The 72089-nt window shown below is 36.6% G+C and overlaps 3 protein-coding genes across 4 annotated transcripts; all 3 read left to right on the plus strand.

The window, feature by feature from the left end:
- Positions 1–4431: 4431 nt before the first annotated feature.
- Positions 4432–5412, plus strand: LOC308646185 (olfactory receptor 4F3/4F16/4F29-like; the record flags this gene model as incomplete). The annotated part of the gene is made up of 1 exon (XM_081288853.1): positions 4432–5412. One exon carries the CDS (start codon positions 4432–4434, stop codon positions 5410–5412), a length of 981 nt encoding a protein of 326 aa, XP_081144979.1.
- A 25938-nt stretch (positions 5413–31350) lies between these two features.
- Positions 31351–54984, plus strand: LOC308646227 (olfactory receptor 4F6; the record flags this gene model as incomplete). Of its 2 annotated transcripts, XM_081288888.1 has the most annotated exons (2): positions 31354–31449; positions 54142–54984. In XM_081288888.1, 2 exons carry the CDS (start codon positions 31354–31356, stop codon positions 54982–54984), a joined length of 939 nt encoding a protein of 312 aa, XP_081145014.1. The 2 variants fall into 2 exon arrangements, with proteins under 2 accessions (XP_081145015.1, XP_081145014.1); XM_081288889.1 differs by lacking the exon at positions 54142–54984 and having other exon boundaries at positions 31351–32292.
- Positions 54985–65466: 10482 nt separating this feature from the next.
- LOC308646237 (olfactory receptor 4F15) lies at positions 65467–66408 on the plus strand (the record flags this gene model as incomplete). Its single annotated transcript, XM_081288899.1, has 1 exon — positions 65467–66408. Exon 1 carries the CDS (start codon positions 65470–65472, stop codon positions 66406–66408), a length of 939 nt encoding a protein of 312 aa, XP_081145025.1. The 5' UTR covers positions 65467–65469.
- Positions 66409–72089: the final 5681 nt, after the last annotated feature.

Here is a 72089-nt window from a genome sequence, read left to right on the forward strand (position 1 = left end):
TCTTGGATCTTCTTTTATGTATTTAAAATTGTATTATGCAAAATATAATTGTACGGTTCTACAATAACCTTGGTCATTTGGTAATGTGATATGTAAATCTTCTGATGAAAAATGTGCTAGTGTGTAATTCTTGGTGGCTATGTGGTATCTATTTTATGGATGTAGATATATTGCTTTAGTCAGTAGTTCATTGCTGGACATTTAAATTATTTCCAGTTTTGAGTTACAAACAGCCCTTTTATGAACATTTTTTGTTGTTGTTTTTGTTCCTTTCTAGGAATTTAAACCAGGGGCACTTTACTACTGAGCTATATCCATAGCCCTTTTTATTTTGAGACAGTGGCTCACTAGGTTGCTGAGAGTGGCTCACTAGGTTGCTGAGAGTATTGCTAAGTTGTTGAGGCTGGCCTTGAACTTGTACTCCTTCTTCCTCAGCCTACTGAGTAGCTAAGGGGTGTGCTACCATGTCCACCTTCATTCTGCTCTTATCTATCTTCTTTCATTTAATTTAGTCTGGTCTTTTTCTGGTTTCTCATTTTGGAAAGTTAGATGATATTTTGGTTTCTATTTTTCTCATATATGCATTTCCATTCAAGTACCTGTAGGCTTGTATACCCCACAAGTTCCTTTCTCAGCATGTAAAAATTTCATTGTTTAAAACACAAATTATTTGGAAGTTTTAAAATTTCCAAATGTGGGGCAGAGGATGTACCTCAGCAACAGAGTGCTGGCCTAGCTTGCACGAGGCCTTGGGCTCAAACCCCAGCACCACAAACAAACAAACAAAAGTTTCTAAATGTGTTGGGTGGTCTTTGAGTTGATCAGTTGCTGTTCTTTGTAAGACTTAACATGAGACAATAATCCCTGAAGAATGATACCAATAACAGAATTAGAGGGAAAGATTACAGGACTGTGAAAGAAAATTACTTTTTTGGTTTGTTTGTTTTGGTATTGGGGAATGAACCCAGGGGTGCTTAACCACTGAGTCACATTCCCAGCCCTATTTTATATTTTATTTAGAGACAAGGTCTTGAAGAGTTGCTTAATTCCTCACTAAATTGCTGTAGTTGGCTTTAAACTTGCAATCCTCCTGCCTCACCCTCCTGAGCCACTGGGATTACAGGTGGGAGTCACCAGCCTGGTGTAATACTCTTGATTTAATATGTTGAAGGAAGTATTCAATTTCACATCAGCTACTTCTATTGACTCATTTTGAAGCAAAATACTTCTTCCACCCATCTAGGCACAGTTGCATCTGGCACATGGAAGATGCTTTCCCCCACCCCTTCTGTTCTTTTGTCCTTTTTATTCCCTAGGACTCTGAGGTATAATTCCCAGGAAAATTCAGTCAAGGGAGGATGGACTATTCCCCCAGACTCAGTGCTATCATTTGGTCACCCATAGTTAGTGCTAATTAGAATATTTTTTACTTGAGAGAAACAACATAAGGTTCTTTGTTTTTGAAAAGGCCACAATCTCAGTCAGAATGTAAAATTTTCCTCCTCTAAGTTTAGAAAAATGCTCTCACTTCAAGTGCTATCATGTAAAATGTATGAAAAACAAATTCTTTACAGTTGAGCTGACCAGACATGAATCGAACCTGTCTTTGGATAGTGGACCTGCCCTCAACTATTGGTCAGTAATTATCTCCCTTTTTAAGACAAAATTTAATTATTTTTTCACATATTTGTTCCTACATGTTCTAGACAAAGCATGGAGAAGAGTAATAGGATGAGCAGCTATAGTTTTTGTTAGTGATGTTGGTAGATTTGTTTTTCTTTCTTTCTTTCTTTTTTTTTTTTTTTTTTTGGATGGAGAAGACACTAAACTGAGTCCTGAGCGAAGGGTGGAACATTGAACAGAAGCAGCTGTTCCAGGATGATGCAACAGCATGACATTTTCATGTTTTCTGTCCCACATTCCTTTCTAATTCTCTAATTCTGTATTTCCTATTAGTTTTTCATAGTAATTTCTCCAATTATAGTTTCAGTTTCTGTGTGTTACAAACTCTGAATTTCTGTAACTTCGTTTTCAGCATAACTCAAACTAATTCCTGTTTTTCTCTTTAGGAATTATAACTCTCATGTAATTGAAGCTTTTTATCTTTTCCCCCAATTTTGAGGGTATTGATCTACATTTGAGGAGAATAGGTTCTTTGGTCTGACTCAGGAGAGTTCTGGTTCTCACTGGCTGTCTGTGGACTGGAGTGACATTTTCATCTTGAGCAAGAATTAGTACTGGTGCTTAGAAACAATTCAGCCATTTTTCTTATTTTTTTAATCTTTTCTATGTAACTCAGGTGAAATGGACAGTGGAATACAGTAAGCCTCAAATTGGCAAGAAAACTTTCCCACAGGGAGGTAAGATTGGGTACAGGAGGTTTCAGAGGTGTTGTGCTAATTTGTTGATGTCCCTTTCTGTGGTGTGCTGGGAAGTCGGGGGACAGTTGGAGAGCTGTGGCAGAAAGCATAGCACACACAGATAGGAGCACATTTAACCAAAGGGAAGAATATGGTGAGACTCAAGGGTCTGCTGGCTTAGCATGAAATGATTTATTTGAAAGTTTCTGGAAGGGATAAATCTGGAGGATAGGAATTAGAGGAGACCGGATCACTGAGATAATGACAGAAGAAGTTTGGACAGTAGAGTGGGCTATGAAGATAGTGACTACAGAGTAGGAGTAGATGTACTATGATAAGAGAGGAAGGAGTTCTGGCAATGAAATATTAGATACCCCCAAACTCATTTTACCTTCTATGAAATTCTACCAAATTCTCTGATAGTAAAAGCTGCTTTGTTGAATTCTTTAAAATTATCTTTGAATTTAGGTCATCAGTATTTTTAACAGAGTAATGTAGTAAAGAATGCCTGAAATCTGGAGTCAACCTGTTTTGGTATATTTTTCTTTAAGGACAAATACATGTGCTCAAATAGAAAATTTATGAAACAAAAGTGGAAAAGGAGAAAACCCACGGTATCTTCATAGAAAGATAGCAACTGGTAAAATTTTGACTTTTCTTCAGATGCTTTTAAAATTTACTTCCATTTTTTAACAATTGTAAGAATTGGGTTTGAAATTAACACCTAGCTGTGCAACGTTAGGCAATTTATTTAAACTTTTTGAGTCCTTGTTTTCTAGTCTGTAAAACATAGATCCCTGTTTACAGCTATTTTTTTCAACAAAAGAGATGAAAGATTTTTTAGAGGCCATAAGCTTTTAGGAGGAAAGGAAATTAATGTTATAAACTTTGATATGTCTATTTTGAAGGAAATGATCACTAAAAAGGGTAAAAAAATAAAGATCAGCATTTATGATAAGATAGAACTTGAAGAAATTGTCTTAGTTGCAATTACGTGAGAGAATATGAACATTCTCAATTTAGACAAGTTTATAATTCATGGGTCAAATCATGAGCTGAAAAATTAAAGAACCGAATTGTAAAAATGGGGGATTATTTCTGAAATTCAAATATGAGGCTGGAAAATGAGGTTCACTGGGTATCTCAAAATATGTAGGATGAAGGATAATGAAATGGAAAAAATGAAAGAAAATAAAATAAGGGGGATTAGAGTCAGGAGGCACAGTATGTAAAGTCAATAATTTCAGAAGCACAAGAAGGAATGACTTAATTTGAATGGGAAGGCACAGGGAGCAGAGGGTGGAGAAAAGTATTAGAAAGATTTCATCATAAATGTTGGGGATAAGTAAGAAAGAAATGAAATATATTGGTAAGGAAAGTAGTTACCATTATATTAAAAAAGAATAGAGCAATGTGTCATTGGAAAGGGAGAGTAACCATAAAGAGAATAAAAAAGTATAGTAGGAATTTGATATTAGCAAGAGGGTAATATAATTAATATGTTTTTTTTTTTAAATGAATACGATCTTAAACCAGCAAAATTTTAAGAGGAAAAGATTACCTTTTAATTTTTTTTTGGGTTGATAACATGATTGTAAACCTAGAAAGCCCAAGATATATCAGTAAACAACTTCTGAATATTTTAAGGTGGCTGTGTAAGTAAGTAAAAAGTAAGTAGCTTTTCCATTTTAACACATTTCCTATTCTGTGGTATTTTTTTTCCATGTAGAAATAGTGGAGTATAAGTCTCTGTACTTCTGATACACCACTCCTTAAATTCTTAGGTGCTTTTGTTTACATTTCCCCTTTCTGGACTGTACTGTGAAGCTCAAACTAAATCTGAGGTTGTATGATCAAATGATCCCAAAGATTTAGGCACAGAAAAAGTTTCTGGGGCTAGCTCTCTGTGACTCAAGCACAGTATAAACTCTTAATTGTACAATGACAAGGTGACCTTCATTTTTTGATATCTGGGTCATTACTCCATAGCCAGGACGTCCTTTTCAACTTGAACACTTTTCCTGCCTCATGTGCTCCTCAGGTAACAGGAACATCAGGTTCAACCTTACACATGAAGTTGATGGACGGAGGAAATTACTCAGTGGTGTCTGAATTTGTGTTGCTGGGACTCACCAGTTCTTGGGAGCTTCAGATTCTCCTTTTTGTGTTCTTCACAATATTTTATGTAGCAAGTATGCTGGGAAACCTTCTCATTGTGCTCACCATCATCTCAGACCATCACTTACACTCCCCAATGTATTTCTTGCTGGCAAATCTCTCCTTCATCGATACGGGAGTGTCCAGCATCGCCACTCCAAAGATGATTTATGACCTGTTCAGAAAGCATAAAGCCATCTCCTTGAAAGGGTGCATCACACAGATGTTCTTCATTCACACTGTGGGAGGGACAGAGATGGTGCTGCTCATTGTCATGGCCTATGACCGATACGTGGCTATCTGCAAGCCCCTCCATTACCTGACCATCATGAGCCTAAGAATGTGCATTTCTCTTCTGACTGTGGCTTGGACCATTGGACTTATCCACGCTGTAGTCCAACTGGCTTTTGTTGTAAACTTGCCCTTTTGTGGAAGCAACAAAATGGATAGCTTTTACTGTGATTTTCCCCGGTTTATCAAACTTGCATGTACAGATACATACAGACTGGAGTTTCTGGTCACTGCCAACAGTGGTTTCATCTCCATGGGCACCTTCTTCATCTTGATTGTGTCTTATATCTCCATCCTGGTCACGGTTCGTAAACACTCCTCAGGAGGTTCCTCCTCCAAGGCCCTCTCCACTCTCTCAGCTCACATTACCGTGGTGGTTTTTTTCTTTGGTCCTTGCATCATAGTTTATGTGTGGCCATTCCCTACCTTACCCATAGATAAATTTTTAGCTATCTTTGATGCCATTATTACTCCTTTTATGAATCCTGTCATCTATACATTTAGAAATAAGGAGATGAAAGTGGCAATGAGAAAACTCTTTGTTAAGGCTTTAACGAGTTTTAGGAAAAGTTCTTTCATGCACAGTTCAGGAAATTCAGACTAATATTGACTGTTCTGGGAAATTAATCTCTTTAGTTAAATATTTCACAAGTTTTTTCATTTTAGTTCAGTTTTCAATATCCAATATGAAATGCTTCCTCACAGACTCTATTTTGATGTGGTAAGTTTTTCCTAGGGAAATGTTATTCTGAGAATTCTGCAAATATTGAAGAGGGAATTGGGAGGAGCTCAGAGATAAAACATGACCTAGTGTGCATGAGGCCCTGGGTTCCATCCCAGCACCATGAAAGAAGAAAAATATGTCTACAATGGGGAGGAGTGAATTCAGCCTTGGAATATTGAATTTGTTACTGGAGGTTGTGTCTGTTATTGAAGACTTTGGGATGGTCATGGCTGAAATCTCACCTACTAAAGCATTTCCACTGACGTTGGCTTTTCTTCTCTTTGATGCTGACTCTGAAAGACATCTCTCTTTCAATCTACATGTGTAACTATATTTATGCCCTCCGAGCTTCTCAATGTCCACACACAGAGAAGAATAAACAAAATTAAGATAATTGCCTAGATAGCTTTGAGAATTGGAGGCTTTTGTCATCTAAATTTATTTACCCGCACTCAGCTCAAGTTAATACTAAGGTTTTTAGATTTAGTTAAAATTGAAAGATGAAATTTAATGTAAATCATAGACATAACTGAGGAAATTTTAATATTATTAATGAATATTAAATCAATTTTTTAGGCCAGAAGAAATGTAAATTTCCATACCATTCAATGTATATGATAATTATAATTTATCCTGGTTATTTTCTAAACAGCAGTTTATTTTTATAAGGCAAAAAACCATATCTGATTATTAAATGATTGTAAATGTCTTGAATATTTTGGAACTAAAAGAGGAGAAACTGATTTATGAATAAAAAAGCAAAAAAATTAATTTATGTGAATAAGGTTTATAACTAAATAAAAAATAAAGTGTAGAAACTGCAAAAGAAAATTTATTGTAAAACTGTATAAATGAAGAGATATAAAGATATAATGAAGACATAATTAAACTTTCCATATGATAAAGTGTATTTTATATATGTGTGTGTATTTTATATATATATATATGTGTGTGTGTGTGTGTGTGTGTGTGTGTGTGTATGTGTGTGTGTGTGTGTGTATATATATAATTTTTTTTTCAGTACTAGAAATTGAACACAGGGCCTGTGAAGGCTAAGAAAGCACTCTACCACTGACCTACATTCTCTTCCATTATAAAAAAATATATTTTTTTGAAACATGGTCTTGCTAAGTTTCTGAGGCTGGCCATATGTAATTATTAAAAAAAATTAATGTTATTTATAAATAGTAAAAATAGTTATTCAGAAACTATCTTATTGTTCTCCCTGTGTTACCAGATGTGTAGGAGCAGGCATGCATGTGCAGTTACTCAAGTGTGGGTTACACAGCTATTTGGAATCTGGCCTGCCATCTGTAAGCTCCAGGAGGACTAGTAGCAATGCTTATAATGACATCCATAGGCTGTTAGTAAAAGATAAGGAGAAGGCTAAAATAGTTGAAGGCTAAAATTAGTGTTTCTGACAAATCTTTATCCAATTTTCTGCACTGATTTGCAATTGAATCTCAGCAAAAAAGATCAGATTCTCTTGAACTTGCAGATAGATTCATAAGCAATTGTCTTTTGTAGTTCTTGCTGTAACATATTAAAAATTTTTATCCTACCTGTGGCTACCTCTGAAATATTTTCTCAAGTTACCAGTCCTGACTTTTATCTTGAATTCTAGACAATGTAATTTTAAAAATTTCATGTATAACTTTGATTAAACTTGTAACCTTCCAATAGAAACCTGGTTCTTCTGCTTTTCCATCCTAGCTTGGTGATACTCTCAGTCTTTTCAAGCTAGAATCCTGGGAGATGCCTAGATTCTATTCACATCTGGTAGCATCCTGTCTATTTTCTTTTTTTGGTCCTGGAGATAAAACATAGGGCATGGTGTTTGCTAAGCAAGTGCTCCACCATTGAGCTAAGCCTCCGGCTTCTTATCTATCTATGCTTTTAAATATTGCATATTTTTGTTCCTTCCTCTCCCTTTTCAGCATCTTTCCTTAAGCCATGTCTCTCATTCCATACCTCTTAATTGGTTTCTGGGCATTGAGACTCCCACAAAGCCATCAGAGATATTTTCTGTAGTGAAAATCTACAGAAAGTGACTGCTCTCTATAACCATCTACCTTACAAGACATTATTGGATATCGATATCATACTTTGGTGGAATATATATACTCTTGAGTACCAAAATCTAGAATCTTTGACATGATTAGAGACCTTTAAGAACTGATTTTTCTGGTACACCTCATATAGCATGATGTAGCCCCAGATAAATTTAGATCAGTGGATATGACTTTGGAAATCGAACACAAAAAACTAGCTTTACTGCTTGTGGTGGGAGGTTGCACGGTTGTGGCGATTGAAATGAGGGGCTTGGTGGTCTAGGAGGGACCTGGGAATGCAAAATACTAGAGAAGAGTTTATGAAAACCATTCCTGTGGCCTGAGCTTGAGTTGACATATAATGTAGTTTGACACCATTGACAGACATCTTGGAGTCAATAATATTGTCTAAGAGTTTGTAATTTTTTTCCTACAGTTTCCTGGGACTGGAAGGAAGACTTGCTCCCTGGTGGGAAGGGTGGCGGGGAGGGAGGATGCCAAGACCAATAATATTTATCAACACCAAGTCTGAGTTTAAAATTCAAATTTGGTTTAGACATTATTTTTTCATGATTGTTTTTCTAGGGGATGTTATAAAAATATTGATTTATTCGTAATAAATCAGAGGGTTTTCCATTATTTCTAAAGTTGTGGTCTAAATGTTTATGTCCAGAGAGATTTTGTATTTTGACTGTTTTTGAGGATTTTTTAAATTGTAGTTTTCTATTATAAAAATATAAGTATTTTAAAAAATTAGAAAAATTTTGATCATATATGAATAATATTTTTTTACCAAGGACTAGAGGTAATGGTGCAAAGTATGTCTCAACTTAATAAATAATAATTTCAGGAGTATGATTCTCTTCTCAAATAGAATTCATTATGATACAGTAAATAGTGGTATTAACAGCTAAAATAGTTTCTTGAAGAAAGTGAAGTACTTTTGATTGTAGTGGATTTAGATTTTGCTTTTCTGTTATGAACACTAACTATCAGATTTTTCTAATGACTTAAAAAATTGTTGATTATATTAAATCATAAAATAATAGTTATGTGAAGATTTTTGATGTTTTAAAAAGAAATGCAGTTTATGAAAATTACAATGTAAATTAATAGTATTAAAATATTAAAAATTATTTTCTACTGCAAAAGAAATAAAAGGAGTCTGAGAGTTTATTTTCTAAAAAATTCAATGTTATTAAAAATAACTATCGGGCTGGGGATGTGGCTCAAGCGGTAGCGCGCTCGCCTGGCATGCGTGCGGCCTGGGTTCGATCCTCAGCACCACATACCAACAAAGATGTTGTGTCCGCCGAAAACTAAAAAATAAATATTAAAATCTCTCTCTCTCTCTCTCCTCTCTCACTCTCTCTTTAAAAAAAATAAATAACTATCACATTAGAGTGAAAAATTGGAAAGCATGCTTAGAAAATTTATGAATGATGTGAAAGTGAAAAATATAGGATGACAGAACAATGCTATAAAAGCATTGTGACAGATGCATCAAATTTAAGAATTATGTTTTTGAGCAGGAAAAGGAAATACATGAAATTCTATATTTATATGTAAAAAACAAAATTGCAGAAGTACAGGATAGTATAAATAAAATTTTCCAGAAGTTTATTTGAAAAAATATACATGGCTTTTGTATTAGTGACAATCCATTATATAGCTATGTTATCATACCTCCTAGGATATTGAGTAGCATTTTATTCATTGTCTTCATTAATACAAATATATAGTTCAGACAATGGAAGATAAAATCCCATTACTTTGAGAACTGGACAGACTACAGACATAGAATTGTGTTAAAGGATGGGCATCATTTGTTATTAGACATACATTTAAAAAACTTTAAAAATGTAAGGGCTCAGCCTGGTATGGTGGTGCATGCCTGTAATCCCAGCAGCTCAGGAGGCTGAGACAGGAGGATTTGTGCGTTCCAAGTCAGCCTCAGCAAAAAGCGAGCTGCTAAACAACTCAGTGAGACCCTGTCTCTAAATAAAATACAAAAAATAGGGCTGATGATGTGGCTCAGTGGTTGAGTACTCCTGATTTCAATCCCTGGTACCCCCCACCCCCAAATGTAAGTGCTTATCATATATAATTGTTATATAAATATATTATAAGCAATACATATTATGAAGTTATATATATGTATGTGTGTATATATATATATAAAACATCATTGCTAAAAATTCCAAACTACACAGTCTTCTAAAGCTCATTGTTTATCTTATAAAGCTCATTGTTTATCATGCATAAATATATGTTATAAAGTGGAATCATAACAATACAGGTTGGCATTCTGATCTTCAAATGTATCATGTTATTAAGTATTTAGCTACATATTATTTTTAATGATTATATAGTACCTCATTTGTAAGGGTTTCTTACTTTGAAACCAGATTTCCTTTGGTGGATATATATTTAGTCACCAACTTATAGGAAGCATGGTATAATACATTATCAGGCACTTTTTAGATTCCTCCTCCTCCTCCTCCTCCCTCCTCCCTCTTTCCTCCACCTTCATCCCTCCTCCTCCTCCTCCTCCTCCTCCTCCTCCTCCTCCTCCTCCTCCTCCTTCTTTTCTTCGCACTAGGAGTTGAACCCAGTGGCGCTTAACCACTAAGCCACATTCCCAGCCCTTTTTAATACTTTATTTAGAAACAGGGCTTCACCTTAGCACCTCGTTTATGCTGAGACTGGCTTTGAACTCACCATCCTCCTGCCTCAGCCTCCTGAGTTGCTGGGATTACAGGTGTGAGCCACCACATCTGGCCTAGATTATTTCTTAGTAAAATTTCTGATAATGCAATTTCTGGGCAAAAAGTACCTATATTTTGAAGGCTATTTTTTTCTTTTTTTTATTGGTTGTTCACAACATTACAAAGCTCTTGACATATCATATTTCATACATTAGATTGAAGTGGGTTATGAACCCCCAATTTTACCCCAAATGCAGATTGCAGAATCACGTCGGTTACACATCCACAATTTTACATAATGCCCTATTAGTAATTGTTGTATTCTGCTACCTTTCCTATCCCCTACTATCCCCCCTCCCCTCCCCTCCCATCTTCTCTCTCTACCCCATCTACTGTAATTCATTTCTCTCCTTCTTTATTTTCCCATTCCCCTCAAAACCTCTTATATGTAATTTTGTATAGCAATGAGGGTCTCCCTTCATTTCCATGCAATTTCCCTTTTCTCTCCCTTTCCCTCCCATCTCATGTCTCTGTTTAATGTTAATCTTTTCTTCCTGCTCTTCCTCCCTGCTCTGTTCATAGTTGCTCTCATTATATCAAAGAAGACATTTGGTATTTGTTTTTTAGGGATTGGCTAGCTTCACTAAGCATAATCTGCTCTAGTGCCATCCATTTCCCTGCAAATTCTATGATTTTGTCATTTTTTATTGCTGCATAGTACTCCATTGTGTATAGATGCCACATTTTTTTATCCATTCATCTATTGAAGGGCATCTGGGTTGGTTCCACAGTCTAGCTATTGTGAATTGTGCTGCTATGAACATCGATGTGGCAGTATCCCTGTAGCATGCTCTTTTAAGGTCTTCAGGGAATAGTCCGAGAAGGTCAATAGCAGGGTCAAATGGTGGTTCCATTCCCAGCTTTCCCAGGAATCTCCAAACTGCTTTCCAAATTGGCCGCACCAATTTGCAGTCCCACCAGCAATGTACAAGTGTACCCTTTTCTCCACATCCTCGCCAGCACTTGTTGTTGTTTGACTCCATAGTGGCTGCCAATCTTACTGGAGTGAGATGGTATCTTAGGGTGGTTTTGATTTGCATTTCTCTGACTGCTAGAGATGGTGAGCATTTTTTCATGTACTTGTTGATTGATTGTATATCCTCCTCTGAGAAGTGTCTGTTCAGGTCCTTGGCCCATTTGTTGATTGGGTTATTTGTTATCTTATTGTCTAATTTTTTGAGTTCTTTGTATACTCTGGATATTAGGGCTCTATCTGAAGTGTGAGGAGTAAAAATTTGTTCCCAGGATGTAGGCTCCCTATTTACCTCTCTTATTGTTTCTCTTGCTGAGAAAAAACTTTTTAGTTTAAGTAAGTCCCATTTGTTGATTCTTGTTATTAACTCTTGTGCTATGGGTGTCCTATTAAGGAATTTGGAGCCCGACCCCACAATATGTAGATCGGAGCCAACTTTTTCTTCTATCAGACGCAGAGTCTCTGATTTGATATCAAGCTCCTTGATCCATTTTGAGTTAACTTTTGTGCATGGCGAGAGAAAGGATTCAGTTTCATTTTGTTGCATATGGATTTCCAGTTTTCCCAACACCATTTGTTGAAGATGCTATCCTTCTTCCATTGCATGCTTTTAGCCCCTTTATCAAATATAAGATAGTTGTAACTTTGTGGATTAGTCTCTGTGTCCTCTATTGTATACCATTTGTCCACCCGCCTGTTTTGGTACCAGTACCATGCTGTTTTTGTCACTATTGCTCTGTAATATAGTTTGAAATCTGGTATCGCTATACCGCCTGATTCACACTTCCTGTTTAGAATTGCTTTTGCTATTCTGGGTCTTTTATTTTTCCATATGAATTTCATGATTGCTTTGTCTATTTCTACAAGAAATGCCATTGGGATTTTGATTGGCATTGCATTAAACCTATAGAGAACTTTTGGTAATATCGCCATTTTGATGATGTTAGTTCTGCCTATCCATGAACAGGGTATATTTTTCCATCTTCTAAGATCATCTTCTACTTCTCTCTTTAGGGTTCTGTAGTTTTCATTGTATAAATCTTTCACCTCTTTTGTTAGGTTGATTCCCAAGTATTTTATTTTTTTTGAGGATATTGTGAATGGAGTGTTTTTCCTCATTTCCGTTTCAGAAGTTTTGTCGCTGATATACAGAAATGCCTTTGATTTATGCGTGTTGATTTTATATCCTGCCACTTTGCTGAATTCATTTATTAGTTCTAGTAGTTTCTTTGTAGACCCTTTTGGGTCTTCTAGGTATAGAATCATGTCATCTGCAAATAGTGATAATTTAAGTTCTTCTTTTCCTATTTTTATGCCTTTAATTTCTTTCGTCTGTCTAATTGCTCTGGCCAGTGTTTCGAGAACTATATTGAATAGAAGTGGTGATAGAGGGCATCCCTGTCTTGTTCCAGATTTTAGAGGGAATGCCTTCAACTTTTGTCCATTCAGAATGATGCTAGCCTGAGGCTTAGCATAGATAGCTTTTACAATGTCAAGGTAAGTTCCTGTTATCCCTAGTTTTTCTAATGTTTTGAACATAAAGGGATGCTGTACTTTGTTGAATGCTTTCTCTGCGTCTATCGAGATGATCATATGGTTCTTATCTTTAAGTCTATTGATGTGGTGAATAACATTTATTGATTTCCATATATTGAACCATCCTTGCATCCCAGGGATGAATCCTACTTGATCATGGTGCACAATTTTTTTGATGTGTTTTTGTATTCGATTCGCAAGGATTTTATTGAGGATTTTTGCATCTAGGTTCATTAGAGATATTGGTCTGTAGTTTTCTTTCTTTGAGGTGTCTTTGTCTGGTTTCGGAATCAGGGTGATGTTGGCCTCATAGAATGAATTTGGAAGAGCTCCCTCTTTTTCTATTTCCTGCAATAACTTGAAAAGTATTGGTATTAATTCTTCTTTAAAGGTTTTGTAAAACTCTGCTGTATACCCATCTGGTCCTGGGCTTTTCTTGGTTGGTAGTCTTTTGATTGCTTCTTCAATTTCATCCATTAATATTGGTCTGTTCAAATTGTGTGTATCCTCCTGACTCAGTCTGGGCAAATCATATGACTTAAGAAATTTATCAATGTCTTCACTATCTTCTATTTTATTGGAATATAGGTTTTCAAAATAATTTCTAATTGTCTTCTGTATTTCTGTAGCATCTGTTGTGATATTGCCTTTTTCATCCCGTATGTTAGTAATTTGAGTTCTCTCTCTTCTTCTCTTCGTTAGCATGGCTAAAGGTCTGTCGATCTTATTTATTTTTTTGAAGAACCAACTTTTAGTTTTGTTAATTTTTTCAATAGTTTCTTTTGTTTCCATTTCATTGATTTCCGCTCTGATTTTAATTATTTCTTGCCTTCTGCTACATTTGCTGTTGTTTTGCTCTTCCTTTTCTAGGGCTTTGAGATGAAGTGTGAGCTCATTTATTTGTTGGTTTTTTCTTTTTTTGAGGAATGACCACCAGGCGATGAATTTTCCTCTTAAAACTGCTTTCATTGTGTCCCATAGATTCCGATATGTTGTGTCTGTATTTTCATTTATCTCTAAGAATTTTTTGATTTCCTCCTTTATGTCTTCTGTAACCCATTGATCATTCAGTAACATATTGTTCATTTTTCATGTGATGTAGGATTTTTCCTTCCTTCTTTTATCATTGATTTCCAGTTTCATTCCATTATGATCAGATAAAATGCAAGGTATTATCTCCACCCCTTTATATTTACTGAGGGTTGCCCTATGGCATAATATATGGTCTATTTTTGAGAAGGATCCATGTGCTGCTGAGAAAAAAGTATATCCATTTGATGATGGTTGATATATTCTATATATGTCAGTTAAGTCTAGGTTATTGATTGTGATATTGAGTTCTATAGTTTTTTATTCAACTTTTCTTTGGAGGATCTGTCCAATGGTGAGAGAGGTGTTTTGAAGTCACCCATAATTATTGTGTTGTGGTCTATTTGATTCTTGAAGTTGAGGAGAATTTGTTTTATGAATGTCGCAGCACCATTATTTGGTGCATAAATATTGATAATTGTTATGTCTTGTTGGTGAATGGTTCCTTTTAACAGTATATAATGACCTTCTTTATCCCTTTTGATTAACTTAGTCTTGAAGTCGATTTTATTCGATATGAGGATGGCCACCCCTGCTTGCTTACGAGGACCATGTGCGTGGTATATTTTTTCCCATCCTTTCACCTTCAGCCTGTGTATGTCTTTTCCAATCAGATGTGTCTCCTGGAGGCAGCATATTGTTGGATTTGTTTTTTTAATCCATGATACCAGCCTATGTCGCTTTATTGGAGAGTTTAAGCCATTAACATTCAGAGTTACTATTGATATATGGTTTGTACTTCCATCCATGTTTGATTGTTTATCCTTTTTTAAAAAAATTTAGTTTGTTTCTCCATGATTATCTTTCCCCTCGCCCTCTGTCTTTACCGAGGCACTTCCCACTGATGGTTTTGGTTATTGTTTTTCATTTCTTCCTCGTGTAGTGTTTTGCTCAAAATGCTTTGCAATGCTGGTTTTCTGGCTGCAAATTCTTTTAACTTTTGTTTATCATGAAAGATTTTTATTTCGTTGTCATACCTGAAGCTTAATTTTGCTGGATACAGAATTCTTGGTTGGCATCCATTGTCTTTCAGTGTTTGAAATACATTGTTCCATGACCTTCTTGCTTTCAGTGTCTGTGATGAAAAATCCGTTGTTAACCTTATTGGTTTACCCCTGAATGTAATCTGTCTCCTTTCTCTTGTAGCTTTTAATATTTTCTCTTTGTTCTGTATATTGGATATCTTCATAACAATGTGTCTTGGCGTTGGTCTACTGTGATTTTGTGTGCTCGGTGTCCTGTATGCAGCTTCAATTTGTATATCTGTTTCCTTTTTTATTTCTGGAAAGTTTTCTGTAATTATTTCATTCAGCAGGTTACTCATTCCCTTGGTTTGAATCTCTGTACCTTCTTCTATCCCAATGACTCGTAAGGTTGGTTTTTTTATGTTATCCCATAACTCTTGGATGTTTTTCTCGTGATCTTTCACCAGCCTTTCTGAGTTGGCTAGACTCTTTTCAAGATGATATATTTTGTCTTCATTATCTGACATTCTGGCTTTTACTTGCTCCACTCTGTTAGTGGTACTCTGAATTGAGTTTTTAATTTGGTTTATCATTTCCTTCATTTCTAGAATTATTGTTTGATTATTTTTTATAATCTCTATCTCCTGATAAAGATGCTTAACTTCTTCTTTTATCTGTTTATGTAATTCATTCTCAATGTGTTCTTTTGCTTCTTGAATTTGCTGTCTCGTATCCTCTTTAAGGTTCCATTCCATCTGTCTAAGGTGTTCCTTGAGTTCTTTATATGACCATTTTTCTGATGACTCTAGGTCCTTCTGAATATTTAGACTGTCCTGCATTGTTTGTACTCCTTTTCTTCCTTGCTTTTTGAAGCTGCTCATGTTACTTCTTGTTCTGTTTGACTGCTGAGTTACTGTTTACTCCTATAAATTTATTAGATGCTTGGGAGGAAAGGTATTAGAAGGGAAGGGAAGAAGTCACTAAAGAGAATGAGAGTAAGCAGGTAGAATTCAAGGAAGGGGGGATAAGATAATTGAAAAGAAATGAAAAGACAAAAGAAGAAAAAAATAGGAAATAAAAAAAGAAAAAAATTAAAAAAATAATAAAAAAAGAATTAAAATTAAAATTAGAAGAAAAAAAATTGAAAAAAAATTGTAAAAGAAAATTTAAAAAAACAACAAGAAAGAAAAATGAAAATGAAAGAAAAACCCAAATCAAAAAAGAGAAAAGAAAAAAAGAAAACAAACAAAACAAAAAAACCCTAATAAATGCAGTCTTAGAGTTTGATTAACTTCTCTTCCAGTAGGTGGCGCTGTGCCCACCAGGCCAAGTTTCTCCTGTCAATACGCGGGAACCAATCACTGTTCAGCAGCTCCTCCCAGACTGGGCGAGTCTCCAATCCTGAGTGCCTAGGGCCTCCTCTTGTGTCTAGTCACTTCCCACTTTTCCTCTAGCCAGGCCCCTCTCACGGGTGCCGCTCACCACAATACTGGCTACACGCCAGGTCTGCTGCTCCTGGGAGCCCTGTTTTCATGAATGACTGGCCACACTCTTCCAATTTGCCATTCCCTCAGACACTAAGTTTGTAGAGCTTGGGGCTGAGAATCCTCAGCAAATTTTACTTGCCCTCCGGTAGCCACGCCCCCGGTAGCTGGTGCAAGAGACCTCAGTTGTCAGCACTGGTGGGAGCGGTAGTTCCGCGCTGCGGGTCCCGCGCCACCTCTGATTCCCTGGGTCTGGCTATCGTGCTCACGGGAGAGCTGGGAGGGGCCCTTAAGGTTTCCCCGATGTGTGGAGAGGGAAGGCTAGGGAATTACACACCTGTAGCCACAGGTTTCAATGAAGTTATCTCCTCTGCCGTAGTCTGATGATGTCAGTTCTCTGCCATGGTGGTATCTCTTGCAAATGGTGACAGTTCGTTTCCCTTTGCCGGACGACCAATGCAACGGGTGGGTCCTTACTGTCTCTCCCAAGCCCCGTTTCAAACCTGTGGCCACTACCTATGAATGCTCGGTAGGCATTTACCTCCGTAGGATGAGAAGGGCTGACCAGTTGTTTCAGCCGGATGGATTAGTGCTGAGTCACAGCTGTTTGTCTGCGGGAAGCAGGCGAACAGGAGCTTGAATTCAGCCAATCCGGGCTCAGTGTGTGTACTGAGCGGCCCAGACTGTTCACCCCAGATCCACGTCAGCTCAGCATTGCCTAGTGATCCTGAGCAAACATATTTAGGTTGTTTACGACTCCCTATGCCTGCACAGCTGAAGAGGTCAGAGACTTGATCTCTCTGCGCCCGCCGCCTTGTTGGAATCCGAAGTAATCTCTGAAGGCTATTTTTTTAATGTTGCCAATTGTTCTCCCAAATTAGAATAATTTGTTTTAAAGATTTTAGACACGGTGTGTTCATTAGTATATTTGTTAGTTTTCATCTTAATAGTTTTTGTATTTCTTTACAATCTTGGGAAACTAGCTTGCTAAGAGATTTCAAAAAGAATAGATTTTGTGTCTTATTAAATTGATTATTTTTTTGTTATGAGGGATTGAACTCAAGGGCACTCAACCACTGAGCCACAGCCCCAGCTCTATTTAGTATTTTATTTAGAGACAGAGTTTCACTGAGTTGCTCAGTGCATTGCTTTTACTGAGGCTGGTTTTGAATTCAAGATCTTCCTATCTCACCTGCTGAGCTGCATAGTTTCACTGAGTTGCTCAGTGCATTGCTTTTGCTGAGGCTGATTTTGAATTCAAGATCTTCCTATCTCACCTGCTGAGCTGCTAGGATTACAGGCTTGTGCAACTATGCCCAGTCAAATTGATTTTTTCTGCATCTATTTTGAGGGTTAAAAAATGAGTTTTCTTACTGGGTGCGGTGGCACATTCCTGTAATCTCAGCAGCTTGGGAGCCTGAGGCAGCAGGATTGCAGGTTTGAAGCCAGTGTCAGCAATTTAGTGGGATTGTAAGCAACCTAGTGAAACCTTGTCTCAGAATTAAAAATAAAAGGGCTGGGGATGTGGCTCAGTGGTTCAGTGTCCCTGGGTTCAATCCCTGATTATCCTCCCCCCCACAAAAAATGTTTTCTAGTTTTTAACATAAGGAATTACATTTATTGAATTTTGAACCTTGATTTTCAAGGTAAAATTTACTTGATCATGATGTTTTCCCTTGTATACACTTCTGTTTGTTTGCTAGTATTTTTTTTTTCATTTTTTAAATGGTTACTCATGACAGTACAATGACCTTGGCATATCATACATTTGAATCAGATGGGCTACAATTTCTCATTTTTCTGAATATACAGGTTGCAGAATCACATTGGTCATGCAGTCACATATATACACACAGTATGTTTGCTAGTATTTTATCAGCAAATTTGCATTTATTTTATTAGAATCTTTGCATTTGTTTATGAGAGATATTGGTCTTTTTAAAAATACCTATTATAGTGTATTTTCTGTTGCTATAAAATACTACAGAATTCTACAGACTGGGTTAATTACAAACAATAGATGTTTATTTGGCTCATGGTTCTGGAGGCTAGGAAGGTCAAGCTTGAGGGGCTGCAACTGATGTGGGCTTTCTTGCCAACCCACATCATAGACAGTATCACATATCAACAGAGAATGCACATGCAAGAGAAAAAGGGCTCAAACTCCCCCCTTTTATAACTCACTCATTCCTATAATATTAATCCACTCCCATGTTGAGGGCTTCAATTCATTCATGAGGGTGATGTTCAAGGACCTAATCATCTCTTAAAGGTCACACATAATCCCATTGTGAAGGCAATTAAATATATTCTGTGGATTTGAACAAATGTCCAATAACTTGTATCCACACGAAAAAATATAATAACATGATTTATTACAGTATTGTATAGTAGTTTCACTGTTCTAAAATTCTATGGTCTGCCTATTTATTCATTCCTCCCCGCAACCCTTGGCAACCTGTAAGCTTCTTGTATTTGATTTTCCTTCCATTCTTTACATTTGGGAAATTTTATGCTGTCAGAGGCCGCGACCAAGTCAAGATGGTGCCTGGCAGTTTGCCAGGAGGAGTGGCTTGTGAGGCAATGCCACTGAGCCATCAAGATGGTGGGGACTCCTTATTGGCTGATTGCTGTGTCTGTAGGGGAGCAATTCTATGATTGGATGATATGGATTGAGTCATGCCTTATGTAAATCAGTTAGATATATATACCTCAACTGTTCCATAATAAAGCAGTTCCCCCTTCAACCTTCAAGTTGCTTGTCACCTCCCGGTTATTTTGCCCAGCAGGACTTCGGCAAGTGGTGGCCCATACGGGGAACTCCAGGATGCTTGGGGTTAAGTGACAAGGTAAGCTGCCTGTCCCTAGAAATAGATAGGACAGGAGGAAAGCTGCTTGCCCCTGAGGAGCAGATAGGGCGAGAGGACCGATGGCCATTTCAAGAAAATAGAAAAATTGATACAATGTGTTTTTGTTTCATTTTGTTTCATTTTATCTTAGTATGTTGTGTTGTCTTTGTTACAGAAATATAGGATCAGAAGTTAGTAAAAATCAAACCGAAAGGGTGTTAAGTAAATTGCTAAAGGAAGGAGGCACCACAGTAAAACCAAGAACAGTTAGGGCATACGTTGATACAATACAAAAATGTAGCCCATGGTTCTTAGAGGAGGGGTTGTTAAATATACCACAATGGGACCATCATGGTGAAGATTTGAATAAAAATAGAAAAGAAAAGTCCAGGAACTTTGCCAGTCGGCACATTACCATTATGGACGTTGATACGATTTTGTTTGCTTACAACAAAAGGCTGCTACTAACCTCTTTTTGTCACCAGAGGGTGCATGAGGTGGCACGGTGCGGCGGCCGCCTTGTGTGCAAGCTGGTCACGGCGCAGCAGAGAGACAGTCGGGATGGAGAACGGCCTCTGCCATATTGTCATCCCTCTCCCCCGCGGAAATTCTGCCCTTTTATTAAAAAAAAAAAAAAAAAGAAAAAGAAAAGGCTATCTCCGAGGATGGGCCTAATTTGCTCTGGGCTGAAACCATCCTCCAGGGTTTGGAAAGGTCAAACTCCACCCAAGACGCCCTGCCCCCAGTGTAAAAAGGGATTTCATTTGGCAAAAGGATTATAAGTCCAAATTTGATATTGAGGGGAAACAACCGGGAGGGGGGGGAACAATTGCCATTCTCAAGCCTTCTGAGCTTTATAAATGCAGGGTTATCAATATCTCAAATCCATAACAGCTAATATTCAGAACTCCAGTTTAGCTATCCTTACATCTGCAACACTGGTTCTCCCACACCTGGAGGCTAATGAATAATGAGCACCATTGAGGCCTATTTCAAATGTAAAAAACCTTGAGGCTTACTTGTGGGAATACCTTCAAACCCATATGCAAGTTACAGGAAGAAGGATGGGATATCAAAAGAAGAGTCAAACCCAGGTGGTAGCCAGGATGCTTTTTTCAATATCTATTTTAAGTAGATTTTGCCTTATGCTCTTCCCAAAACCACACATATGCCCTCTCCCATGTCATGGAGTTCTATTTTATTTTTTGAGCTTATAGTTTTGATCCTACAGACCTAGGTTAATGTTTTTCTGATCAGTTCTATTTTTTGATCAACTGTGGAGTTTTTAAACATTGCAATGGAGATTTCACCTGTGAAAAGCTACAAGGCCTTTACTATTGTGTTATGTGTGCACACTTGTGTTATGTGTTGTATGTCTGTATGTGCATATGTCCATATGTCATACACATGATATGAAAATTGGCAGATATATGAGGAGCGCTCATGAAAAATAAAAAAAAAATGGATCCAAAGATCTTTTATTCATGTGATTTAAACAGTTCAATTTAAATTGGGTCAACAGATGAAAGTAAAGATGTCTTTAAAATTAAGCTTACAAGTTTTTCTAGGTGTTCAAAAAAAAAAACTAATAAAATGTTGATGTCTATGAAATAATCTACATAAATTCAGAAATTTACAAGGATTGTTTTTAAATGTGAACAAAAAAGGAGGTTAACAGATGGGAAGAAGAAATTAGAAGGTTCTATGTATAAAAATCATATTTAATAGAAGAGAAAAAATGCTTTGATACTACTGATGTTAATAATACTACCCAGCCTTGCATTAGATTAGGGAATCAAACTGTAGGAAAGTCTGGCCCATAAATAATACCTATGCTAGATTTGGTAATGTAACTGGTATTACGGGAGTTACTCCTAGGTTTAGTAGCAAGAATAATCGCACTGAGCCAGTACAAAAATCTTGGGCTCCTCGATGTTGGAGCCCAGAACAAACCTGGCCACCGACATGGTCAGGTTCCTTGGAACGAGGTTCCACCCATTACTTAACTCCTGGATTTACATGTACTCCTAGATTTAACACCTTTTCAAATGAAACATTTAAAGGAGACCATTTTACTTATCAAAATTCTAGTCAAGGCATTACACCATATCCATTTAATATTTGGTCATTTTGTGGACAAAGGGCTTGTATGGATATTTCACCTGCAGGATTTATAAAAGGAGGATCGATGTTTAATGGGTCTTACAATTATAATACTAGTACTACGTTTGAGACCAATGTACAAATAAATAAGACTAAATATATAGATTTCAAACCTACTCCTGTTTGTTTACTTTCACCTTTCCTTTTCATTATATCTAATAATTCTGTTCAGGATAGTGTACTAAATTGTTCAGAAAATTGTTTTCTTAGTGTCTGCTCTGCTGGAATGCTACACAATTTTCTTTAGCCATCATTGCCAGAATTCCTACCTTCATTGCCAGTGAAGACAAAAATAGAAGAATTTCCAGTATTACTGAGAACCAAACAAGACTTCAGAATACAGCTGCCATCATCACAGCTGTTGCTGTTTCTGCTGCTGCTGCTACAGCTTCTGTGATAGCTATCACAGAAACTGTACAAACTGCTGCATCAATAAATAATGTAACTCAACAAATAGCACAAGCTTTACAAACACAAAACATTATTAATGATCACCTTAGAAATGGAATTCTGATGCTCAACTAAAGAGTCAATTTACTTCAAGAAGGAATAGACATATTAATGGATTCCTCTGCTTTAAGCTGCTTATAGAACTTACCTGGACTGTGTATCACTTCTATGCAATATGATAATATTTCTCGAGCAGCAAATCTTTCCAGACAACTAGGAGCCATGCTTAATGGCACATGGAATGTAAAGTTTCAAAATTTAACTAATCTATTAAGACAATAAATTGTAACTCTTAATAGTACCAGGGTGTCTTTGCCAACGGTGTCATCGGTGGTTCAGTTTTTCCAGGGGTTTCTCTCTTGGAGTTGTCAATGGCTTGGTATCGTGGCATTTTGTATTCTCCTCCTTCTGCTTGTGGCAGGTTGTTTATGGTGTTTGTGTAGATTACCAAGATCTACAAGTATGGCTAAATATGTTGGGCTGGTAGTCAAAGATGGGTGAGATCCAATTACAATGGTACTAGCCTAAGCCAGGAGGCTGACGATTTGAGGTCAGACCATTCAATGACGGGTAAGGACCATATGTAGTATTGGACAACCTAAGACAGGCACGGTCCCTAAGCCACATACTTGTTGTTTAGTAAAAGAAAAGGGGGGAGATGTCGGAGGCCAAGACCAAGTCAAGATGGTGCCTGGCAGTTTGCCAGGAGGAGTGGCTTGTGAGGCAATGCCACCGAGCCATCAATATGGTGGGGACTCCTTATTGGCTGATTGCTGATTCCCGGTTATTTTGCCTAGCAGGACTGCAGCATTATGCTATTATATCATTGAAAAGATTTTGCATTTCTTTGGTTTATATCTCTGCTCCTTCACCTATTCTGATAACTCTTAAATTTGATCCTTTTATGTTATCACATAATTCTTGGATGTTCTGTTCATTCTTATCATCTTCTCTGCATGGTCAACTCTACTTTCAAGATATATATTTTGTCTTTATTGTTTGAGGTTCTGTCTTCCAAGTCATCTAGTCTGTTGGTGATGCTTTCTATTGAATTTATAATTTGATTTACTGATTCCTTCATTTTTGAGGATTTCTGATTTTTTTTTTTACAATCTAACTCTTTATTGAAGTGATCTTTCATTTCCTATAGTTTTTCTTTGATTTCACTCCTTATACTATCTTTTACTTCACATATCAATTTAACTATGTACAATCTGAACTCCTTCTTGGACATTTCTTCTACTGTGTTATTAGTGGCTTCTGTTGTTGAAGAACTACAACAGAAGTTTTGTTTGGGTTGCTTTATTCCCTTGTTTTTCATGTTGTTAGTGTGTTTTCCCATTTAGAAGTATGGATTTAAGGCAGCATAAATTCTACCCTGTAGACCTATAGTAATCCTGAAGGTTTCTAGCACTTTGCCTTTACTGGTGAGACCAATATCAACACCATCCAGTGTACACAATATATAGCCTTAAACCTAATAGCTCCCACTAAGGCATCTACTGCTTACTCGCATTAAACCAAAATGGTGAGTTCAATAACTATTTATAGTACAAACAGAATATTTGTTAAAACGATTTACAATTTCAAATGGTGGATGAGAGAACAGAGGTAGTGTAGCGTGCAATATTTGCAAGGGAGGAAGATAGAAGCTAGAAGGAAACATTCATGGGAAGAGTGGAAAGTAGCTGACAGAGACTGGCTGTTGGTTGGAGAAAAGTTGGCAAGAAAATCCAAGAAAATAGACAAGAGAGAGGAAGAATACGAACAAAGAGAAAAAAATTAAAGACATAAGAATACAACAAAAATGCAAAACACTATTCATATATCATTGTCCTCCACAGACTGATGCATAAAAAACATCTTGTTCCAAATATAGTAGAGAGATTAGTGAATCAAAAAATAAAATAAGATAAAATAAATCTTGCTGGAAAGTTGAACTGCTTCTGTCAGTGTTCAACAGATTCTCAGCCTGTCTCTGACGCTCTTAGATTACCAAACCCAGATCAGTCTTCTCAAACTCAGTCTCTATCCCACCCATTGTCAGAACTTCAGGCTCTTCCATGCTGTAGTCCCAAGATCTCAATGCTGCTTCTACTTGCAGAGAGACCACCAGGGATGTACTTATGCAATGGAGCAACCCCAAGATTCAGCAGCAAGACTAGGGCCACCACCACACTCAGCAGGAAGACCCCAGGCTCCTCCAAACCTGCAGGCACCCCCACACTGGACCTGCAGGTCCCATCTGGAGTCCTTAGCAGAGGCTTTTGTGGTGGTAAACCTGCTGGCACCCAGGCTCCAAGCCAGGCTGGTGTCCCAAAATGGGTGCAGTCACTTGCAGCCAAACCTGGAGTCTCCCCGACAGCAGTCTTTTAGGCCATGGTAGCAGTGGTAGTGGCAGTGGTTGTTGGCAGCAGGCAGCTGGTTGGCAGCAGCAGTGGCTGCAGTGGCAGCTGCAACTGCAGCTATGGGGGCAGGGTCACCTCCAGGGGTCTGCAGCAGTGATGGCTTCAGTTTCATCTGTGGTTGCAGCTTAAAGGGCAGCAGCACCCAGAAAGAAGTCCTCCAGGCAACCTCAGGCTGGCCAGCAGTGGAATCAGAGGCAGCATCCATGGTGGTAGCAGTGCAGATGACAGATCTTTGATAGGATAGTGGTTCAGCAACAGCGACCACGGGAGTAGAGTCAGAAGTAGCGACTGAGGTAGCAGAGGCCATGCCACACATGTTTCTTTTACAAACTTTTTTTTGGAGACACTCTTTTCATTCTCTTGACAGTGTCTTTTGCAAAGCAGAAAATTTTATTTATTTATTTTAAAATTTATTATTATTATTTTTTGGTACTGAGGATCGAATCCAGGAGTGCTTAACCTCTGAGCCACATTGCCAGCTCTCTTAATTTTTGGAGACAGGGTCTCTCTAAAGTTGCTTAGGGTCTCCTTAAGTTGCTGAGGCTGGACTGGAACTAGCAATCCTCCTGCCTCAGCCTCACAAGTCACTGGATTATAGGCATTCAACACTGCACCAGGCAGAAATTTTTATTTTTACTTAGTTTTTAATAATTTCTTTCATTAATTATGCCTTTGTTGTTGCATTTAAAAAGTCATTGGCGCTGAGTGTGGTGGTGCACACCTGTAATCCCAGTGGCTCAGGAGGCTGAGGCAGGAGGATGGTGAGTTCAAAGCCAGCCTTAGCAAAAGTGAAGCATTAAGCAACTCAGTGAGACCCTGTCTCTAAATAAAAAGCAATATAGGACTGGGGATGTGGCTCAGTGGTCAAGTGCTCTGAGTTCAATCCCAGGTACCAAAAAAAAAAAAAAACTTTGCCAAATCTAAAGTCATCTATAGATTTTCTTTTATGTTACCTTCTGAAAGTTTAATTTATAGTTTTATGTTTAGCATTTAGGTCTGTGACCCATTTTGAATTATTTTTTGTGAATGTAAGTTCTGTGTCTAGATTGATTTTCTGTATGTGGATTCTGTATATTGATTTTCTGTATGTGGATGTGGATGTTCAATTGTTCTAACGCCACTTACTGAAAATAATATCTTTTCTTTTTGTATTGTCCTTGTTCCTCTGTAGAAGATCAATTGACTATATTTACATGGATATATTTTTTTTGGGAAATAGGCATATTGTGTTCCTTTGGTCTATTTTTATATTCTTTTGTGAATACCACACTGTCTTGGTTACTGTGGTTTTATAGTAATTTCTGAAGTCAGATAATGTCAGTCCTTCAATTTTGTTTCTTCAGATTAATCAATAATCATTGATTGTTGGCTATTCTGAGTCATTTGACTCTCCATGTATACTTTAGAGTCAGTTTGTTGATATCCACAAAATAACTGACTTGGATTTTGATTCGGTTTACCTTGAAACTATAGATGAAGTTGGGAAGAACTGACAATATGGAGTCTTCTGATCCATGACCATGGAATATCTCTGCACTATTTAGCTTTTCTCTGACTTCTTTCATCAGAGTTCTGTATTTTCCTTATATAGATCTTGCATATATTTTATTAGATCTATACCTCAGTAATTTATTTTTTAGGTGTAGTGCTAAGGATTAAACCCATGGCCTTGCACATGCCAGGTAAGTGCTTGGTCACTGAGCTACATCACCAGCCCAGTAGTTCAATTTTTGGAATCAGAATGAAAATGGTATCACCTCCCCCATTGCTAATATTCCTCACCAGAGCAGATCTATATTAACACATTATCTCTCCCAAAGTCCCTAATTTATACTAGGGTCACTCTGGGGCATTTCATATCCATACACATAGAGCTTGCCCAATCTTTTATTTTTTGGCTTCAGAGTATTTTATTATGTTCCATAATTATTTGGCTACTACTTTATTGTGAACATTTCCTTCAATATTGTTGGAATTACAATTTTTTTCTTCCAGTCTTTAAAAATTTTTTTATTAGTTCTTTTTAGTTATACATAACTTTAGGATTCATTTTGACATAATTAAAAACATATGGAATATAATTTGCTCAAATGTTGTCTCCCATATTTCCCATTTGCCCCCCTATTTCTTTTTCCTATTTCCTTCCTCTACTTTACAGATCTTTCTGCTATTTACTTTTAGTTTTTTTTTATTATGGTTAGTGTCTTGTGGATATACATGATGGTGAGATTCACTGTGGTATATACATATATGTGCATAGAAAAGGTAGGTCAGATTCATTCCACTGTTGTTTTGTTATCCTGTCCTTCCTCCATCCCCTTCAGACCCCTTCATACCCCTTCATCTAGTCCATTGGTCTTTCTTCTGTTTTGATGGAATCCCACCCCCACATTTTCCCTTTCTCTCTTTTCTTTTTCATCTTTATTTTGGGTTACGTTTATCAGAGAAAATATCAGACCTTTGAGTTTCTGAGTCTAGTTTGTTTCACTTAACACTATAGTCTCCAGTTCCATCAATTTAGCAGCAAATACCATACTTTCCATTCTTCTTTCTGGCTGAGTAATATTCCATTGTATGTATGTATATACCACATTTTATATACCTTCCATTTATCTGTTGAAGGGAATCTTGGTTGGTTTTATATAGCTTGTCTATTGTGAATTGTACTTCTATAAACATTGATGTGACTGTGTCACTATAGTATGCTGATTTTAGATCTTGTGCATATATATTGAGGAGTGGGATAGCTGGGTCATATAGTGGTCATATACCTAGTTTTTTGAGAAAATTCCCTAGTGCTTTCCAGAGTGGTTGCATTCATTTGCAGTCCCACCAACAACGTCTGAGTGTATGTTTTTCCCCACATCCTCACCAACACTTACTATTATTTGTATGCTTGATACTTGCCATTCTGAGTGGAGTGAGTTGAAATTCAGTGTAGTTTTGATTTGCATTTATTTCCCTGATTGCTAGAGATGTACATTTTTCACATATTTATTGGTCAATTGTATTTTTTTCTTTTGAGGAGTATCTGTTTAGTTTTTTTGCTAATTTAGTAATTAGATTATTTGTTTTTGATGTTAAGTTTTTGCGTTCTTTATATAGTTTGGATATTAATGCCCTATCTGAGAAGCAGGTGGCATTTTTAAAAAATGAAGTCTATCTTGTTTAAGGTCTTTTTCAAAAAATTAATTAATTTATTTGTTCTAATTAGTTTTATATGACAGCAGAATGCATTTTGATTCATTGTACACAATTGAAGAACAACTTTTCATTTCTCTGGTGGTACACAATGTAGCATTGATATGTGCAGTCCTACATGTACCTAGGGTAATGATGCCCGTCTCATTCCACCATCTTTCCTGCCCCTATGCCCTTCCCTTCCCCTAATATTTAATACCATAACTATTTTATCTAACAAAATACATATCAAATCACCAATGTCATCTCATATACAATCCATTTTCAAGTTTTCTCAATTTTCACAAGAATATCTTTGTAGTCCCCCCCCACTTGTTTGTTATTCTTAGGAGGAGTTTAAATTTAAAATTATTTTTTACATTATTATCGAAGTTAATTTTTCTTAAGTTGTGATTAGAGTGGTTTAAGAATGCATCATTTCTATTTTTGGAAATTTATTGTGGTTCAATATATGTTCATTTGTGTGATCTTTATGATTACTTGAAAACAATTACCCCAGAAACCAAAATATAAGCCTCTGCTTTAGGTTTCAGAGTATGATGGCTCTTAGGTTTATCTTCTTATTTACATACCTTTTGTTTTTTTATATCCTAACATTTTTATCTCTGCCTCCACTCCCTTTTTGTGACTCACTTATGGCTTCCTCCATTGGCTTGTCAGGATTCTGGGTGACAATTCCCTTGGATTTGTATTGGTGATCCCAAGTCTCATGTTGTTGATCCTGTCTCTGTAGTATCATTTGGTCAGTATTCCCTTGTGTTCCAATTAGCTCTATCTCCCACAATAATAACATTTTTATAAATGTTTGTGCATAAAGAAATGCTAGATCTGACCAGAGGAATGTTGAATGTGGTTATGTTTTGGAAAGAGTTACATCTTTGGTCTTTAAATGAGTAGATTGGTAGCAAATACAGAAATAGTTTAGTGATATGATGGTACAGTGTTGAAATCTCCAAGGGCAATTATTATTAAATAGATGTTTCTAGTGACAGTATTACTTTGTAAAGGAATAAATTAAATATTACCTTGCATAGGGGAAGCAGCTTTAGCAGAGCTTAATGAGCAAACATCAATAAAATGAGAAGAAAAGGACACAGAAACTGAAATTTCTTTCTTGTCTTTTAAAAATCTATATTAATTTAAGGTTAAGTTGAAAAAAGGGAATTAGAATGTTAAGGAGAAATTCTTGGGAGTTTGAACAGAATCTACTTGCCTTAGTTCTGGAGTTTATTTTTTACACAGAGACATGTTGTGGGTGTGCTAAAAATGTGAAAGGCTAAGGAAAGGAATATTTAATGCTTCAATAAGTTCAAAGTGTCCATTGGGCATGATGAGCATCTATTAAATGTTTGTTGGTTGAGTACAAATTATTATGATAAATGCAAAATAAATGATCCAGCAAATTTGCAATGATATGTTAATTGAGTCACAAAATGAATTACAGAAGAGGGAGAAGGCATGATCAATGCGAGGAGAGGGCATTCTCTGGGATATGGAGACAGAGTGCCTTTGCTTCTTTGTCCATTCACTAGAGAAGGTAAGAACTAAGTCTCTTCTGCAAAAAGCTAAAGGATTCTGTGGGGATCAAGACATTGGGGGTCTGAAAGCACAGCAGGTTTTATATGGCTTTGCATTCTCCTACCATGTTTATTTAAAAAGCCAGAATATATTATGGATGCATTTGAAGCGGCTTAAGAAATCCACATGCTGTGAACACTTGAGGATAAATCTGTCTTTTTTTTCACTTAGATTTGCCCACTGCGCTGAGAGTAAAACACGGGGCACCCAGAAAGGGTCTAGGTATACAATACGACTGTGAAGTCATGAGAAAAAGCCGTCTGTTCTCCATGTGGGATGAGAGCAGTGAGAACATCAGTATCAGTTCTACCACTCACTCCTGGCCTGGCACCTTACTTCTGCTCCTTGGTCTTCATTTCTCTACCTGTAAAAAGGAGCCAGTAGTACCAATTTTCAGATATAAAAATAGGATAGTGTCTGTAAAGGAGTAATTATGGTATTTTGCACATGGTGGTCACTGTTTTTGTTAGTTGTTGTTATTACCATAGAAAGCTCACCAATCACTGTTGCAGACTGGGGGATGATTCAGCAGTTCTTTAAGTAATCACCCCTTTCCTCCAGTCTGGGGGAATCATTTAGTAATTCTTTAAGCTTAGTTATGATGCTGTGTATTGAAATAGATTAGCTCCATCTCTTAATCTGCAACACAGATTATGATTTCGTTCGGAAGACAGCCCTAATCACCCTAACTCATGGGTATCTTTTCTGTTTAAAAAACTGTGATCATATTACTATTTGACATTTTTTTGGTAGTGAGGACTGCACCCAGCAGTGCTTAACAACTGACTACACACCCAGACCTTTTTATTTTTTATTTTGAGATAGAGTCTTGTAAGTTGCTCAGGACCTTGCTAAGTTGCCGAGGCTGTCTTGAACTTGTGATCCTCCTGCTTCAGCCGGCCAAGTTGCTGTGATTACAGGTGTATGCCACCATTCCTGGCTTTATTTCACATTTTAAAATAGTTTATTTTTTATTATTTTTACATTGTGTGTGTGTGTGTGTGTGTGTGTGTGTGTGTGTGCGCGCCTGCGCATGCTAAAGTGCAAAAGCATTAAGTAATACTTCAGGAAGTTCAGAGTGTCCACTGAGGATGATGGACATCTAATAGATGTTTGCTGATTATTTGTTGATGATTGTGATAAATTACAAATTAAAAGACACAGCAGATTTGCAATGTTGTTAATCAAGTCACAGAGTGAATTAGAAAAGAGGGAGATTAATTTGAAGAGAGGTACTTCTATGGAATATGAGATACACCCAACTGCAAACAAAGGAAAAGATGCAAATATATTAGCAGTTCAGTGAAGAGCATATCAATATTGTGGTGAGCTTCATTACAGAGAAGACTAGCACTGAATGATAAAATAATAAAAACATAACACTTGAAAAGATTCCTTAATGTCACCTGCCTCAGCCCCTTTATTTTAGAGATGATGAAACTGGGCTCAGGAAGTAAGCTGATTTTGGAGGGATGGGAGAAAGGACTGAGTACTCAAATGCCCTCAGGGCAGGGATAGGACACGTTCACGTTCTTCTGATTTGAAGTGTGACGTTCTTTCTATCATTCCAGGAACCAGGGAAAGTTAATATGACATGGATGGTGATTTGCAAGTATCATTTTTGTGTAATTTTGTTATTATCATGTTTTGACTCCATCCATCTTTAGATTCTGCATCATGAATCTCTTTTCTGACCTTGTACTTGACCAGAATGCTGTCACAGCCCAGGCTGTGTAATCCATCTACTGAGTTACCAAAGTGGGAATTTTAGGGTTTCTCTATTATCTCCTCTCCTCATGAGGAAAAAGTGAATATGATGTGATAAAACAGGAATAGCATGAAGCTAAACATGAGGGAGTATTAATGAGAGTGATAGTATTGCATACAGGAGTAAAGACATAAGGAAAACAAAGGTCATGAGAAATTGCTTGAAATTTGGGAATTCCATGAGCAGGAGCAATAAACTGTGAGGGAGAAATCAGAGTTAATTTCCATGCTCTTTCCCCTCCATCATCATATTATTCCAGAGAATTCCTACTCCTCCAGTGATCTTCTGATTCCTAATTTTTTATTTTTCCTAATCTCTTTTTCAAACCTATAAATTTTAGGGAGTCTGGGAGTTAGAAGCAGTGGCTTGTTTTTGCAGCTATAGTTGAATGGCAAAAGGGTTTTGACATTGCTCAGGCAGTATTTTTTCCTTACAAGTTGAAACTCATGTAGTCGGTGAGTCCCTACAAAGCTTGATTTTTTTTTTTGTTACTTTCCTTTATCAGGTAATGCTTGAGACAGTTCTGCTCTCTGAGACAATGGATGGAGCCAACCTCTCTGTGGTGTCTGAGTTTGTGTTCCTGGGATTTTCCAACTCGTGGGAGATCCAGCTTCTACTTTTCCTCTTTTCTTTTGTGTTCTACTTGGCAAGTCTAATGGGAAACTTCCTCATTTTGTTCTCTGTGACTTCTGACTCGAACCTACACTCCCCCATGTACATTCTGCTGGCCAAGCTCTCGTTTCTTGACCTGGGAGGTTGCTCTACTGTGGCCCCCAAAATGATGTATGACCTTTTTAGAAAACACAAAGCAATCTCTTTTGGGGGTTGCATAGCTCAGATCTTCTTTATTCATGCTATTGGGGGTACAGAAATGGTGCTGCTCATAGCCATGGCCTTTGACAGATATGTGGCCATATGTAAGCCTCTGCACTACCTGACCATCATGAGCCCACGGATGTGCATTTTAATTTTGGTTGTTGCCTGGATCCTTGGCCTCATCCACTCAGTGGCCCAGTTGGCTTTTGTTGTAGACCTGCCCTTCTGTGGCCCAAATATACTGGACAGCTTTTACTGTGATCTCCCTCAGCTCATTAGACTTGCTTGCACAAAGACCGATAGACTGGAGTTCATGGTCACAGCCAACAGCGGATTCATCTCTGTAGGGTCCTTCTTCATACTGATCATTTCTTACATCTTCATTCTGGTTACTGTTCGAAAACACTCCTCAGGTGGTTTATCCAAGGCCCTCTCCACTTTATCAGCTCATGTCACTGTGGTAGTTTTATTCTTTGGGCCATTGATCTTCTTCTACACCTGGCCTTTCCCTTCATCACATGTGGACAAATTTCTTGCTATCTTAGACGCAGTTCTCACTCCTTTTCTAAATCCAATGATCTATACATTTAGGAACAAGGAGATGAAGGCAGCAATGAGGAAACTTTTCTATCAGCTTGTGGGTTACAGGAAGATGTCCTAAACACTCTAAACCAAAATGCAACTCTATACTCAGTGACAATGGGAAAAAATGAAGCCATTGAAATATTTGATCTAGTGCACTAGGTTACATTTAGGTATGTTACCTTGCTCTTGTGTATCTCTAGTGCTCTCACCAAGTAAGGAGACGGGGATCTAGCAGTGGAGCTTCCTGTGCTTCAGGCCCTGCACTGGGTGATTAATATAAATAATTTAATATTCATGATAATTTCACAGTTAGTATTTTTACTTTGATAATTTTTAAATATAACTAAGAGATGCTTTCTGCTCATTTTTTTTTGTAATTACAATGTAAAATGTTTCAAACCAAAGCCGATTTTTACCTTTAATCCACTACTTCCAATATTCTTTATACCCCCAAAGGTGCCAAGCAGTGAGTTTAATTATTTAGAGTTGGAAATCAGTGTATTTCTCCTTTTCACTGTATGCTTTTCCTGTTTTGAATTTGTTAATATTCTTTATCCGAACTATCCAGCAAATTGCCATAATAACTAAATGCTTTTTTTCCCCCCTTTCTTCCCTTTCTTTAGTATCTGCCTTCCTACCTCATCCTTTGGACACTTAGAAAACTCTTGATTATAGAATAGGACAATGGAAATTTTAGAATTTGGGATCTAATTCTAAAATTAGATCAAATGGGATCATTTGTTACAACCTACTTATTTTATAGATGATAATACTCAGGAACAGAGATGTCACATGATAAATCTAAGTTTATTATGAAAATCAGTTCTCCTTACTTTCAGATTAAAAACATTGAAGATGTATCTAATCCTACTTGTTGATTTGAATTCCTAAAGTTTCTGCTAATAGACTGCTCCTCTGGTTTCTATTGTCTTTCTGTTTCTGACTCCAAGCAGAAATGCCACAAATGAATCCAAGGCTCTTTTCATTGGCATCAGCTTCATATGATGTCATTTCCAAATTCTTCTTTTTTACAGTCTAATAATAAATTTCTTGGACTAAGTCCTGGTTATTTTATAACTGCACACCTTATCCATGGCTTTTTAACATCACTTACAAAAACCCTCCAAAATCAAACAGTATTCCTCTGTTCATATGCTTTTCTACTGAATGAATCCTCTAAAGGTCATTCAACATTACTTTTTAATTTTTACAAAGGTCTGTCAGTTTCTGATATAAGGTTCAAGAATTTGGTGTATGTATGTTACTGCATGCTTTTGTATGCTTCTGTTAGTGGATCATGGTTTCCATGACTGAACAGCTGGGACACATTAGAAATTTTGGGTCCTAAAGATAGTATAAGGACAGAGAAAATATTTCTGATTTATTAACAAAATAATTTATTGATTTATAAACTAATATATATGATATTATGTTAATATCAATTTATTTTAAGGAATCTAGAAAAATATTGCATTTATATCCATATCTCTGAAGTTTTGCTATTTTTTTTTTTTGCTACTGGGGATTGAACCCAGGGATGCTTTACCACCAAGCTACGTCCCCAACCCCTTTTATTTTTTTATTTTGAGACAGGATCTCACTAAGTTGCTTAGTAAGGGCCTTGAACTTACAATCCTCCTGCCTTGGCCTCCCAAATGCTTGGGATTGTAGGTGTATCCCACCATGCCCGACAGGTTTGTTGATTTTTCATAGGTCCTTATGATGAATCAATTTCTTAAAATATTGGCAGGTCTTAGACTTTTTTTTAGGAAGTTAATTTATTCTTTCATTTTTACTTTTATTCTTATTTTATTTTTTTAAAAACCCTTTTTATTGTGATTATAAAATCTCACAAGTAGCATTACAGGGCATTGAGTTGAAGGAGGGAAACCACTGGGGTAACCTTTGTGCTTTGTGGAGACACTTTGAATGGCTCCACCTCTACCCTTTGACTCAATAATTGAACTTTTAGCATTTGATCACAGGTAAGTAATATAATAAAGAAAATGTGTTATTTATTACATCATCATCCATTGCCATGCATAATTAGAAAAAAGTTCATCCATTAAGACAGAATGTTTAGTCATGTATAGCAAATTCCATTAGCTACACAAAATGAGCTGAGTGATTCTTAAAGCATGTTCTCAAATATTTCTATTGTATCAATAATAAAATATGACAAAATGTAAAAGTAACTGAGCAACCTTTAACACACACATGCCTTTTTCTAACAGTACTATAGTTCTGATATTCCATATTAAATCAGGCTCTAAATGCATAAACTACTTTACTTTGAAAGAAAAATGAGAAAATATGTGTAGTCTTATTTTATTTTTGACTTTTAAAAATTGTTAATTCACTTATAAATTATATATGTATTAGGAAAAATACAAGCTTACATTTTAACTTAACCAGGTGATAAATATTTCTTTTTGGTAAAATTAGCCATTGGGTAAGGGTTGGCTATGTATGACATTGTTCCTTTTCCCTTTTGGTAAGCTTTGTTTATTTCTTTCTCTTGATAATCTCATGATAGATCTCTTTGTATATCAGTGTAAAAGAAAGTTATGTGACTCTCTGATTTTCTGTTTGGCAAATGGCAACTTAGATGTACAATCTTTCCAAATAAAATTCAGGTTAGTTTTTCTACTTGTCTTTAGCTGTTTCATTTACAAACCTAATTGAAGCCATCATAACTTTTTTTTCTCATCTATTTGTATTTTCACAACATATTTAAGCTCATTTGTTATTCTCATCCAAATATCACTACCACCACCACCACTGCCAATATCAGCAGAACCACTACCAACATCAACATGACCACTGCCACCATTTATTGAATACTAATGATGTGGCAGGCTATATCCTAGGTTGCCTACACACATTAACTACTTTAATTCCAACAGCAATCAGCTAGATAATATTTCATTTTTATCCCACAGATTAGATAACTAGTAGGCACATAAATATTTAGTAAGTAGTTTAGGGACCTGCAGCTGCTAAGCAATAGAGCAAAGATCTAAATCTAGGTGGCTTCTGCTTCAGCATCCCACTTTTGAATCACCATATTTTATTACCTCCCAGGATGGTGGGTCCCTTCACGTGTAGTTCTAAAATCTAAATATTTTTCTCTTTACTTAACAGCCTAAAATGGTAAAGATAAAATATACATCAACTCAATACAATATGCTATTTAATTTTTTTTTTTTTTGTACCAAAGATTGAACCTAGGGGCACTTAACCACTGAGCCACATCCCAACTCTTTTTATTTTATTTTATTTTACTTTTTAAAATATTTATTTTTTAGGTGTACATGGATACAACACAATGCCTTTATTTATTTTTTTTATGTGGTGCTGAGGATCGAACCTAGGTCCCGCCCATGCTAGGTGAACACTCTACCACTGAGCCACAATCCCAGCCCCATTTTATTTTATTTTTGAAGCAAGATCTTGCTAAGTTCCTTAAGGTCTCACTAAATTTCTGAAGCTGACAGTGAACTTGTGATTGCCCTGCCTCAGCCTCTCAAGTCACTGGGATTACAGGCATGCACCACTGTGCCAGGCCCCAAAATATGCTATTTGAAATTTATGTTCTGTCATTTTAATTTATCATTAAAATATCCATGGGTTTATTATTTGAAGGGGGTAAGACTTAGAAGTAATTTATATAATAAGATAATTTTATAGGTTTCTCCTATCCATCATTATGGAGGTAGTGCATTGTGTACTCCTTGGAGATCCTTAGTCCATGATAGAATCATATCATTTGAAGAAAATGTGGAAGCCTAAGTGGACACTTCATGGGGTTCCTTCATTCTCATAGAAACAGAATTTAAATTAGTCCACTCATTAGTGGGAGCGAATGAGCCAATTTTCATGAGTGTTTGGTTTACAGCTGGAATTGACTGCCAGAGGGTAGCCTCGATGGAGCCTCTGGTTAGCCCATTCTCTCTCTCAAGTGGATGCAGAAGGTTGGGTTGTAATCAAAAGGTGAAATGAGAAGAAAATTATCTCTAGATAGGAGAGAGAAGTGGGAGGGAAAAGGAGGGAGAAGGGGAATTGCACGGAAGATGGAAGGAGACCCTCATTATTATACAGATTACATGTATGACGATGTGAGGGAAAAAAGGAGAAGTGTGTCACATTAGATTGGGTAGAGAGAAGTGAGGGGATTGGAGGGGAGGGGGGATAGGAAGGACAGCAGAATAAAATAGACACTACTATTGCTGTATGTATATATGTGACTATATGACCAATGTGATTCAGCAACCTGTACACTCAGAAAAAAGAGTAATTATACCCCATTTGATTCAAATGTATGATATGTAAAGATCATTGTACTGTCATGTGTAACTAATTAAAACAAAGAATAATAATAAAAAGACCCAAAAAGGTGAGAATCAGTCCTGTAATCAATGTCTCCAGGAATTAAGTAGGATTCAGAATAACTTGCTATGTGCCAGCTGGGGATGGAAATAGAAGATGAAAAATACACAATTACAAATTTCTGGGATATCACTGTCTAGTGAAAGAGAGGGTTAGGACACAAATTGCTACAATACAACATATAAGTGCCATATGCAGTGCATATCCCTGTATCTATCTATGCATTCCATAAATGTGGAATTTTTAATGAGGTGTAGGCATAAAGGAGCAGATGAACAATTCTGCTTAGAAGTCTCAGAGGAGAAAGTTGAGTTTTGTATTGAAAATTGAGGAGGAAAATGAATATGTCCTGGTTCCCAAACATTCAGCATGGTGACTATGGTTAATAGTGATGTATTGGATAATAATGATCATCACATTCCACTATCATTAATAACTCCATGCCCCCTCCCCTCCGCTCCAACCCCTCTGCCCTATCTAGAGTTCGTCTATTCCTCCCATGTTCCCGCTCCCTATCCCACTGTGAATCAACTTTCTTATATCAGAGAAAACATTCGGCATTTGGTGTTTTGGGATTGGCTAACTTCACTTAGCATTATCTTCTCTAACTCCATTCATTTACCTGCAAATGCCATGATTTTATTCTCTTATTGCTGAGTAATATTCCATTGTGTATATATGGCACATTTTTTAAACCATTCATCTGTTGAAGGGCATCTAGGTTGGCTCCACAGTTTAGCTATTGTGAATTGTGCTGCTATAAACATTTATGTGGTTGTATTCCTGTAGTGTGTTATTATCCAAAGTACAGGTATGAAAACACGAATTGGTGTGAATATACTGTGTATATAGCCAGAGATATGAAAATTGTGCTCTATATGTGTAATAAGAATTGTAATGCATTCTGCTGACATATCTAAATAAAAAATAAATTAAAAAAAGATAATATAAAGCAAAGAGAAAAAAATAGTGATGTACTGTATCCTTGAAAATTTTCTGAGAGTGGATCTTATTTATTCCCACCAACAATAAAAGTAACTATGTGAGGTGATGGATATGGTAACTAGTTTGACTATGGTAATAATTTCATTATGTAGATACCTTTATCAAAACATCCCACTGCATACCTTGAATATATACAATATTTCTTTCTGCATTATACTTCAATAGCTGGGGAAAAAAGGGAAATTTGCATAGGAGGTTGCCACCTAGGTGTGAGAAGGCATTTCATGCCATGTGAACACTATTCAAAAGTGTGGAATACTGTACAAGGGCAGGCTTGATTGATGAATTCTGAAGGTGTTCTTTTGGTGCATCCCAGCAATAGAGATCGGGTTGGAGGGGTAGGCAGAGGTTGTATTGATGTATTTGGTAGCTAGGACTAAAGCATTAATAGGTAATGGGGCAAACATTAACATGAGGGTAATATGAAAAGATTTTTTTCTAACATCACTTTTATAACAGTGTAGAGAGTGAATTTGGGGGGTCCAAAGGAAGAATGACTTCTGAGGCGCAGGTAAAACTACCTGCAAAATAGCAAATTTATAATGGGGACGAATTGAAGATAAATTTTTTGACTTAATGATTATTTCCATCAATAATAAAGAAGTGGTGGTGAAGTTAAGTTCAAGTTTAACGAGTTGTATGACTTAACCTTATATTAGATAAATGATCAAACTGAATTTCTGTTCACCTATCATTGATTTTAAATCAGACATATACGAACATACTCTTATAAATGATGGCAAGTCTCGCAACTTGTGTCTGGCAAATCATAGTTTCAGAGCCATGATTGTTTCAAGAGGGCTTTGAATTTATTCTAAAAGCATTTGGAGATATTTTGGAATGTTAACTAATAGGATAATTAAAAATATCTCTTAGAACTTCCCAGTAAAATCAACATGTCACATTGTCAGAGTTCTTTTGATGAGAATTCAGGCTGAGTGATTTATAGAATGCTCCCTCTCATCTTCATTATCATTGGTGGTACACTTAACGAATGTTTTCTACATACAACCTTATTTATTCCTTACAATAATTCTATGGATCAAGAACTAATATTTCAGCCAAGCCCGCACTGACCCCCGGGCTGAGTTCGGGATTGCAGACGGGGAAGGAAGCGGTACAGTCCCATCCCCCACAAGAGACACTCCACTAAGGCAACCAGCGGCCACCATCTTGGAGAGCTGAAGTATCCACCGCCACTCTCCGACAGATTGCAACAACAAAACAGGTGTGTGTCACTCAGTTCAGCCCCCATACGTAGGGGGATTTTGCATAAAATCTCTCCTAGACTTTCAGGGGGAGGGAGTATCACAGTGAGCCTGCATAAAGACTAAAGGAGAACTAGAGGCACCTGACCTTCAACCCCCCCTCCCATCAGCAGCCAAAACAAAACCTGTCTAGCCAGCGATGGGGGAGGGGCAAGCAGAAAAAATCAAAACCATAGAGTGCCGGGGATCCCAAAAGCCAATGGTGTGACCCCGGAGATCCAGGCTGTCTGATGCTCGCGGCCTGCCCTGCAGCTACAGAAGGCGTGGCGCCACAGAGAAGGGATAAACTAGTAAGCAGGGAGATAAGTGGCTGCGACACGGTGGTATCCCACCAGCCAAGCCCGCACTGACCCCTGGGCTGAGTTCGGGATTGCAGATGGGGAAGGAAGCGGTACAGTCCCATCACCCACAAGGGACACTCCACTAAGGCAACCAGCGGCCACCATCTTGGAGAGCTGAAGTATCCACCGCCACTCTCCGACAGATTGCAACAACAAAACAGGAGAAACCAAGACTAGCAGGAGAAACCAGGAGACTAGAGGCAAGGCCCTCGCGACTGGGCAGCTGTAAACTGCAGGCCCACCGGCGACAGTTCACCCACTGCCCGTGTAACTGGGCGGTAGGAGAACGCCCACCCGCTGACGACTGATCACCTGCCCGCGGCCTGTGATACTGGGCGGCTGGAGACAGCCCGCCTGCCGCGACCGGGAGCTGAAACCAAACAGAGACAGTCCAGTCACACCCCCCCATTAGGGCACCCCGGCAAGGAGACTGGGGCCCGTCATAGCAGAGTAGTGTCGTCACTGGAGCTCGGATGTCGGAATTCCTTCCCAGCGGAATCCACGTTAGCAGGCATAGTTTAACAACACAAAGGAGAGACATCAGAGTAATACAGAAACAAAAGAAATCTATAGAAGAGAGCAGAAACACGACAATCAAAAAGAGCTGGAAAGTAACGTGGACAACATGAGAAAACAAGGGAAAAAAGGATTACAAACAATGCAAGACAACTCAATTCTACAGGAGGACATAGAAACAGCAGAAACAGGGATAGGGAAAGAACTCAAGGCATACCTAACTCGAATGGAAAGGAATATTAGAGAAGACATGAGACAGCAAGTCCAAGAAATAAAAGTATATTTTGAAAATGAATTAAACAAACAAATTCAAATGGCAAAGAACGAGCTCTACCAGGAGATAGAGATCTTAAAAAAAAATCAAACAATAATCCTAGAATTGCAGGAAACTATAAACCAAATTAAAAACTCAAACGAGAATATTACAAATAGACTTGATCAAGTAGAAGTCAGAACATCAGATAATGAAGACAAGGTTTATCAACTTGAAAAGAATATAGTCAACACAGAAAAGATGCTTAAATCCCACGAGCAATCTATTCAAGAGATATGGGATGTCATAAAAAAACCAAATCTGAGAGTCATAGGGATAGAAGAAGGCACAGAGATTCAAACCAAAGGAATGGACAGCATATTAAATGAAATAATTCTAGAAAACTTCCCAGAGATGAAAGATGGAATGGATTGCCAAATCCTGGAAGCCTACAGGACCCCAAACATTCAAAACCATAATAGACCAACTCCAAGACATATAATTATGAAGATAGCCAACATACAGAACAAGGAGAGAATATTAAAAGCTACGAGAGAAAAGAGGCAGATTACATTCAGGGGTAAACCAATTAGGTTAACGACCGATTTCTCATCACAAACTTTGAAAGCGAGAAGATCCTGGAATAATGTATTTCAAACGCTGAAAAATAATGGATTCCAACCAAGAATACCATATCCAGCAAAATTGAGCTTCAAATTTGACAATGAAATTAAAATCTTTCACGATAAACAAAAGCTAAAAGAATTTGCAGCAAGAAAACCAGCTCTGCAAAGCATTTTGAACAAAACACTACAAGAAGAGGAATTGAAAAATAGTGCCCAAAACTAACAGCAGGAGGTATCTCAGTAAAGGGGGAGGAAAATAACCAAAAAGCAAAACTAGCCAAACTAAAATAAATAAATAAAGAAGCATGACTGGAAGTACAAATCATATCTCAATTGTAACCTTAAATGTTAATGGCCTAAACTCACCAATCAAGAGACATAGGCTAGTAACCTGGATCAAAAAAACAAATCCAACAATATGCTGCCTTCAGGAGACTCATATGATAGGAAAAGACATACACAGGCTGAAGGTAAAAGGTTGGGAAAAATCATACCACTCACATGGCCCTCGGAAGCAAGCAGGAGTGGCCATACTCATATCGAATAAAATCAACTTCAAACCTAAGTTAATCAAGAAGGATAAAGAAGGTCACTATATACTGTTAAAAGGAACCATCCACCAACAAGACATAACAATCATCAATTTGTATGCACCAAACAATGGAGCTGCAACGTTCATAAAACAAACTCTCCTCAAGTTCAAGAGTCAAATAGACCACAACACAATAATTATGGGTGACTTCAACACACCGCTCTCGCCATTAGACAGATCCTCTAGACAAAAGCTGAATAAAGAAACTATAGAACTCAATGACACAATCAATAACCTAGACTTAACCGACATATATAGAATATATCAACCATCATCAAGTGGATTCACGTTCTTCTCAGCAGCACATGGATCCTACTCAAAGAAAGACCATATATTATGCCATAAGGCAACTCTTAGTAAATATAAAGGCGTGGAGATAATACCATGCACCATATCTGATCATAATGGAATGAAATTGGAAATCAATGATACAAGAAGGAAGGAAAAATCCTACATCACATGGAAAATGAACAATATGTTATTGAATGATCAATGGGTTATAGAAGACATAAAGGAGGAGATGAAAAAATTCTTAGAATCAAATGATAACACAGACACAACATGCCGGAATCTATGGGACACAATGAAAGCAGTTTTAAGAGGGAAATTCATTTTTTGGAGTTCTTACCTCAAAAAAAGAAAAAACAACAAATAAATGAACTCACGCAACACCTCAAAAACCTAGAAAAGGAAGAGCAAAACAACAGCAAATGTAGTAGAAGACAAGAAATAATTAAAATTAGAGCAGAAATCAACGAAATTGAAACAAAAGAAACCATTGAAAAAATTGATAAAACTAAAAGTTGGTTCTTTGAAAAAATAAATAAGATAGACAAGCCCTTAGCCATGCTAATGAAAAGAAGAAGAGAGAGAACTCAAATTACTAACATACGGGATGAAAAAGGCAATATCACAACAGACACTACAGAAATACAGAAGATAATTAGAAAGTATTTTGAAACCCTATATTCCAATAAAATAGAAGATAATGAAGATATCAATAAATTTCTTAAGGCATATGATTTGCCCAGATTGAGACAGGAAGACACACACAATTTAAACAGACCAATAACAAAAGAAGAAATAGAAGAAGCCATCAAAAGACTACCAACCAAGAAAAGCCCTGGACCGGATGGGTATACAGCGGAGTTCTACAAAACCTTCAAAGAAGAATTAATACCAATACTTTTCAAGCTATTTCAAGAAATAGAAAAAGAAGGAGCTCTTCCAAATTCATTCTATGAGGCCAACATCACTTTGATCCCAAAACCAGACAAAGATACTTCAAAGAAAGAAAACTACAGACCAATATCTCTAATGAACTTGGATGCAAAAATTCTCAATAAAATTCTGGCGAATCGAATACAAAAACATATCAGAAAACTTGTGCACCATGATCAAGTAGGATTCATTCCTGGGATGCAAGGATGGTTCAATATACGGAAATCAATAAATGCTATTCACCACATCAATAGACTTAAAGACAAGAACCACATGATCATCTCGATGGATGCAGAAAAAGCATTTGACAAAGTATAGCATCCCTTTATGTTCAAAACACTAGAAAAACTAGGGATAACAGGAACTTACCTCAACATTGTAAAAGCTATATATGCTAAACCTCAGGCTAGCATCATCCTAAAGGGAGAAAAACTGAAGGCATTTCCTCTAAAATCTGGAACAAGACAGGGATGCCCTCTATCACCACTTCTATTCAATTTAGTTCTCGAAGTACTAGCCAGAGCAATTAGACAGACAAAAGAAATTAAAGGCATAAAAATAGGAAAAGAAGAAATTAAACTATCGCTATTTGAGGATGACATGATAATATACTTAACAGACCCAAAAGAGTCTACAAAGAAGCTGCTAGAGTTAATAAATGAATTCAGAAAAGTGGCAGGTTATAAAATCAACACGCATAAACCAAAGGCATTCCTGTATATCAGCAACAAAACCTCTGAAATGGAAATAAGGAAAACCACTCCATTCATAATATCCTCAAAGAAAATAAGATACTTGGGAATCAACCTAACAAAAGAGGTGAAAGGTTTATACAATGAAAACTACAGAACCCTAAAGAGAGAGATAGAAGAAGATCTCAGAAGATGGAAAAATGTACCCTGTTCATGGATAGGCAGAACTAACATCATCAAAATGGCGATATTACCCAAAGTTCTCTACAGGTTTAATGCGATGCCAATCAAAATCCCAACGGCATTTCTTTTTTTTTTTTTTTAATTTTAATTTAATTTTTTTAAAATTTTTTATTGGTTGTTCACAACATTACAAAGCTCTTGACATATCATATTTCATATATTAGATTGAAGTGGGTTATGAACCCCCAATTTTACCCCCAATGCAGATTGCAGAATCACGTCGGTTACACATCCACAATTTTACATAATGCCCTATTAGTAATTGTTGTATTCTGCTACCTTTCCTATCCCAACGGCATTTCTTGTAGAAATAGACAAAGCAATCATGAATTTCATATGGAAAAACAAAAGACCCAGAATAGCAAAAGCAATTCTAAGCAGGAAGTGTGAATCTGGAGGTATAGCGATACCAGAGGTCAAACTGTACTACAAAGCAATAGTAACAAAAACAGCATGGTACTGGTACCAAAACAGGCAGGTGGACCAGTGGTACAGAATAGAAGACACAGAGACTAATCCACAAAGTTACAACTATCTTATATTTGATAAAGGGGCTGAAAGCATGCAATGGAGGAAGGATAGCATCTTCAACAAATGGTGCTGGGAAAATTGGAAATCCATATGCAACAAAATGAAATTGAATCCCTTTCTCTCACCATCCACAAAAATTAACTCAAAATGGATCAGGGAACTAGATATCAAATCAGAGACACTGCGTCTGATAGAAGAAAAAGTTGGCTCCGATCTACATATTGTGGGGTCGGGCTCCAAATTCCTTAATAGGACACCCATAGCCCAAGAGTTAACAACAAGAATAAACAAATGGGACTTACTTAAACTAAAAAGTTTTTTCTCAGCAAGAGAAACAATAAAAGAGGTAAATAGAGAGCCTACATCCTGGGAACAAATTTTTACCCCCCACACCTCTGATAGAGCCCTAATATCCAGAATGTACAAAGAACTCAAAAAATTAAACAATAAGATAACAAATAACCCAATTAACAAATGGCCAAGGACCTGAACAGAGACTTCTCAGAGGAGGACATACAATCAATCAACAAGTACATGAAAAAATGCTCACCATCTCTAGCAATCAGAGAAATGCAAATCAAAACCACCCTAAGATACCATCTCACTCCAGTAAGATTGGCAGCCATTATGAAGTCAAACAACAATAAGTGTTGGCGGGGATGTGGGGAAAAGGGTACACTTGTACACTGCTGGTGGGGCTGCAAAATGGTGAGGCCAATTTGGAAAGCAGTATGGAGATTCCTGGGAAAGCTGGGAAAGGATCCACCATTTGACCCAGCTATCGCACTTCTCGGACTATTCCCTGAGGACCTTAGAAAAGCGCTCTATAGGGATACGGCTGCATCAATGATTATAGCGGCACAATTCACAATAGCTAGACTGTGGAACCAATCTAGATGCCCCTCAATAGATGAATGGATAAAAAAAATGTGGCATCTATACACAATGGAGTATTATGCAGCACTAAGAAATGACAAAATCATAGAATTTGCAGGGAAATGGATGGCATTAGAGCAGATTATGCTAAGCGAAGCTAGCCAAGCCCTAAAAAACAAATGCCAAATGTCTGCTTTGATATAAAGAGAACAACTAAGAACAGAACAGGAAGGAAGAGCATGAGGAAAAGACTACAGTAAACAAAGACGAATGGGGGGAGAGAAACGGAGAGAGAAGGGAAAGCACATGGAAATAGTAGGAGACCTTCAATGATACATAAAATTATAAGAGGTTATGAGGGGCAAGGGGGAGGGGAAAAAAGGGAGAGAATTGAACAACAGCAGGGGAGGTAGAGAGGGAAGATGGGAGGGGAGGGAAGGGGAGGGGGGATAGTAGGGGATAGGAAAGGTAGCAGAATACAACAGTCACTAATATGGCATTATGTAAAAATGTGAATATGTAACAGATGTGATTCTGCAATCTGTATTTGGGGTGAAAATGGGAGTTCAAAACACAATTTGAGTCAAATGTATGAAAGATGATATATCATGAGCTATGTAATGCTTTAAATAATCAATAAAAAAAGAACTAATATTTCCTTCTTTCTTCCTTTTTTTGGGGTGGTAGGGGGTGGGGGGTGGGGTTGGGTACTGGGGATTGAACCCAGGGGTGCCTAACCTCTAAGTCACATACCCAGCCCCCTTTTAAATTTATTTTTAGACAGGTCTTGCTAAATTGTTTAGGGCCTCAATAAGTGGCTCAGATTGGAACTTGAAATCCTCCTGCCTCAGCCTCCTGAGTTGCTGGCATTACAGGCACGAAACACCATGTCCAGCATAGTTTATTTTATTTTTGAGACAAGAGTCTTGCTATGTTGCCCTGGCTGGGCTTAAACATGATACCCTCCTGCCTCAGCCTCCCATATGACTGGGATTACTAGCATGTGTCACCACATCCACTTTAGAAGTTAAAAAATAAAAAAGGGAAATCTTGGAGAAGAAAAATGACTATCAATTTGACAGCTTTCCTGTTATAGGAATTATATCCTTTTAGGTGCTGTGAAGAATAATATATTGGTCACAGTCGTCCTTGTGCTCAGGTCAGCCCGTGCATCCTGATGGAACGTGGGAACTCACCCAGGGAAGCAGTAACCCATAGATCTGAGATGATGTCACCTGCTGGGTATCAAGGTTTTTTTTTTTTTTTTTTGGTAAGATTTGAACATTTCAAACTGATAATAAAAGCATGAAAGTTGTAAATATTAATGGAATAGCATGTAGTGTTATGATGCAAGTATATCATGTAACGTTTGCCTCACCACTAAAGTATTCTTTTTACAGTATAGATCTTACTATATAACACCTTGCTAAAACTCCAGTGCCTCCTTCTTACCGGTAGGAGAAAGCTTAAGCTCATTAACATGGTTATAAATCTCTTCCTCATTGGGCTCTTGTTTAGTCTTCAACTTTATCTTTTCCTCAGCTTTATTTTTTCCTTTCCCTCTTTTCTATTCTATGCTATTCTTGGAAACCAATGGAAGAAATCAAGCAGAGGAATGATAAGATGTTGTTTTCAACTGAGAAATATCACTCGAATTTCTATCTGGAGAACAGAGTACTTTTTTTTTTCCCCTGTGCTAGGCTGTACGATACCACTGATCTACATCTTTAGACTGGAGAAAAGATTTAAGGAAGTAAGAGTAGGGAAAAAAAACATTTAGGAGGATTTGTAGTAAACTAGGTGAAAATTAGTAGTATATTTGCCTAGAATTTTAGCCATGCAGATGCTTCAATATTGATAAATTTGAATTTATTTTGAAAGAAGAGACAAATCCTTTGAGTGTGCATTGAGTATAATAGAATGATCATTTATAAAGCAAGTCAACTGGGAGTGAGAACTACAATTGGCAAATGAGCTTTTCCTGAAACCCTGATGAATTTTTATGGCCATAGTTAATAATCATAATTGTCATATATAATAGTATACAGTAATCATGCATCTCTGTTATATAAGGTATCTCTGTTGTATAAGTAGGTGGAATACATCAAATCTCAAATGAAAAGATATCAGCATGCTTTCTTCATAGAATTTATATGAATGAGGGCCATAAATGTTTTGGCTGCAAATGAAGGGTTTTATAAGTAAAACCTTCCCCATATTGATTCACGTATTTTGTAAACTTAGGCCTTGAGTATCTTTGGGTTGGTAAAGATGTAGAATAATACTTGGAATAAGCAAAAATATTTATCTAGTTGTTCAACATTTTAACAAATGTTTTCACCCACTATTCAATAAGCATGCATAGGAATGAAGTTAAAAAAAATTTAAGACAATCAGCACGACTTGTTGAATACAAATGTGTCATATTTGCCACAATATTTTAAGACTTCTATGATCAGCTTGAGCAACAGAGATTTAATTTTTCCTTGGATTTATTTCCCCAAGCATTTGCACATAATCAGCACTGCCACGGTCCATGGTGCAGCCATTCTTCTTGGAGGACATAAGCCATGCATGGCACATAGTTATCTACTTCTGACATTGCTCACCTCTCTCAAGCTGCCAGCTCTGAGTTGCCCATATCATGCTGCCTGAAACTTTGTGACTGCCCTGGCTATTTTGCTTGTTTTTTTTTTTTTTTTACTTCCCCTTTGCAGCTCTTTTAGAGGGACTTTTGAGTGCCTAGTTTAATGAGGCTTTTCTTACCACAGCCTAACCATTCCCCAAGAGTGTAGAAAACTGAGAATCTAGGGCAGTGTTGGGAGGGACAGAAAGGCTGTATTGAAAGGTGGTCATGCACACTCTTGATCTGTAGCTGTCCACTCTGTTACTAGGTCCTGCTGCTTAATGTGGCTTACCCTGCTTGATATTTTATGCTTAACATTCCTAGGCTTTTTATTTTTTATTTTGAGGCAGGGTCTTAGGGCCTTGTTAAGTTGCTGAGGCTGGCCTTGAATTCCTCCTGAGTCGGTGGAATTACAGGTGTGTGCCACTGTACCTGGCAAGACTTTTTCTTAGATGTACCAAATTTCTCTCTTTTGGATGCCTCAAGTTATAAGTCAGCTTTATATGTATCTAATCTCATTTGTTGATGATGAGAATTTTCTTTTCACAGGACTTCAAGTCTCTTTTCAAATCTTCGTAGCTGTGTCTCTATTTCAGTGTTCCTGAACAACTTTGGCAATCAAGACACTGTTCAGCTCTGGCAAAAAAGCCTGTAGGAGTTTATGCAGCTGAGTTGAGATGTGTGAAGTATCAGGACAGAGGCTCAATAAGAAAATAAGAAGGCAAATCACTTATTACTAATTTGTTGAATAATATAAGACACAAACAGGAATGGAAGAGAGCCCCTTTGAGTTAATAAAATCTGGAATAATATCACTTTAGAGCATTGTAACAGGTCACTATATTAAAGTTGTTTCTAACTGAATGGTGTGGTTATGGAATCTTTGGTTGATTAAAAACATGGCTAGGATATTTTATACTTCTTTCTGTCAACAAGTGAAGTCTATTTCTCCAACTTAAATTTGTCTTGGTGTTGTCCCTTGTTTTGACCAGTGGAATATAGCAAAAGGGATGTTTTCTAAGTTCTGGAACTTTGGCAAAAGTTGCTTTGCAGCTTCCCCTTGTGCCCTTTTGTGGCATTCTCCATCACCCTATATGGAAGCTTGGGCAAAACTACTGAATGACAGATGACTCCCTTGAAAGAGAGGCCCAGTCTATAAGCTACACTAAGGTTGTCTTAAACCTGAGTGAGGCCTTCTTTAACCTTCCAACCTAGTCAAACTGCCAGATGACTGATGCCATTGGGGAAGCCCAAATGAGACCAGGGGAGGAACTACCCAGCCAAGCTTGGCCTGAATTTTAGACTCATGAACAAGTAAAATGTTATTGATGTAAGCTACTTTGTTATACACCAATAGAAAATAGATACAGAGTATTGTTTATGAATGGCCCTTTCATTGACTTTCTGAATACTTTTTAGGTAAATAAATAAAATATAATCAGATTTAAACAATTCTGTTGATTTTTTTTTAACAGAAAAGACCTAAGCTATGAGCGGTTACACTGCTAGTGATTTCCTTTATCCTACTTCCACTAGCATTTTGAGTCCATCCCCTTTTGTTGCTCTGCTGACACCCTGTTCATTTTTCCATATCTCACACATAATTAAGAACTAAATAAATATTGACCAGACAGCTGTACATTTACTACCTCTAATTTAGTTATCCTTTATTAAGGGACACGGAGCGCATTCAGATTCCACATCAGAGAACACTGTTACTACTTTTCAACTCTCCTTGTTTCTTCCTGTGGAGATGATATGCTTTATTTTCACTTTTTGGAAAGTATTTATTTTCATTTGTGTGGAGTTTATTCCCTCATAAATGAGAAAAACAAACAGGCAAAAAGATTAAAAAATATGAAATTTTCACACACACACACACACACACACACACGCACACACACACATCCCTATTCTCTCCTATTTCCTCTCAAGTGACCCATTACCAATTTTTCTGTTTGACTACTGTGGCCAAATATCTGTGGTCCTTGGAAACAATTCCCTTGGCCAAATGTGCTCAAGAAGCCAATCCCAGGATTCTACAACTGCATTAAGTAATTTTTCAGTGCTACTAATTAGTTACTTTGCCTCTATGGAGGTATTACCTGTGACTTTTTATGCCACGCAATGTTAACGTTTCAAAGGCAAGAACTCTGCATTTTGTGATCTTCTAAGTCCATGATAATTTTAACATTGGTCCAGGTAGGTTAGATGGATGGGAACTGTCTTTGATGGGGATCAGAACTCCAAGTTGAAACACACAGTTATCTGAGGGAGAATTTCATAAATCTCAACAAACAAACAAACTCTGATTGCAGCTAATTTACCAACGATTGAAATATAGAAGACCAAAGGATGAATAGACTCAAATTATGATTTTGTTTTCAGTATTGTGGGGGCTATTCTGATGGTGTTTGCACAGATGTTGTGCACATGGATCTCTAGGAAAAGAATAAGTTAAGAGTGTAAGATTTGTCTAGCTGAAGTAATATGAATTTTGGACAATACTAAAGAAATACACACATATATCCACTTTTAGTTTTCTTTTAAAAAAGTTTAATTGACACATAATAATTGTACAGATTTATGGAGTACAATGTGATGTTTTGATACATGTCTAGTTTGTATAATTATCAAATCAGGATAATTAGCATCTTCATTACCTTAAACATTTGTCATTTTTTTTTTGTGGTGAAACTTTCAAAATTATCTCTTCTTGCTGTTTTGTAGATTTGGCATATTATGGTTTTGGGTCACAGACAAGATGCCAAGTGGAAATAACCTGGACTGATGAGGCCAAGAGTCAAACATATTAATTCTGGATTTGTTACTAACTAGTTCTATTAATTCTGGATTTGTTACTAATTAGTTCTATATCTTCAGCAGAGTCATTTACCCTCCCTATACTTTGTTTTCCTTAATTCGAAAATAAAAGGATTTTACATTTACTAGTAAAATGCCATTCAGGTTATAGCAGTCTACAAGTCTTGCTGCATTGATGGTAGTAAGAACAATTATTTTTGAAGCATGTAGCTCTGTTTCAAGTTCACATATATTGTTCCTGTATTCTGAATAGGCTCTGAACTCTTTCTACTCATTTCAGGAAGAGCAAACTAGCGGACCAGTGGAGGAACTTTTATCGTCATCAGACTGAAATGCTTCCTTGCAAATTTCAGTATTACCCAGAAAGTCTAGTTTTAACTAAACTTTGTTAGTAACTTGAGACCAAAGGTTAGAAAGTAGAGGACTACATGTCTTTATATGAATGACTCCAAACATTGTTTAACTTTCTAAAACTCTGTAATTATCAGCTTGGTTCAATTGGTGGTAAGCTCATGTGATTTATAGTCCATTTCCTCTTTATAGTGGCCTGTACAGGAATGAGCAGACCTGAGCAGAGGAGACAGTCAACTGTCAGTAGATGGTTTTCTTTGTTTCTCCTTCTATTCTTAATGGTGGGAGTGTAGGCAGAGATGGGTGCTCTGTGTTAAAACATAATCCTGGGGTTCAGAACACTGCAAAGACACCTGGAGTTTAGTTGCCTGTCCTCACTAATAACCTATTTTCCTTTTATATTAGTGACCTAACTAGACAACTTTTCACTCTATATTCACTGAAAGCTCAGATCCAAACTATGATTCTGCCTGTGTTAAAAAGGGATGTTATTTAGTGAGGACTAATACCAAGTGGTACCTAGATTTTTTTTTTTTCCTTTTTGAGATGGAGTCTTCCAATGTTACCCAGGCTGGTCTCAAACTCAAGATCCTTTTGCTTCAGAAGGGATTACAGGTCTATGCTGCTATGCTTGGCTCAAAGTGTGGTAGCTAGAGACATCAAGTTTTTAAAAATATTTTTAAATTAGTTCTTTGTAGCTACACATAATATTAGGGTTCACTGAGACACAATTATACAAGTGTGGAATATAATTGCTCTATTTCAGTTCCAGTAACTCCCCTTTCCCTCTCCTCTTCTCTTCCCTCTACTCTAATGGATATACATAAAGGGGAAATTCATTGTGGTCTATTCATTTATGTACATAGGAAAGTTAGAGGCCTCAAGATTTCAAAATAGATAGAACATGGAAAACTGGCTAGAAAACAGAACTATCCGGTATACAAGTCTGCTTTACAAATTTTTACCAACACTAGTAATACATCTAATTTAAAAAGCTTTTTTTAATATTTATTTTTTTTAGTTGCAGTTGGACACAATACCTTTATTTCACTTATTTATTTTTTATGTGGTGCTGAGGATCGAATCCAGGGTCTCGCTCATGCCAGGCGAGTGCTCTACTGCTGAGCCCCAGCTCCAGCCCTTAAAAATATTTATAGTGTGATATACATGGAAATTCTAGAGATAAAACAAGATTTTGTGTAAAAATTAAAAAGGGTTTAGAATTGAGCTTGAATTGAGCACATTGACAGAATAACTGCCATTTTCTAGTGGAGCAATTCAGAATTCAATCATTTGCTTGGATCAATTGTTTCAGTGGGGGAGGCTTCTAATGATAACCACTATAAAAAGAATCTAACTTTAAGCTGAGCTGCTCTTTATGAATATGATTGTCATTTATACTGTTATGAGAAAGTCTGAAAAAGACTTTTTAAAGGCATATTGGAGAAACATTACCTACAATAACAGAGAATTCAACTGGGTCCCTTTTTGGAACACTAAGAACAGTACTACTATTATTAGTATTTTTGATTTGGTTACCGAAATACATGAAAAATTCATCTCCATTTAGTGCATACGAAAGTAAAGTTATCAAAGAAGACTTCATGGAAGAAGGCATTTTGCTGGGTGGGGTGTTGGAGAGAATGGGAAGAATTAGAGAAGTGTCATGAGGGCGAGGGCACTGCAGGCCCAGCGGATGGGGGAGTGAAGCTCAGCCGAGGGTGTGCATGAGGGAAAAGAAAATACCATTCAGATGCACATCTAGCGAAGAAGTAGTTTAGCTTAGAGTGTGAGGTAAAAGGAGAAGTAGAGTCACAAAGACAGATTATATCTTTGGTCATTCTGAAGATACAAATTGTGTAATTTCAAAATCCACATACATTTACCTTGCTGTAAGAGTGAAATTGGTATATGCTGACTGCAAAATTTAAGATAGGCACAAAGTGAAAAGTAAAAGTTCTCTTCTCCTTCATTACTTTTTAAATTTAGAGACAATTATCATTAACAGGCTTTTGGGTGTTAACCTAGATGTTTTCTACCTATTTATTTTATTTTTAAAACCACTTGGCAAAATGTAGTGCTGGAAATTACTGACCTCTCTCCTGTCTGCCCTAAATACATTAAGTCTACCTCTGTATTATGAATGGCTGCATAGTACTCCATGGAAAGTTATTTTTCTAGTCTCCTGGTCTACACATTGCAATTGTCAAGCTTTTGCTCTTAAAAACAATACTTTAGGGGCTGGGATTTTGGCCCAGCGGTAGAGCGCTTGCTTAGCATGTGCAAGGTCCTGGGTTCAATCCTCAGAACCACGTAAAAATAAATGAAATAAAGGTATTGTGTCCAACTACAACTAAAAAATAAATATTAAATTAAAAAACAATACTTTAGCAAAAATAACAAAAAAAAATGTTATTTCTTTGGCTACTTTGTCCATGTACACAAATATATGTTCAGAAAAATTTCCTCCTTTTAGAAGTAGAACAGCTGAGTCAAAGTATCTGGAGCATGTAAAAGTTCAGAGGGTGTTTCCAAATTGACAAATGTTTTATAAGTTTGTTTTTCCATCAGTCGGTATGAGACTGCTTGTCTCCTTCCCCAATACCCTGAATTTTGTCAAATGTGTAAATATCTGTCAAACTGATAAGAAAAAAATCCCAAGTATCTTGCTATTTTAGCATGCATTTATTTCATAAGGTTAAACATCTTTAAATACACGTAGATAAGAACATTTCTAACACTTCTAACATTTCTGTATTCACTCTTACTTGTTCTCCTTTACTTGGGATTTATGACTCATTGCTGTCATTCTGGTTACCTCCCTCTTTTACTTGATAGCTCACATTTTTTCTCCCCCAACCCTTAGTCAGAATCTCCTCCACAGTACCTATAATTACACCATTTTCTCCAGCACTCACGGTGAGTGCCATGATCTGCCAAACTCTGCTCTTGTATTTAATGCTCTCTTCTAAAATAACCCACTTTGTCCACTTTAAAAATAAGGAAAATTTATGTCTTACAAATAAGGGAAATTTATGCCTTTAAAAATGCATAGAAAGATCATGAAAGAAATTGGGAATATGGTTATACATATGGTATTAATATATTGAGGAATATCCAAGTTATGAAACCCACTGTTACTTAATTCTACAGTTAATGTATAAAAAGTTTTTTAATTTGTATTTTTATATGAAGTATGACTATAAATTAATACTTAAAAACACAATAGAGGTTTCCATAAAAAAAGTGAAATAAGTTATTCTGTGCAATATGTTTTTGGCAATAAAATATATAACAGAGGAATATGAATTGCTTTATGATTAAAATTGTCTCCAGAAGAATAAATTAACTGTTGTTTGGTTTTCTGACAACTTTTGAATTGCCCATGATTTTGCCAAGATCAGTGCCATTTATCCTAAGAGTGTTCCTTTACTTTCTTTCAGGGAACATGAGTGACATCACTGCTGACAGAGGCAATGGATGAAGCCAACCACTCTGTGGTGTCTGAGTTTGTGTTCCTTGGACTCTCCAATTCATGGGCAACCCAGATATTCCTCTTCTTCTTTTCCTGTGTGTTCTATGTAGCAAGTCTGATGGGAAACCTTCTCATTGTGCTGGCTGTGACCTCTGACCCTCATTTACAGTCCCCCATGTACTTCCTGCTAGCCAACCTTTCCATCATTGATTTGATATTTTGCTCCTCCACAGCTCCCAAGATGATCTATGACATTTTCAGAAAGCACAAAACCATTTCCTTTGGAGGCTGTGTAGTTCAGATCTTTTTTATCCATGCAGTTGGGGGCACTGAGATGGTGCTGCTCATAGCCATGGCCTTTGACAGATATGTGGCCATATGTAAGCCTCTGCACTACCTGACCATCATGAGCCCACGGAGGTGCATTTTGTTTCTAGTTGCTTCCTGGATTATTGGCTTTATTCATTCAGTGACTCAGTTGGCCTTTGTTATAGACTTGCCCTTCTGTGGGCCAAATGAATTAGATAGCTTTTTTTGTGACCTTCCTCGATTTATAAAACTTGCTTGCATAGAGACCCATACACTGGGATTCATGGTAACTGCCAACAGTGGATTTATTTCTGTGGCCTCATTTTTAATTCTGATCATCTCTTATGTCTTTATTTTGATGACTGTCCAGAAAAAGTCTTTGGGTAGTTTATCCAAGGCCCTTTCCACTCTGTCAGCTCATGTCACTGTGGTGATTTTGTTCTTTGGGCCATTAATCTTTTTCTACATGTGGCCATTTCCCACATCACATCTGGATAAATTCCTTGCCATCTTTGATGCAGTTATCACTCCTTTTCTAAACCCATTCATCTACACTTTTAGAAATAAAGATATGAAGGTAGCAATGAGAAGACTCTGCACTCAGTTTGTAAATTATAATGAAATTTCTTAAATATATAGTTGGTATTATATGAAACAGCAAAGTATATTTGAATTTCAGATGAAAACATGTTATGTAAGCTATGTTAAATTTAGCCAGAATGCCACTATCTACTAACTTGTGTTGTGCTCTGTTTTTTGCTTTCTGCCCATATTTAATTGTGATATAAGTCTGTTAACTGCCTTATAAACAGAATTGAAGATGAAATGTTGTGGCTACTTCATCTCACTAGTGGGCTTACCTATATAAAAGGGCAAACAGAGTAACTTAAATGTTAAAGAATCCATTTTTAAAGTCAGTATGTAGTTTATTATCTATTATCTATTTTTTTCCATTTTAAGTAGATGATCTTTCTATAAATATAAATATTAATTTTTACTGACTCTGATTTGTCTTACGATTTAGCTGATTTGTTTTCATCTCTTTAGTACATTACTTGTGAGCTATTTATTTGTGAATATGATTTTTTTTCAAAGTCCAGTAAGGAGGCAGAAGCCATACCAGTTTTTTTGAAAAGAGAAATTTTGATGTAAAAAGTTGTTAACTAAATGCTCTATTTGTATAAAAAAATAAATGAAATTAATTTATAAAAAAGAGTTGTTAACTAAATATAAAATTGTACTATACAATTTTTGTGGGAAGCCATTATTTTGGAGTAGGAGCCTACACTAAGCCCCAGCAGGCCAGACCAAACCAGAATGGACTCTCTCTGCTCAGTGCCATGCAATTAATCCTAACTTTGAAATGGGCCCATTTTCAAACCAAACCAGACCAAACCAAAACAAACTAAAACCAACCCAAGAGATTCCAAACAACCTGAGTCAGTGGAACAAGGAAATCTCCAGTTTAATCCTTTATGGGAAGTCACTCTACTTTTTGTCTTTGATTCTGATTCCTTCTAGCCTTTTGCTGCTATTAAAACCAACTTCGTCTGCTCAGCTCATCAGACATCTATTATACTATATAGAATGAGGTTTCACCTGATTCTAGAATCTCAAATAATGCTCAATTACAGCTTTAAACAAAATTTGATGTAATTTTGTCTCTGACAGTGAAGTAGTTATTTGAAAAAGAATGAACTCTAAAGTCATAGATGTAGCATTTGTAGGAAGCAACTTTTGCCTTAGAATTATTAAAACTCAAGCCCCCAAACTATTAAATCCTTGAGGAGTGGATGCTGTCTGCTGGTGTCTCTGTTTGAAGGAGGGCCTATGGGACAGGACACAGCCCTGAGGGAGAGATGCCGCTGGCTGGTTGCTGGTATTCTTGAGGAGGGTGTGGGTTGTGTTCCTTTTACACTACAACTAACCAGCTACTGCTTTAAAAAGTAACCAAGGCTGCTGAGGTGAGGTGTGTGGTTGGGTGAATCTCAGGGGCCAGCAGAGAGGATGTCCACTGGAAGCCAACTGGAAGAAGCAAACCCTTCTTCTGCTTCCAGCCTTGCAGTAGCACTCTATCCCCTTCTAAGGGTATGGCTTAAAAAAGGAAGGGATGCAGAAAGAAAGTTGGCAGAGTCCCAGCTCCATTGAATCACAGAGAAAATAAGTACCATAGATCTGAAAGATTACATACAGACATGCAGTTACTTAGAAAAACATTAAACTTACTGTAGATATAAACTTTTGTAATATAAATTGTTCATCATCTTAGAAAGTTCACATTTTAGGAAGTTCAGCTACTGGAAAATTAAGTTTTTAGCTCAAGATCTTAAAAGTAATGTATGAGCCAGGCACAGTGGCACATTCTTGTAATCCCAGCAGCTCCAGAGGCTGAGGTAGGAGGATCATGAGTTCAAAGCCAGCCTCAGCAACTTAGTGAGGCCCTAAGCAACTTAGTGAGATGCTGTTTCAAAATAAAAAAATGAAAACAGGCTGGGGATATGGCTAGGTTTTTGAATGCCTCTGGATTCAATACCTGGTACCCCCCCAAAAAAGTAATATATAAGAGGTCCAAATTTAGAATATAGGTTGACGGACTCCTGGTCTTTTGCTGTCTTTTATCATTTGAGAGCATGTTGCCTTGGTTGGTAAGTATGGTGTCCCAACTGGACTGTTAATTTTTCACTGACATACACCATATATTATTCATTTTGTACATTAAATGTCAAGTAGCAGAATTTCAGCAAATGCTCAAGCATGATTTTTTCACTTGATTTTTGCTGATATTTTCAGTTCTATTTTACATTTCTTATTCTATTTTAAAATAAAATCTTTTAATGCTTTTATTAGTGCATTATAGTTGAACAAATAATTATACATAATAATTGGGTTCATTTTGACATCATCATATGTGTATGGAATTTAATTTAAGTCCCCAGAGTCTCTTCTTTTCCTCTCTCCTTCCTTCTCCTTACTGCCCTTCCTCTCCTCTAATGGTTTTATTTTGGAATAAGTTTAGATTTAAAAAAATAGTGTAAAGTTGGTAGAGAGGGTTCCCATATGCCCTTCACTCAATTTTAGTTTCCCCTAATGTTATCATTTTACTTTTCTCCCAAACTGAGAAAGCAACACTGACACATTATTGTTAACTGAAGTCTGGATTCTCCTCAGATTTTACTAGTTTTCTTTTAATGTCTGTTTTCTGTTCCAGAATTCAATCCTGGATACTACATTATATTTAGTTATCATGTATTCTTTTTTTTATCATGTATTCTTAGTATCCTCTGATTTTGATAGTTTCTTTGTCTTATTTTGTTTCTCATGGCTGTGATAGCTTTGAAGAATATTAGTTGGGTACACTGTAGAATGTCCCTTATTTTGAATTTGTCTGAAGTTTTAGACTTGGGTACTGAGTTTTTGTAAGGAACACCCAAGAGGTGAAGAGAGCTTTTATTACATGATTTTGGGAAACATAATATTCACATTGGTCAGACTGTAAAGGCACTCTGGATACATGATTGCTCCGGATCCTCTTCTCTTGCTTCATCTTTGACTCAGTTACTTTTTGCTCCTATCCAGACAGAACTCTTGGCCTCTTTCTCTTTGAGTTTCCTAGTTTTATGCCTTTAGAATTGATATTTGATAATCTCTTGACTGTTAGTTTCCCCCAGAAATTCTTACTGAAGTATCTTTGGCTGTGTAATCACCTTGGTCAGCTCCTGGCTACCCTATATTTTACCCAGACCCTCTAGCCTACTTCTATTTGAGTGGGCATTTGCATATTGTGTCACAAATCTTTGTCCTATAACTGTTAGCATGCCCACATGGATGAATTAACAACTTCTCTCTATACCTTCACATTGGGATCAAGGACAATGGGGGAAGAAAATGTTTTTTCTACCATTATATTATTTCTAAGGCTGGAACTTGATCACTAAGTAGATCAGTCATTTGCCTTATTTATATTATTTTTTTTTCTATGTGATAAAAGAGTGATTAATAAAATAATGATCACTGGTTCAAAGAATCAATGCCTCATAATGCTGTGAAAGACGCAATAATAGTCATTGCTGATCATCAGAGAGACATTCATGAAGATGTCATTGCAGCTTTTATTATAGAGCAAGTGTGATATTCGAAAGAGGAGACAACTACATGTATAGACTAGGACCTCTCAGAACAGATGCTGGCCAGAGTTGGAGGAGTCTGAGAACTCCTGCTGTTTTCGGCACTAACTTTTATTAGTTAATTCATAAAGACTTCTGGGAAAAGAACTTGGGGATAGGTGAAACTCCAAGGGACTCATGAAAGTGACTATTCTAACCAGTATGTAAGTGTTTAAGAATTTTAACAAGTATTATTTTCCTGGTGTGTTCCAGCTGAATAATAACATTATTAGGATGTGTGGGTTTAAGTTGGAGGAGGTCATCCAGTTCTTCCAAAATCATACTGTAGTGGCTCTGAAAAACTTGGAGGTAATCTGGGTAATCAGGCATGTAGAAGGTGGTGCATACTCACCTTGGAGTGCTATTCAGTAAGGCGTACACATAGCAACATGGGCTAAGAGGGAAAAAACAATTCAAATGAGATGAATGAGATTATTTTATACATACATCCATAAAAATAAATACATGTTTCACAGTAACACACACAACAATAGGGTATACTTTTTAAAGACCAGAGTGGTTATCTTTGAGAGAAAGGAATTAGTAATGGGGAATGGAGATTAAAAGTAACAAATAAACCCCCCCCCCCCCAAAAAAAAAAAACCTAAATGCTGAATGTTTTCTCTGATATAAGGATGCTGATTCATAATGGGGTTGGGGTGGGAACATGGGAGGATTAGATGAACTCAAGATAGAGCAAAGGGGAGGGAAGGTTAGGGAAGGGGGGTGGGGATAGAATGGTGGAATGAGATGGATATCATTACCATAAGTACATGTATGAAGAAACGAATGGTGTGACTCTAATTTATGATGGTTGGTGGCAGATCTGGAGTTTGTACCATGGCTTGGTTTAGGATAGGATGAAGATGAAGGTTAAGTTGTTAACCATACCAGGGAAACTTTAGAGATATTAAAAATTGTGCTCTATGTATAATATGAATTGTAATGCATTCTGCTATCATATATAACAAATTAGAATGAAATAATAATTAAAAAGGTAACAAATAAGTAAAAAAAGAGAGACAGAACTCTTTATAAACCAATGCATATAATGTACCATGAGTAGAAAAATATGATTATCTTAATCCTCTGAACACAAGGCAATGATAAATGTTTAAGATGATGGATAACTTAAACAGGTTGAGTTGATCCTTACACCACATAGACATGTGAAGACATTACATTGTACCCTATAAGGATGAAATATTATTGTCTGTCAAAAAATAAAAAAGAGCAAATCTTATTACTTTCTTTTAATATTTTGAAGTAAACACTTATTTATATTATTTCTGCTTCCGAATGACAAGCATAGTCAAGGGACAATGAATTATTTTGACAACTGGATCCCTTTGTTAAATTCATTAATTATGTTGGTTCACTTGACTGCAGGAAACTGCATTAAGTTTCTTTGGAAGTGAACATGAGTTAAATAAAGCCTGAATTTCAAAATGCTATGACAATGTGTAAAGTTTGAAATTCAATAAAAGTCACAAGATAGTTTTAAAGTAACTTTTTGGTAATTTATTATTTCACTTTTAAAATTTATTTATGCATAGAGAAAATTGACATTTATAAGGATATTTAATATGATGTCTATAAAGCTCTTGGGAAATGAGTATAATCAGATTACCTGGAGATATTTTAATTCAACATGAGAGGACTTAAACTGGCAAACAAAGTGGTAGAGATTGATTTTCTTAACGATTCCAGTGTTACCTTGCCCTCCTGTGACCCATTATCAGCATTTTCCCTTGTTGTTTTGGACATGATGAATGCATTTTTGGAGACAATTTCCTTGGCTAATTGACTTTAGCTTTGCAGTACCAGGTCATTATAGTTTTGTTTGGTCACTAGCCTCCCCAGTGCAATAATTAGCATTTTTTCATTTATAGAAACATTTGATACACTTCAAAGTAATCGAGATAACAGTCTGTGAATAGCTTTGAAGGAAGCATGGCATGCTCAGAACAGGAAGACATTAAGTTATTTTAACTTCAGCGGTGAGGAAGACTCAGGTAACATCTTACTCTTTGCACACATCACTAAGTTGGGGACACACAGAAGCAAGTGGTGTTGGTGGTGGGGGCAAGATGAGGATCACAGCAGAAAAATAAATATGAACTATCGTGGATATAGAGAAGTAACCTTAATTTTAAACTAGAATTGGGAATGACTTGGAGATTCACAGGTGCAGCTGATGGTTGGTGACAGATCTGGAGTTTGTACCATGGCTTGGTTCAGGATAGGATGAAGATGAAGGTTAAGTTGTTAACCATACCAGGGAACCTTTAGGAAAATTTGTTAGCATTGAAAATAAGGACAAATATGCTTATCATCTTCCTAACAAGCTTGTTGTCTGCTTTACTTTTCTTTAGAGGAGAACTAAGACATAAAGAAGAGGAAGTTCATTAGATACTAGCGACAAATACACTTAAAAAAATAAAACTCCATTTTTATGGAATCAAGAAGGAAAAAGAATGCCTGAAAACTTTCCTGGGAAAAAAAAAACATTTAGGAACCTAACTTGCCCTAAAATGAAATAATGTGGTATCAGTTAGAGTTAGGTGATGAAAAAATGGAGAAAAAAAGTGGGAAACTAGATGTGCAATGTTTAACAGCCAGGAGTCAATCTTCTGGTTCTTGTTTGTGTTTTTAAAACATTTATTATAATTTTTTCTAGGTCAATTCAACGAGAGGTTTGGTGGTGAAATGGGGTGAATAGGCAAAAGGGACAAAGGGATAAAAGATGGATCCTATGAAGAAAATCTAAGGGGATTAAAACTGGAGGGTACAGAGGAGTGACCTTTATTTGATTTTATCAAGTTTAAGGATATTAAACTCAGATAAATATCTGAGAGAGTTGCTGGCAACTTCTTTGTGCCCACAGAGGATGAATTAGGTTGGACATTGGCTTCATCAAAAGGATGAAAGATTTTCTTTTTGCAAAGGAGAGCCTTTTGATTATTAAGTTAATAAAAAGCAGGACATCCAGGAAATAAAATGAATTTTAAAACCTGGTTAACTGGGGAAGAACTGACATGTCCTGGATGGAAAAACATAAGAAAGGAACTGATTCAGAATATATTTTTAGTTTTCTTTTAGCTTAATGATTTTATTAATTAGAGATAATGAATAGCTCTTTTCCCCCCTGAAAATTTAAAATGTAAAGTTATCATGAAGCAAATCTAAAATATAGCCTAATTCTATTCAAATGAAGACAGAACTAGAAATCTCAGAGCAGAATATCTATCCCCTGCTGGCAATGATCTTAGGAGGGGATGCACTCTTTTCCATGAGGGTGCAGGATGCCTTAAAGTGATCAAGTGCCCAGCATCTCCCTCTGGAAGCCATTCAGAGACTGATGCCCAGAGATGGATACTTAGTAATCACGAAATCTGAAGACTCAAGACAAGAGCTGAGTAGGTTTCCAGGTATGGTGATATTTTTCTATTTGTATTATTTTCCCTTTGTTCTTATTTTTTTATTGGTTGTTCAAAACATTACAAAGCTCTTGACATATCATATTTCATACATAAGCTTCAAGTGAGTTATGAACTCCCATTTTTACCCCAAACACAGATTGCAAAATCATATCAGTTACACATCCATAATTTTACATAATGCCATACTAGTAACTGTTGTATTCTGCTACCTTTCCTATCCTATACTATCCCCCCTCCCCTCCCCTCCCATCTTCTCTATCTACCCCATCTACTGTAATTCATTTCTCTCCTTGTTTTCTTAAGAGCTTATAGAGTGTGTTAAATTTTGCTTTCAATCCCATTAGTCCTATTCTTAGTTCTAGTTGTCATTCCTGTGAAATGAATAGCAGTGCTTCTGTTCATAATCTGTCACTTGCAGCAACCCATCCAAGCTAATCCTCCATAAGTAATGACTCAGATTTAAAAGGCATCGCATGTCTTTATTATCAGAACTCTTACATCTTGCGTGGGTAAAATCTCAGTTAAGGAAAGCCATCTGGTAACTTATTTATCTGCCTGTCATAGCTTAACCCTTACCTTAGCAGTGTGAGTGAGTCCAGGGCATGCAATATGATAAGCTGAAAGAAGACAGTTCTGGATGCTAATAGAAAATATTTTGGGGCACTGGAGCTTTTAAGATTTCACATTTAGCATGTAAAATATGTCTTAATGAATCCCACTATTATTTATAATCATAATGTACCAATGAAAAAGGATTAAACATTTAAATAAATGCCTATTCTGACACTGCTTCCTCTCTATCATAAATTTCCATCTAATTGACTATCTAGGTCTCTTGTGGCTTTCAATTGTTCAATTTCTCTTTGTATTTATTTTCTTCAGTTTTTCATTTATTTCTGTTTTTATTTATTTTTTCTTTCTGATTTAAAAAACGAATTTAATTTTCTAAAACTGTCTACCTTGCTCTCTGCTTAGGCTTTGTCTTTGTGTAGACTTTACATAGGATCATGTTTTCTCCCTCTGAATGATCTAATAAATCCTCTTTTGGTTTTTCTCTTTTCCTTATAAATTCATTAACAGGCAAGTGCACAATCATTTCTTTTCTTATTCTTACCTGCCTTTTATTGCTGTCAGAATTTCAATTTGGAGGAATAATTACTTATAATCCTACTTTCTAGTGTATTCTCATTGTTCCTACATCAGGGGAGCCTTAATAAAATTTTGGTTAGAAGCATATTTTTTTCCCTTAGTGATCAAGATAAATTCTTTTGCTTTGGTTCATTCTTAGATATGTTTTGATTAGTTTATAGTTCATGATGGGGGTTTGGATACAAATAATAAGATGGTTTATACTGTTCTTACTTAAAGTTGTTTTGAAGAAGTCTAGCCAATTATGCTATGTCCATGTATGATTATACTGCATGAATTCTGTTTATATATAATTAAATGCACAAATTAAAAAGTAATAATAGAAGGGAGACCAGTAGAGTACAGCAAGGGGATCAGGTGAAATGAGGAGGGGAGGGAAAGAGAAGGAACTAGGGAATGAGATTTTTCACATCGTGTTGTGTGCATATATGAATATGTCACAATCAGCCCTACTATTATGTTTAATTATAATGAACCAATAAGAAAATAAATTGCTACAACAACCTTAGGGTTTTATTTTTTATTCTTATTTTTTATATATTTAATTTCTTATTCTATTCATTTATTCCACAAAATTGATATCTAGTTTTTTCATCTTCATATTATCTCAAATTTCAACACATTGGTAAGCACTTTTGTAAATACTGCATAAATATTTGTTGAATTAATAAGTGAATAAGCCAAGAAATATTCCCAGCATTGTTTTTGAGTTGCTTTTCATTCATTCAGTACAAAGAATTATGATACATGAAACCCACACATAGTGTTTTATAAATATATGTGGGAAGATAAAACCAAGGCATATTTATTAGACAAAATCACTGAAAAATTAAATAGTGTAATAGAAGCTATCAGTACAAGAATTTAGATAAAAGAAGTTAGAATCAACAAGAAGAGACTTTCTGAAGGTGAAAATTAACTTTGTAGCAAGCAGAGTGTTTGGGGCTTCCTGAGAGTTGATGAATCACAGAATTTCTTCAAGTGTTTTTACCCTTTCTGGAGAAAGAAGATCTGTATGTAATACCAGAATTGCATTTTCTATGGTGAAGGTGAAGTACACAAAATCAAGGATTTTTGTTAATGGTGTATCCTTAGCTTCTGGAATTGTGTCTGGCATTCTGGCTTTACTCCATTCTCCCTCCCCCCTCATTATGGATCAGAATCCACTTATCAGGGAGAACATTCGGCCTTTGGCTTTTTGGGATTAGCTTACTTCGCTTAGCATGATATTCTCCAACTTTATCCGTTTACCTGCAAATGCCATAATTTTATTCTCTTTAAAGCCAAATAATATTCCATTGTGTATATATACCACAGTTTCTTTATCCATTCATGTATTGAAGGGCATCTAGGTTGCTTCCACAGTTTAGTTATTGTGATTTGAGCTGCTATAAACATTGATGTGGCTGCATCACTATAGTATGCTGATTTCAAGTTCTTTGAGTGTAGACTTTTTATTTTCATACTATTAATATGAATCTTTATTTGAAGACTATTAATATGAACCTCACTAAATCAAGATATACTCTCTTAACTCCAGTGCCATTCTTCAGTCCCACTGATTTATTTCTTCATTCAACCAGTGTGAAGCACTTATGTGACTGTTAGTCACTGTTGGTGATTGTGGTGGTAGTGGGGGATGCACATGTGGACCAGACAGATTCCCGTACCCAAGAAGCTATATTTTAACTGGAGAGATGGATGTTTATATAATCATGAGAGGCAAAGCAAAATAAATGCTAGTAGTGAAGAAAGCATATAGACATTTAGGCAGATTGGGAAGATTTCACAAATGAGGGAGTTTTAGCTGGGAAAAAAGAACTTTGAAAATTGGATTCTGTGAGAGAATAGAATGAGAGAAAATCTGAAAGCTGAAAAAAGAAGAGAAACATTTGAAGTTCATTTGAGCAATATATAACAGTAGAACAGAGACTTTGAAAACTCTATGCTGTGTATGAGTAATTGTTACATGGTTCATATGACTGGTTGAAATCTGTCCATTCATAAGAAGTCAAAGTCTAAAGTATTTGAAGATGACCTTAGATGTCATCCAGGTAGAAGAACAGACTGGGCAGGAGGAAATAGAAAGTATTCATGTAATGCAAAACAAAAGCAGAAGGGAAATAGGTCTAGAGATGGAACTAACTTAGTAGTAGCAGTTTTGAAAATCATAATGCTATTTAGGAGCTAGCTATCCCTCTAAGTAGAGACCAGTGTAAATGTGATGAAGTTATTTTGCTGTGTGAGTTGTTAACAGGAGAATTATTTCCATGGTTAGAGGCTTGCTTTCTTGAGTACTAATACTTGTGCATTTCTTTCTTCCCTTAGGGCACATGAAAACTGATGCTGTTCTCTGAGGCAATGGATGGAATGAATCACTCTGTAGTATCAGAGTTTGTGTTCCTGGGACTCACTAATTCATGGGAAATTCAGTTTCTCCTTCTTGTCTTCTCCTTGTTGTTCTACTTTTCAAGCATAATGGGAAACCTTGTCATTGTGTTCACTGTAACCTTGGATGCTCACCTGCACTCCCCCATGTATTTCCTCCTGGCTAACCTCTCAGTCATTGATATGGTGTTTTGCTCAATCACAGCTCCTAAGATGATTTGTGATATTTTCAAGAAGCACAAAACCATCTCATTTTTGGGATGTATTACCCAGATCTTCTTTAGTCATGCTGTTGGGGCCACTGAGATGGTGCTGCTCATAGCTATGGCCTTTGATAGATACATGGCCATATGCAAGCCTCTGCACTACCTGACCATCATGAGTCCAAAAATGTGTCTATACTTTTTAGTCACTTCCTGGATCATTGGAGTTATCCACTCATCAGTCCAATTAGTTTTTGTGGTAGATTTACCTTTCTGTGGCCCTAATATATTTGACAGCTTTTACTGTGACCTTCCCCGGCTCCTCAGACTTGCTTGCACAAACACTCAAGAACTTGAGTTCATGGTCACTGTTAACAGCGGACTCATTTCTGTGGGCTCCTTTGTTGTGCTAGTCATTTCCTATATCTTCATTCTGTTCACTGTTTGGAAACACTCTCCTGGTGGTCTATCCAAGGCCCTCTCTACTCTGTCAGCTCATGTCACTGTGGTTGTCTTGTTCTTTGGACCACTCATGTTTTTCTACACATGGCCTTCTCCCACATCACACCTGGATAAATATCTTGCTATTTTTGATGCATTTATTACTCCTTTTCTAAATCCAGTTATCTATACATTCAGGAACAAAGACATGAAAGTGGCAATGAGGAAACTATGGAGCCGTCTTATGCATTATAGAAAGATTTCATAAATGGATTGCCTATGAAGGCGTGGAACTATAGATTCTCTTTCATGGTAGTTGCAGAAAAGACACTATGCAATTTCAGAGAAACATTGAAGATTTATGCCATGTTATATGCACAGAAATTTACTATCTACTAAGTATCTGTTTTACCATTAAATTAGAAGTGATGTTATTGTTTGACACTCTGTACATTAAAGTGTTAAAAATAAAATCACATGTCTTTTGTAATCTACCATGTTAAAAGTCTATACTCTAGGAAGGTGTCATGTAATTGAGCAGATAATAAATTATATTTTATCTTTTTCCTATATTGGATAGATTAGTCTATTGATAGACAAACTATGTTCTATGATCTTTAATCTGCTTATTACCTATTTTGATTTCAATTCTTTTATTCCTAATTTTTTTTTTTGCTTTTTACTGCCCCAGTGTGTACATCTTTTTCTTCTTTATCAGGCTCCTCTGTCTCACAGTTTGGGAAATTGTTATTTGTATATGTAGACTATTAGAATTTAAAATTGGAATGAATTACTGACAACATATTTCCTGATCTCTTCAAGTTAAATATGCTAAAAAAAAAAAAAAGATGAAGAGAAACGGTTGTGATTTGTCCAAGGGCACATCATTAGAAATCATCAGGGAGAACTAAGCACTAGAAACTGAGTCTGCTTATTAGGTAATCAATCAGTGCCCTTTCACTTTCAAATCAATTTTGTGTTTGAATTTATGCTCACAATTCACTCTTAAAGTTTTTTTTTTTTTAACGTGGTGCTGGGGATTGAACCCAATGCTTCATGTATGATAGACAAGAACTCTACCACCAAGCCACAACCCCAGCCCTACTCTTAAACAGTTTTTGTAGGCTTAATTTTGAGTAATAGAGCTTTATACACCTCTTTTTTTTATTCCTTCCTCTGAGTAAGTTGTCATTAGCATTTCTTTATCATTCCTAAATCCTTCCCTAATTTCTACCAGTACATTTCTTTGTTCAAGACTTACCAAAGCTGAATTTTAAGCCATTGTTTTAATTACAAAAAGTTTAACCCTCACTACTAAGTAGTATTCTTTTGTTTATAGTTGTGTTTATGAGGATGCTTGATTAAAATTTACTATATGGGCAATGAATGCCCCCTGAGTAACAAAGTAAATGATGCTTCCTTATCCCTAAAAATTATCAATATTTAATCTATTTTGAATTTCTATATGGTAAGGCAAGGCTTGCATTTACTTTTTCTCTGTTCCATTTCTTTCCTTTGAATTGAAGCAATGTATTTTAATACACTAAATTATTATATATTTTGGGACCTATTTCTGGAACTATTTTATCAGCTGTTCTATTTGTCTATTGTTTTGTCCAAACCATACTCTTTTTTTTTTTTTTGCAGGTCAGATAAAATAATTTAATAAATAATATTCCAAATAAATGTATAATAAAATTATGAAACAAAAATGTCAAGAATGGGCAATTAATCATAAAGTTTTAGTATAGGAGAAGGGCATTAGCTATTCCCATTTATGATTCAGGGGCTAAGAAATCAAGTACTTAACTTCCTCACATGTCCTTGCTGACATGTTCTTTACTTGGTTGGCTTCTGAAAATGGTTAAGCAACCACTCTGTCCACCTATAGACCCCTGGAAAGAGGCCCATCCAAGCTAAGCCCTAGCATAAGTCCGTACAAAAGTCCATTCCAGGTCACCCACCCAGGCAGAACAAGAATCTTTCCCTTTTTACCTTCCTGTGCCCATAAACTCTTATTTTGTCTCAAACACAGTTACTATAAGATATTTTGTTTCATTGAAAAAAATCTGAACAAAGAACCAAATTTGGTTCCCTTAAAAGTGAGGGTAAGAGGGAGGGTAAGAGTGCTTTGTCCATTATGGTTCTGCCACTATCTTATCTCTGACTCAGGCCCTATGAGAATCACAGGTGTCCAAGAGAATTCTGCTAAGCCTGATTTGGCCTTGAGAGTAGCTGCTTTCTGGCCTACAGACTGCTGAAATCTTGAGAGCTGCTATGGCAATTATTAAAAATGTGTGAATAAACAGAATGCCTAGGAACTGGATTGTTGGCAGTAATACTTTAACTATGAAAGAAAATAAATAATTTATAAAAAAATCATTCTAATATGTAGAAAAACATTTCAATTCTCTGGGACCAAGACCTCCCCCTTATTTACATTTCCAAAGCCATTGAGTGAACCCAGAACTGGCCAGGGAGCACTGAGGCAGGGTTTTCTCTGTGGGGTATGCCAGTCTCATACCAGATAATTAGATGAAGACAAAACCGAAGGTCATTTGCTCATTTTGTGAGAGGACAGGGAAATCGCTGGAGGCAAAACAAACAAGATTTAGTGTTGGATTAGTTTCAACTCCTCATAAGCCCTAAAATAGAATTTGAACTCTTGGAGCAATGTCCTGCGTCCTTGAGAACTAGGTTTAAGCAAGTTACTGTACTGAATTATTTGTTGCCATAGAGTTGAGAAATAATTCTTTTTCATTTCTCTCATCCTCAAAATCCAAGTGGTTTGGGTAGTTCATGGATTAGTTAGGGAAAGTACAAAAGTATTCAAGTGAAAAGGCTCATATGGAGAGGGCACTACATTAACTTCTTGGCCTCAGAGAAGCTTTTTAAAAAAATTTATTTATTCTAATTTGCTATACATGACAGATGCATTTCAATTTATAGTACACATATAGAGCACAATTTTTCATGTCTCTGGTTGTACACAAAATAGTCATACCAATTGTGTCTTCATACATGTACTTACGGTAATGATGTCCATCTCATTTCGCCAACTTTCCTACGCCCATGCCCCCTCCTTTGTCCTCCCTTCCTTTGCCCTGTCTAAAGTTCCTCCATTCCTCCCATGCTGCCTCCCCGCCATCCCCATTATGGATCAGCATCCACATATCAGAGAAAACATTCGGCCTTTGGTTTTTAGAGATTGGCTTACTTCACTTAGCATGATATTCTACAACTCCATCCATTTACCTGCACCATTTACCATAATTTTATTCTTTTTTAAAGCTGAGTAATATCCCATTGTGGATATATACCACAATTTCTTTATCCATTCATGTATTGAAGGACATCTAGATTGGTTCAACAGTTTAGCTATTGTGAATTGTGCTGCTGTAAACATTGATGTGGCTGTGTTCCTGTAGTATGCTGTTTTTAAGTCCTTTGGGTATAGACCAAGGAGAGGGATAGCTGGGTCAAATGGTGGAGGATATGAGGGTCCTTCACCTCCACCTGTATGCCGATCAGGGGAAGGAAGAACTTTTGCTTGCACTGCAACTGGGTTCTATAACTGCAGATGACCATGGTCTCATTGAGGATTTCCTCCACGAAGCAACACTTCTCTGTCTCATCAATGTGGAAGTAGAGCACTTGAACACCACTACCAGTAAGGCTGGCAAACCCCTAGCTTAGACACAAGCCTTCACACCTGGTCCCCATGCGCAAGGGCAAGGTTTGGGCTGCTCTGCGCTTGCGCACTGCCGGAGTGTCACAGTAGGAAAGCTGAACTTTACTCTTGAGGACAGTGGACTTATGGTAAGTGCAACATCTGGAAAGGTCAGCCTCCCAACTTCCTATTTATACTTTTCTTAGTAATTTTTTAAAATTATCTTTTAAAATTAACACGTATTATTTGTACATATTATTAGAATTTGTTGTAACATTTCCATACATGCAGGTAGCTTGATGATACTTCCTTTTTGTGAGAAACGTGATTGGTGAATTGTGTATGCTGCTTAATTAAGTCACATTAAAATCATTATGCTTCTTTCTCAGAAAGGTAAATTTCAAATATTTCAGAAAATAGAAAATGGAATATTAGTAAAATAGTGTGAAAGTTCTCTTTGTCTAAAAATTGTGCAGTAACTTGGTTACTAAAGATTGGAAAGAACCCTATTGATTGAAGTTTTCTTTTTACGTTTGATGGCATTATGATTGTTTCTCGTAGTTTGTAAGCTAGGGAAAGGAACAACCGATATGACTCGCATAGTACTTCTCATGATCCAGACATTTTTCTAAGTGATTTACTTTGAATTTTTTGTAGCAGATTCTTTCATTATCCACAATACAGAGAAAGAGTCTGGGGTGCAGAGATACTAACTACCCTCAAGATCTGTTAGGTTAGACTCAAAGTATGGCAGTTTGAATTTAGGATCTGCTATCATAATTCCTGCACTACAGTGATTCTTTGGTAATTAAGATGTCAGAAGAATTTTTTTTTTACTTGAAAGCATTTTCTTCATATACTTCACTGATCTTTGAAGGGGAGGGAGGAGGGATGTGATAATGAAAGAATAGTGGAATGAATCTGACCAATTATTCCTGTGTATGTACATGAATATACCACAACCACCATGTGAATCTCACCACAATTAAAAAAAAACTGTAAGTGAATAGAAGAAAGATCATTAGAGTAGAGAGAGGGGAACAATGGGAGGGAAAGGGGAAGTACTGGGGATTAAATTAGAACAAATTATATTCCATGCTATCATAATTTTGTCAAAATGAATTCTAATGTTATGTATAACTAAAAAAGAACTAATAAAGGAAAAAAGGAATGCTATCCCTATTTATGGGTCTTCCTCTGGTGACCTCATCACCACCAAAGCCCCAAATTTATGGGTCAGCTTACAAATAGTTATTATTTATTTATAATCAACTACGTATTTTGTTTTATGCACTCCCTATTATCAGGGAAGTTGAAATTCTGGAATTTCCCTAATAGGTTGTAGAGAGAAAAGTAAAGGCTCAGGAAGATATTTGAGTGGATTCAGTATGTATAAGCTATATAGGTAATCCTTTACTCTTCTGAAAGGGGTGGAAGACATGGTATTACCAAGTCTGCTGTGATAAAAATACTGTGCAACAGCTTCATAATTCTACTGCTCAAAGGTACCTATGCCATTTATTTGCATCATCAAATGCCAGGAAAAAAGAAATAGCACCTCATTTAAAGACTTTTGGACTCAGAGTTGACATTGGACTTATATTCCTAAGGGTTCATCATTGCCCTCTGGTTTGAGTGGAAGCATATAGGAATTATGTAATACATGGAGTCCTAGTTCTGATCAAATGTATATTGGGTTCACCAAATGACAACCCCAATGATGAGGGTCACACCATTTCCTGAATGTATAATTGGAATGTATGTACTTGGAAGTTGGTTCAACTTCCACAATCTTTTCTTGCCCTGTGAGTTATAGTTGTTATATTGATGAAGGCACTGAAAATTTTCCATTCCTGGGCTAAGATAGTGAGTGTTTCAAAATTTCTCTTGCATTTTTTTTATGGTAGTGGTGGTAAAAAGATACCCACAAAGTATGGGAATGATGATCCCTGTCTTATCTGTACTTAATTCACTAGTGTGTCCCCCTATAGAAATTAGTTCCTAGAGAATGAAAATGAACCATTGTAAATGCAACCCATGAGTAATCTTAATTGCAGCTTCTGTGCTAAAGGTGGTATTTTTGCTGGAGTCATTTAACATAGTCTTGAATGTATGATATGTGACTGCTGATCTGGTAAACTTTCTTTTACATTTCTTTCAGAAGGGAGAATTAGAAATAGCATTTACTTGGAATGGACCTACATATACATTTACAGTTTTATCCTTTGTAACAATATAGTATGGAAAGACCTGGACCATTTGAGTGTTTTAAACCACTA

Source organism: Spermophilus citellus (genome assembly GCF_964194105.1).
Source record: "Spermophilus citellus genome assembly, chromosome: 4".
Lineage (NCBI taxonomy): Eukaryota > Metazoa > Chordata > Mammalia > Rodentia > Sciuridae > Spermophilus > Spermophilus citellus.